The following is a 72,089-nucleotide window of genomic DNA, read 5'->3' on the forward strand; positions in this document are numbered from 1 at the left end:
TTGAAGATGCACACCCTTGACACAGACTAGGAAAGGTCACGCCGGCATGTGCCACATGATGACATGGGGGTCACAGCACAGTTTGGTTTTATTCATTCTAGGGAGACATGAGACATCAATCACCATATGCAAGATGAACATTGGTTTGGTCTGGAAAGGCAGAACAACTCGAAGTAAAGACTGGGAAGACTCCAAGTGGGGAGGGGGCTTCCAGGTCATAGGTAGAGAAGAGACAAATGGTTGCATTCTTTTAAGTTTCTGATTAGCCACTCCAAAGGAGGCCGTCAGATATGCATTCATCTCCGTGAGCAGAGGGGTGTCTTTGAATAGAATGAGAGGCAGGTTTACCCTAAGCAGTTTCCAGCTTGACTTTTCCCTGTAGCTTAGTGATTTGGGGGCCCAAGATATTTTCCTTTTACACATCTCATGACTTATTTCTAGATGCCTGCACTGGAGAGAAGGGTTTCAAGGCCCAAGAAAAGAAAATGAAAGAAGTTTAAATGTGGGGAAATAAAAGCAGGCAAGAAAGGGGAGAAGTGACAGTGAGGAGATTTCAGTTGACACTTCAAAATACTCACAATGTTTAGCTCTAATCTTTATCATTTGAACAATCTCTTATACCTGACTTAGCCTTTTGTTAAAAAAATAATAATAATGTAAGAAGAATAAAAGAAAATGAGAAAGCATAATTAATCTTTTCTCACAGGGTACATTTCCACAATAATCCTAAACTTACCCAGTGTTTTTAAAACACTAAGGAACAGGCCATATGCTGGCTCTTAAGGTCTGATGAATTAAGGGAAAAAAATTCAAATTGGGTAAGAGTGTAAATGCCTGCTGAGCCTACGTATCACTTAAGAGATTCAGGCACATATAAATGAGGAAAGAAAAAGAATTATCCTCCTTTGACATAAAGTATTGGGAAACCCAATATTAGTGTTCTATAAAGCTAAAATCTAAATGAAGAAATTCTTAGCCTTAATGAAGGTCATATGTAAACTAAACATACAGAGAATGCCACACTAGTTTTACAAGGAAACTTGGGAAATTAACTTCCACACATGATGAACTTTGATGTTTTTAGAGGAAAGTAACTGCCTATCTCCTAAATAATGTATAAAATTTAGTTTCTTTTGCAATTAATGAAGCAATTGAAAGTGGTTACCTTATTATTGCAAGAGAATAAATTTTTTAAAAAACTTTAGATCCTCAGGATGTTTGTACAGGCTTTTCCTTTGGCCAGGCACAATACCCCCAGCCCAAGGCACTGCTGCAACTGAAACAGCACTTCCTCAGAGAAGCATTCCCAGATACACTGACCGACCAAAAAATCAATTCCACCTCAGCCCTGTTATCCACTGACTCTATAGTCTGTTCATATAATTTTGTAACTGTATGTTTGTTTCTGTATTGAAACCTGTATCATTGGCATTCTACAACAAATTATAAACTCTAAAATACAACCTGTGTCTCTACTTAATTCTTCAAAGTGTATCTATCACTTAGCCTCGTGTTTAGTAAATAGCAAGTAACAAGGTCTGGATCTGTGTCCCTGCCCAAATCTCATATCAAATAGTACTCCCTAGAGTTGGACTTGCATTAGGAAACTCAAAAGCTATGTCTCGGGCTGGGCGAGGTGGCTCACGCCTATAATCCCAGCACTTTGGGAAGCCGAGGTGGGGGGATCACAAGGTCAAGAGATCGAGACCATACTGGTCAATATGGTGAAACCTTGTCTCTACTAAAAATACAAAAAAATTAGCTGGGTATGGTGGTGCATGCCTGTAATCCCAGCTACTCTGGAGACTGAGGCAGGAGAATTGCTTGAACCCAGGAGGCGGAGGTTGCAGTGAGCCAAGAACGCGCCATTGCACTCCAGCCTGGGTAACAAGAGAGAAACTCTGTCTCAAAAAAAAAAAAAAAAAAGCTATGTTTCTATTCGAACAATACAAATACAATAATTTTTAAAGCTGTAGATATTATAAAGATGCTTTATATGGAAAAACATTCGTTCATCTATTTATTCAACTAGATCATCTTAGTATTTTTAGTTCTAGGAATTTCTCTAGGAATCATGCTAAGAACTAGAAATACCAGGATGAATAAGATACACTTTCTGGCCCCAGAAAGCTGCCATCTACCCAATAATATTATAATCAACATATGTTTAAAATAGTGCTGCTTGAGAAAGTTTGCACATTTGGGGAAAAGGGTATTAAAAACTAAAAACCTATGTGTCATTTAAAGGACTATTTAAGCCGGGCATGGTGGCTCATGCCTGTAATCCCAGCATTTTGGGAGGCCGAGGCAGGTGGATCACGATGTCAAGAGATCGAGACCACCCTGGCCAACGTGGTGAAACCCCGTCTCTACTAAAAATACAAAAATTAGCTGGGCGTGGTGGCGCATGCCTGTAATCCCAGCTACTCCGGAGGCTGAGGCAGGAGAATTGCTTGAACCCAGGAGGCGGAGGTTGCGGTGAGCCGAGATCGCGCCATTGCACTCCAGCCTGGAACCTGGCAACAAAGTGAGACTCTGTCTCAAAAAAAAAAAGGGGGGGGTGCTATTTAAAGGAAGAGTTCTTTATTAAAAAATATTTTCTTCATTAGGTTAATTAAACCATTTAGCAGTATATTTTTATAATTAACTTTTTAAATACTCAATTCTAGGCAAGAATAAATGTTGTGAGGATATTTGAAAATAGTTTATCTTGTGGAATAAAGTAATAACAGATTTTCATGGCTGAAACATTTGATTTCATCTGCATTTTTAGAAGATTAAAAGATATGCATTTATTGTTCGAAGCAATTTTTGGTTATATTTTACCCAGCAAATCAATAATACTATTCCCACAGCATAGATTTTTACATGTGGCAAAAAAAAGAAATTTTAGTTTTGCTGACCAGTAAAACAGTCTTTAGTTAAAAGAAAATCGAATTTTACTATGAACAACTGTCAAAATTTTAGAATGATTTATGATAAAGTTGGTCAGACAATATAACAGCCTTTTAACTGAGTGATAGGACAGGATAACACATGCAATATTTCTACATCATAAAAATAACAGTAAAGAGCAATGATTAAAATCCAGAGCATTTAAATCCTTATTTTAAATAAAACTAAAACACATTTAGGAAAATTCCATACTTTTAAGGATATAATAATATAGGTATTGTTTATCCACCTGGATTTTTTGAAATTCTTAATCTTCATTGTTATATTAAGCCTTAAAAATTAGCTTCCTTTAGTTCAAGGGATTAAGTAGAAATCTGTCTTCACTGTTTCATTCACTCTAGTGGTAGACATTAAATCTCTTTCTTGGAATTAAATGTCCTATGAAAGTGTAAAGACAGAAAAAATATATTTGGTGAACATTTCCTTGAATAACTTTGTGTTGTGTTTCTAATGTGATAATCTGTATGGTTATCTTTAAATCACTTAAAAGTATCTTTAGGCTGAAAAAGGAAGATGGGTGAAGATCTGTCTCAGTTCTGAAGTGCTATGATATCACACTTCAAACTTTTTCTTAAATAGCCTTAAGAGTTCTTAACATATTTTTTTCCCTAAAGTCAATGGAGATGTCATATCTTTTATCCATTAAGAATTTTTTTTAATTACCTACTAGTTATTCAATACCAAACTTTATAATTGTCAGTAACCAATTCACTGACAATTTTAGACATATATGATGTGACAAAACATGAAATAAAACTTCTTCCAGGGCTCAAAGCCTGCCTTTGAAGGCCAATACTGAAGAGTGCTCTAAATTTGTTTTGTAAAAAGTAATATTATTGGAATAGTCACATGAAGTTACTACTTTAAAGACACAAAATATTAGCATGGTCTATACATTACATATATTTGTTAAAATAAATATTGCTGCTATTTGTATAAGAGCAAGAAAGAAGGTAGAATCACTAGCGGAAACAAGGGGGAGAAAGAAAGAGAAATCTGCATTGCATTCAAAAACCAATTCTACAACCTTCTAGTTGCCTTACCTCAGAAAGTTCCGTACTTTTTAAGCATCATTCTTCTCACATATTTGTCGTCAAAATAATGAAGAAACATGAAAAACACTTATTGTAACTGGGTTATTTTACCTTAATCCTGAAATGAACAGTAACTTAATAGGGATCGCTTTTTTATTGAAGCTTACTATATACAGACAGTCTCAGGGTTTTTTCTTTTTTCCAGTTTTTAAATTCTTTATAAAGAAGCTACATGGACTCACCTGTTTAGCAGCCAGTACCTAGAAAGTTGGTTATGTATCTTGAATATGGGTAACTTTCTGTGCTTTTGAATCATAAATCTGTATTAAAGTGAGTCCAAAGGAAAAACTGTCAGTCTAATGTACTGGTTAAAGATTTACAAAGTTTTTGAGAGAGCAGCCTCCATACAGTTTTGATTCTCCACATCTTTGTGTCTACGTCTCTCCGTGGTGCTTGCCCTCCTCTTCCTTCAAAACTCACCAAAGTAAAAATAAATCTCTCTTCTGAAACTGTAAGATCGCATTGAGCAAAACTCAGCTGATGACTCTGAAACAAATCTGTACCAAGTCATTTAAGGAGGTGTGGGCATCTGGTCACAGATTTTTGTTGAGCTATCCCTTGTTTCTGCTTCGTGGCCCCGCCAGATTCTAACAGTTCTGCAGCTTCCAAGCCACGCTTAGGGGCCATGGGAAACTTTGTTGATGCTGCTCTTGAACCCTTCTGCCAAGGCAGCCTGCAAGCCACCCTACCCTTTGATCTTACAAACTTTCCAGCAATGCTAATTGATACAGAGAGTAGATTGTTGCTAATCTCAGTACCTTGAAATTTCTTCCTCAGTTCCTTCCCCCCAACTTCTAAAGCATGGCGAAATTTTTTCCAGTCTGGAAGGGAAACACCACTCTCGAGTACAATGTGTTCAACACATTTTGACTATACCCTTGAATTGCCTTTTTTTTTTTTTAACTCTTCTATCATTTCTTCAAATTCTTCTAGACTTCAGATTTCAGAAAACAAAATGCAGACAGACTTGGAGTCTCCTTTGCATTCTGTCCATACCTGGTTTGGTGTCCATAATGGAAAAATGCCTCCTAAGTGAACAAAAGCAAAAGGAAAACAGAACATAGAAAAACATACACAGATTAACATTGTAAAATTATATTAATTCACAAAGGTATCACTGCACCTTTTTTTAATTCACTGAAATCATTGGAAGTATATGAAACCTCCTAAGAACTCTTTATTGTTCTTATCTCGATGTATTTTTTGTTTGTTTTTGTAAGTAATTATTTTAGAACCAGCTGTGATACCCTTTATTAAAGTCTGTGATTAAAAGGGTCCCGAGCTTAGCTATTTTTGCTTTCTCAAACTCCACATTACAGAAAACTGAGTAGAGAAGCAAATAACATGGTGAGAAAAGCCTGCCTCCTGCTTCAACTAGTCTTACCTCAAATAGAACTGCAAAGGATGCTCAATCCATTCTTTACTTGAAGTTCCAGTTGTAGATAATTCCTATCCTTACAAGCCCATGGGTTTCACCTGTCTGTTTCCATACCTAAGTATATTACTGTATATTGTGATTGTTCCTCCTGTATCTTCAACCCTCTCTTTCCACCTGATTCTCTCTGTTTAGCATGTGCACTTGAAGTAAAAGTATTCCCTTCACCCTTAAGCTCTTAATAGGCTACCACACTGTATTAGTCCATGTTGACACTGCTATAATGATACTATCTGAGACTGTGAAATTTATAAATGAAGAGGTTTAATTGACTCACAGCTCCACATGGCTGAGGAGGCCTCAGAAAACTTACAATCATAGTAGAAGGTGGAGCAGAAACAGGCACCTTCTTTACAAGGCGACAGGAGAGAGAGAGAGTGAAGGGGGAACTGCCAAACACTTTTAAAACCATCAGCTCTCATGAGAACTCACTTACTATCATGAGAACAGCATGGGTGAAACCATCCTCATGTTCCAATCACCTCCCACCAAGCTCCCCCTCCACATGTGAGGATTACAATTCCCCATGATGAGATTTGGGTGGAAATACAGAGCCAAATCGTATTACAACCCATTCATCTTCAACCTTCACAGCAAAACTTAATGAAAACGTCTAGAGTCTGTCTCCAAAATCTCTCCATCCCTCTTTCTTCAAGCCATCACAATAACTAATACTTTAAAGAAGCAGCTCCTACCACAGCAACTTTACTGTATCCAGTGGAAGCTTTCTAGTTCTTATTTCATTTCTAATTTACTATTTTCTGGTCTGTGTCCTCTATTCAACAGACCAAAAAATAGTAAATACGTTTTTATTTTAAAAATAAAAATAAAAATTTTGATTTTTATTAAAAATAAAAGTAATGAACTATAATTAAAAATAATTCTTTTGTCTATTTTGGCTTTTGTTGCCAATGCTTTTGGTGTTTTGGTCATGAAGTCCTTGCCTATGCCTATGTCCTGAATGGTTTTGCCTAGGTTTCCTTCTAGGGTTTTTACGGTGTTAGGTCTCATGTTTAAGTCTTTAATCCATCTGGAGTTAATTTTAGTGTAATGTGTCAGGAAGCGGTCCAGTTTATGCTTTCTGCATGTGGCTAGCCAGTTTTCCCAACACCATTAATTAAACAGGGAATCCTTTCTCCATTGCTTGTTTTCATCAGGTTTGTCAAAGATCAGATGATTGTAGATGTGTGGTGTTGTCTCCGAGGCCTCTGTTCTATTCCTATGCAGCAATCTTGCATGTTCTTCACATGTACCCCAAAACCTAAAATGCAATAAAAACAGCAATAAAATAATAATAATAATAATTCTTTTCAAAGGTAATTAAAAATAAAAGTAATAGCTCTATAAAGGCACCTATGTATAGTGACATGTACATGGTACTCACTCCAAATCCCATTGTCTAATAAATAGATAATAGAAAGGAACAGAAAGCAGTAGTCCTACGAAACTCACAATTTCCAGCAAGAAAAATACATTATCTTGTAGAAAAAAATGATTTAGACTTCAGCCTTAAAGTAATTCAGATGTGCCTAGTATTTCAGTTTGTTCTTGCTTTTCGTTTTTTGTGGTCTTTTGTTGCTTTGCTATTTCTATTGCTCCTTGTTGATTTTGCAAAATATTTCTTCACCGGAGCTTAGGGAGGACTTTTCAAATATTCTCCTCAAACTTTCATGCCCAATATTCTCAGGAACAAATTCCAAAGTAAGAAGAACAGAACACCCTATCAAATCATTCAAAATATTTAGTTGTAACTAATGTTTTTCAGGCTCATTATGAAACAAATCCTCCTATTACAAGATTTCAAGCTATTTTTACCTTGGTGATTATATTACTTTTGCTCATGGTATGGTAATTGTTGTCTCGTTCCATTTCATAATATAAGTATTTATTTTGGTAAAAATTCAATGGATAGTACACATTTAATAGAACCAAACTGGTGCATATATATAGATAAATATGTATACATATGCTCAAGAAAGGAATCCAAGCACGCAAAACTTTGTCTTTCATTATCTACGAAATATTTTTATATTTCTTTTCTGGTTATCCTTTTCATAATAAAACTTTCACCATATCACCATTAATATGATAACATTTCAAAAGAAATTTTTTAAAAGTAATGAATTATAATTAAAAAATAATTATTTTCAAAAGTAATTAAAGTAAAATAATAGCATATATAATATTCAGGAGGAAGGAAAAAGATACTACAACAAAAGAGAGGGAATTTCAAATTCTAAAGAAAGATTTTTTTTTTCCTTTCTTCTGGTTTGGAAATATATAAGAACCACAATGATCAATTTTGTCTCTCAGATAAAAAGATCACCAAAAATATTTTTTAAATAATATTATAATGACATTAAAAATTTTTACAGAAAAATTGATTGTTTGTTTAAACTCTTGAATTCTAATTCCGCTGAGATCTTCTCTTTTCTCCCAGGTTAGGGTTGGGGCGGGTAGGGAATGAGGTGGGTGAGAATTCTCTCCATCTGAGTAATCACTGTTGACCTCACAAAACGTGGAAGGAGAGAGAGAAACTGAAGGAAGCAGGTTCACATAATTGAAGAAATTAACGTCATTTATAACTTTCCTTATACAGTGTCTTTTCATGATTTTCAACTCCAAAAAAATACACAAATTTGATCATCTCATTTCTATCACTAGCGTCCCATTGTCTATAGAGAATCATGGCCCGGATTACCGAACCCAGGAGGGTTGGGCTATACCTCCCCTCCTATCCATATCCAGGCCTGTAGCAGTTTTTAAACAACTGCCTGGGCCAGGCGTGGTGTGTCACGCCTGTAATCCCAGCACTTTGGGAGGCCAAGGCAGGTGGATTACCTGAGGTTGGGCGTTCGAGACCAGCCTGGCCAACATGGTGAAACCCCATCTCTACTAAAAATACAAAATTAGTCTGGCATGGTGGCACATGCCTGTAGCTACTCGGGAGGCTGAGGCAGGAGAATCGCTTGAACCTGGGAGGTGGAGGTTGCAGTGAACCGAGATTGCACCGAACCGAGATTGCACCATTGCACTACATTGCACTCCAGCCTAGGCAACAAGAGTAAAACTCCATCTCATAAAAAATAAAAAAGTAAAATAAAATAACCATTTGCCTGGCTGCTTCAGGCCCTCTCACATTTTCCTGCGTCTCCAGACAGTAGAACAATTCAAGACATCTACCTTTCCTAGGAAGACTTCTAGCCCTCACTAGTACTCTCTCTTCTCTGCAGCCTTGCCAGACCTCTGTTATCCTATAGATCATGTTGCAAGACAAATGTTTACTTCCTGCCACTTAATTTCAGGCCGCTGAAGGAAAAAAAAAAAGTTTAAAATTAATCATCTGTGTATCCTTGTGATCAACTGCAGTGTCCTGTATAACCCAATAATATTCAAAGGACAAAGATAGCAAGTTTATGATCTGCCTCACTTCACAATTAAGTTGATATGATCTAAACCAAACATTTATTAATAACTGAAATGTCAGTAGTCAAAGATATAAATAACACTCAAATGTGAAGTGTAAATGATAAAAGGAAGCAGGTCATTGACAGAGCAGGCACAATGCTTCTGCCTTTGGTCCCGTCTCCACTGTGAGCTCCCACTTAGCTTTTTTTCTCCTTTGCTACCCTTCAGAATAGCGTAAAAGTGTGTTTTCATGTGACCCTGAGCCTTCACTGAGCCACTGGTGAGCACTGTTAGAAGCCTCTTCCTAGACCCTGCCATCACCTCGCTCTGCATTCACCACCACTGAGTAAGGCAACTTTTGGAACCAAAACCCCTGAGAAATAAGTCATAATTTAACCTTTCGATTGTATTAAGTCCCCTTCACAATTTATTCAGATGTTGAGGAAATCAAAAAACCTAGAGTCTGAAAAAGTGACACTAGGACTTAAGAGACTTTCATCCCTAGAGTTAGAGAGTGATATGCCATGCCCGAGCCTCCTGTGTGATACAACAAGGCAGATTCATATTCTAGTTTTCCGTGCAGGGGGACTCAGCAGGGAGGCTTCATCTGACAGCCTGATACACTTTGGGTTACCTTTGTCCTCTAAATCTTACCTGTAGGTGTAAAAACGAGGGTCTTATACATTTACTGAGAAATATGTATCCAGGTGTTCTCTGCCTGAATGTTTTTTCTGTCTGGCTCTAAATCCTCACCTCTCATTCTGTCTCTTGACTAGCTGGATGATAGAATAGATTCAGCTTTTTGTGAAGTGCCATGAACAGCCTAACCCCAAAAACCCCATCCACATAAGCTCCTCTAATAATGTGGACCAGGACAATTTCTAAATAATCCCTGGTTTTACACATCGCCACCACATCAAGGCTATGCCACGCTTCCCAGACTCCACACTCTATCTCTCTATTACCTTGTCTCGCCTTATATCTACAACGTCCAAACTGGCTTGGGAGCTCTGTTACCTTTTCTTTCTTTTTCTTTTTCTGCTGAATGAGATTTTATTACTTTGTGCATTCAAGCAACTCTGACCCTTCTTGATTATCTGTGGGATGGAGAAGCATCACCAATGCCTCCCTTCACCACCAAGAGCACTGACCTCACATCTTGACTACTCTTGTGATTTTAACTCACCCAAACTTTGATATTTACTCAGTTACCTTCAATTGTCTGAGCTTAGGGAAAGTGTGGGAGGATGGTAAGAGTGTTCCTTTACATTCGTTCTTTCTTTTTCTGTACACACATATTTTCTTTTTTACTGTGATAAAATGTACGTGGCCAGGTGCAGTGACTCATGCCTCCCAGCACTTTGGGAGGGCATGGTGGGTGGATCACTTAAGGTCAGGAGTTCAAGACCAGCCTGGCCAACATAGCAAAACTCTGTCTCTACTAAAAAGACAAAAAAAAAAAAAAAATTAGCCTGGTGTGGTGGCACACACCTATAATCCCAGCTGCTTGGGAAAGTGTGGCAAGAGGATCGCTTGAACCCAGGAGGCAGAGGTTGCAGTGAACCGAGATTGTACCACTGCACTCCAGCCTGGGCAACAAACAGCAAGACTCAGCCTAAAATATGTATATACAATACATATATATGTACATATATACATTTTAACCATGTGTAAGTGTACAGTTCAGTGACATTAAGTACATTCACGTTGTGCAACCACCACTACCTCCAGAATTCTTTTTATCTTCCCAACTGAAACCCCATACCTGTGAAACAATAATTCCCCATTACCCACTTCTCCAAATCCATGTCAAACACCATTTCTGATTCTATTAAGTTCGCTACTCTAGGTACCTCATGTAAATGAAATTATACAGCATTTGTATGATTAATTCACTTAGCAGAATGTTATCAAGTTTCATCCATGTTGTAAAATATGGTCAGAATTCCTTTCTTCTTAAGGTTGAATAATAGTTTATTGCATACGCAAACCACATTTTGTTTATCTGTTTATCCATCTATGGACACTTGGGTTGTTTCCACCTTTTAGCTATTGTGAATGATGCTGCTGTAAATATAACTGTACATATATCTGTTTGAGTCCCTTTACCCAGTACATTTATACTCACAGGTTTTCCTTTGGACTCACTTTTTTTTAGGGACCATGGCTTCCTCTTTCTTTATCGGGCACTTTGTAGATGTCATGCAAGTCTAAAAGTTACACTGTTAAATAATTATTTAAAAACTGACTGGGATGAAGATCCTGGTCCAGAGCTCCAAACCAGAAGAAATAAAGGAATGGGGGCGGTGGGCTGGGGGGTATTCCTCCAACATCACCAAAACCCAGAACACGAGGATCCTAAGCTCCTCCGTGGGTCAAATCCAGGGCTTGGGCCCTTTGGCTAACTCACAGTTGCCTCTGACTGTATCACATTCAGAGTAAGGTCACCAGCAAGGGGCTGGAGGGAATGGCCAGCCAAGTCCAGACATGGACAGACGTAACTGGAAGGAGGACAGGAAACGTACACATACTGTCCAGCTGTAGATAAGAGTGTGCAGCTAAGGCAGGCTGAAGGTCAGGAGAGAGGCTAGGTATTGCAGCAATGCAGGAGTGTAGCCCCAGGGTCCTCTCTTGAGCAGCTGGCCAGGGTAGCTGCTGTTAGTTCCCAGATGGAACTCCTGACCCAAGCCCAGGTAGAGGGCTCACACGTTGTGGGTTTTCTTGGTGAGCTGGGGCTCCTCATCCACCAGCTTGGACTTGAGGTGCTCCTTGTAAGCCAGAATTTCTCCAAGCCACTTGGTAATTGTCTGCTTCTTACAGACCAAAATTTCCTGTGCAACCTGCTGAATGAGTCTGAAGTCATGGCTGACCAGCATCATACCACTCTCAAACTCATTGATGGCATCTGCCAGGGCATCGATGGTCTTAATATCCAGATGATTGGTGGGCTCATCCAAGAAGAGCATGTGGGGTTCTTCCAGGCCAGCCAGGCCAGACACACTCAGCACTTCTGCTCGTCTGACAAGTTCTGGATAGGGCTCACCTGTTGTTTCCCAATGAGACCATATCGCCCGATGATCTTCCTTATTCTTCCTTCTCCTTGATCTCTGGATAGCACTTCATGTGCTCCAAAGGCAAGAGATCTAAGTCCAGCTGCTCTTGTAAATGCTGATCGTAACGCCCTATCTTGACATGCGAGTGTTTTCAGATCCTGCCATCTGCGGGTAGTAGTTCTCCGGTTAGCAGCTCCAGAAGAGTTGACTTTCCTTCTCCATTGGACCCTACCAGAGCCACTTGTGTGTCAAGGTCAATTCCAAATTCTAGATTATTGTAGATGCAAGGCCCATCTTTTGTATACTTAAAGCTCACATTTTGCACCATGATGAAGGGTGGAGGGATCTTGCCACATGGTGGGAAATAAAATGACAAATGAGGTTGTCGCTCGCAACCCTCCCTGTCAGTCCCGATGCCATCATTTTCTGTAGCATCTTCTCCTTGCTGTGGGCCTGCCAGGGCAGCTTGTCACTGTGATGACCAAACTTCTCAATGTAGTTCTTCATGTATCCAGTCTGGTCTTGCTCCCAGTGAAACCTTCATCTGGTTCTCCACCAGCTCTAGCCACCTCTTCACGTACTGATCATAATTACCCATATAATACTTCAATTTCTGTGCATGTGAATTATGTTTGGACAGACACCATTCAGAAAATCCTGTGAATGGGAGACGAGGACCAAGATGCACTTAAAAGTTTTTAGAAGTGAACTCATCGAGGAGCAGCATGAAGGGCCAAATAAAGAGGGCTCTGGCAAGGGCAACCCTCATCCTCCAGCCCCCACTGAAGTATTTTAGTTTCTTGTGCTGCATGGCAGGTATGAAACCCAGTTTGTGCAAGACCCTTGAGGCCCTCATCTCTGTCTCATCGGCATCCAGCTCCTCCAGATGCTCGTAGAGTTCCATGAGCTTCTCACACTGCATCCTCACGAACCAGCCGCTCTGTTTTCCTCTCCAGCATGGCCCGCTCTGTGTCAGAGTCCATCAGACACTGCAAGGGTGTCTTGTCACTAGGAGGCATCTCTCGGCTCAGATGGTAAATGTCCACGTGCTCAGGGATGGACACTTCACGCTTCCCAATAGCAGACAGCAGCATGGACTTTCCAATTCCATTTAAGCCAATGAGGCCGTAACGACAGCCTCAGTTTAATTCTAGTTTGGTAGTTTGGTGTTAATGAGCAGCTCTTGACCGTGAAAGGTGAATGACAGGTTGATAATGTGAACATCAGTACTGTTGGGGTGAGAGGCCAGGATGCCAGCGACAGCTCAAGCAGCAACTTTTTTCATCTCAAAGTCCTTGGTCAGCAAATCCACTTCTGTGGTCTCTGCCATGCGCCTCATTTTCTTCTCTGCCACCTGTGGTTCTGTGACAATATCTCCGTTTTCTTCATGTCCTTTTCTGGGCCGCTGTCCAGCTTTGGCAGCCTCCTTCTTTCTGGCTGCCTCTTCCTGACCAGGTTGGAGGCCATGATCATGACCCACAGGGGTAGGTTACTGTTCTTTCAGGGAGCTGGGCCTCATCACTCAGCCTCTGAGTCCCAGATTTTTTATTCTTTTAGGTACATATACCCAGAAGTGGAATATATAGGTATATATATTTTAGGTATATATACCCAGAAGTGGAATTCTTGTATCATATTTTAATTCCATGTTTAATTCCATGTTTCATATTTTGAGGAACTGCTATACTGTTCACATTTCCTCTTGTATCCACTGTACTCCACAATGTGTCCTCCTTAGGTCTAGTGTAAATATTTAAATATAAACAATGAGGGCAAGTGTATTCATTATTTATGGCTATGAATCAAATTACCCTCAAAATGTGGCAGCTTAAAACAATAAACATTTATTATCTCAGTTTCTGTGGGTCAAGTCAGGTTTCAGATTAGCTGGATGCCATTGACTCAGGGTATCTTGCCATCAAGGTATTAGCAGAGACAGTAGTCAACCCCAGGCTCAAATGGGGAAGAATCCACTTCCAAGCTTGCTCATATGTCTAGTTGGGAAGGCTCAGAAGATACACTTCCAGGTTCCCTTAGATAGCCATCGGCATGCACCGGGTTCTCACTGGATGTTGATCAGAGATACCAGTTACTTGACGTATGCGTCTCTCCATAGGCAACTCACAACATGGCAGATAAGTTGTTTTCTTCAGAGTGAGGACTCCTCGAGAGAAAGAGAGCAAGAGAAAGCTTGAGCAAGGAAGTCTTTTCATAACCTCATCTTGGAATGGCATTGCACTACTTTTGCTGTATTACACTTATTAGAAGTGAATCATTAGAGTCAGCAAACACTCGGGGGAGGGTATTATTCAAGGATGTGAACACCAAAAGGCAGAGATCACTGGGGACTATTTTAGATGCTGCCTACCACAGCAAGAAATGTGTTTTGCTTTTGTTTTCATTGCTATAATCTAGAACAATTAAGATCTAGAAAAACTGTTTAATGATGAATGAATATTAGTAGGAATGTAACATCTGAGCTTTCACATTTTTATATGGTATTTGAAATCAGAGACAACTTAACAGAGTATATCCTAACTTATGATGCTTTTAAAAACTGAAATATATCTTTATTTCTTTTGTTATGTTACATTAAAGAGCAGAGTCAAATTTGGCATCTCTCCCAAAAAACATGAAGAAACAATACCACCTACTGACTCCTTTTGTACATTTCCTAGTATTCTGGTGCAAACTGTGTCATTGTATGACATATGGGAATAGATAATATGGTTGAAGATAATGCAGTCTATTTTAAGAATTTTACATCTGTTACTAAAAGGCTTTTATGCTCCAAGTTAAGGAAAGCAAAGAAGATTACCCCAAATGTATGCATGCTTTTATTCTGGATTCTTTTTTTCAAACATTATATTGATCTTTAGAGGAGACTTTTACATTACATCAATAATAATAACGAAAAATATATATCTTTATTATCATAGGCAGGCTGCTATATTGGGTACCAAAGGTATATCTAAATATGCCCTTAACCCCTTAATTTTTTAAAATAATGTTATTTGATGTTATTTTCTAAACTTACTACTTCTTATACTCAGAATTTTATAATCGGTGATAATTTATTAGGCTTCCTGCAAGTCGTTAGGTATATTATACCACATACTCCCTATAATTATGAAAGATGTGTTATTATATTTGTTCAAGAGACAGGGACCAGTTTAAGGAGAAAGCTGAAATGTTTAGCAGCAGTGCATTGGCCAATCCCTGAGAAAATGTTGTACAATACACTGTTCAAATCTTTCCAACAAAAAAGAATATAATTCTTAGGCAGACAAGATCATAAGCTATGATACATATGCTGTACTATGGATACAGAATGGTAAGTTTCACCTATTAGCCAATTCAGATCAAGTGAAAGTGACAATTTTAAGGAATGTATTCCAATTATTAAACCACTCCCAGGTTTTAGCATACATATGTAATTTTCAATTAGTTATGACTGCCAGTGGTGTGAGAGAAGAGAGCAGTAGCAAAATGTTTATTTCTCTTGCTGTTTGTTGTATGATAATGATCACAATAAAATGGTATCATATATTTATCTTATACTTTCATGGTCCCTGACACAGTTGATGAAAAATATTTTTGAATTTTTATCCCAATATTGAAAATTCCAAAATATTTGTTGTACTTAATTTATAATGAAGTTATAAACTCTAAAATAACCTCTAACTCTAAAAGTTTACTATAATGTGATAGAAACTTGCAATAATGTTAGTTTCAGTAAATAAGAACATTTCTTTCATTTTAACAATAAAATGATATTATTGTATTTATTTAATAACTTCTCAAATTCTGACTTTGCTACTTATTTTTTTAAATAATTCCATGGACACATATGTTTTTAGCTTCTTTGATATTCCCAACTTAATAAGACTTTTTAAAAGGTATTGGCACATGCCTGTGGTCCCAGCTACTTGGGAGGCTGAGGTCCTGGGAGCACTTGAACTAAGGAGGCTGAGGCTGCAGTGAGCCGTGATTGTGTGCTACACCCCAGCCTGGGCAAGAAAGCAAGAATCTATCTCAGCAATAAACAAATAAGTAAATTAAATATTTGATCTCTTAAATCATAAACCATTCTAAAAATTAGAATTCCAAGTATGTTAAGTTATAATCCAAAATTACGCTAATTGTTACTAAAATTTCTTTAGAACTTCCCAACTTTGCTATAAGAACACATAAATACATTTAGAAGAGTCTAAATTCAATTTGTTCTGTTCATAGGAAGTAAGATTTACCTCTGCTTTCTCAGAGGGTTGATAGTCAACATTTCATCAAAATGCTGTAATTGTTATTGTTTTAAATTTGGGGGCATTGATTTAAAAGCTGACTTGCTCACTTATAAATGCTTAAAAATTAAAACCTTAAATGAATTAAATAATTCATTAAAAATAATATTGTGAAAGAAATGGAAAAGAGACATGACCAAAAAAAACCAGGTCATTTATTATTGCTTAAAACTTACAATGATAAGCAGCAAATAGACTGTCATATTTCTGAGGTCAAGAACTAAGAATCTCAAGTAAGGGTTTTTCAGACTCAACAAAGTTTATATGATAATAGTGCAATTTCTAATTGTATAATAAAAATGTACTTGGTTGCTGTTGATTAACTTACTAAAGAATAAGATTCCGATTGAGAATTTTTTAATTTCTCACATCTTTTCCTTGCATACCTGGTAGTGACACTATTTTCATATTGCAGTTGTAAATTAGCTTTAAAACACGGTGAGCTACAGAAGCCCTATCCTTTGGTCGTACTGTGAATAGCCAAGTTCTCTGGAATTGGTTAAGTAGTCCCTTGACTGATCTTAAGTGTCTTAGTCTTAGCTCCGTAGTCCCTTGACTGATTCTTAAGTGCCTTCATGACTAATTTTCCATACAAGGCTTTCTTATTACCAATACTTGGAAAAAAAATGAGAAGTGCCAATTAAGGTACTATTTCTATTGATTAAAAGAGCCAACTATTAAAGTATCATTTATTTATTAGAAAATAATATTTAATTTTATGTTATTTTACAATAAAAACTTTAAAGTGCATTGTGATGATAAACTTGGAAGAGGCATTTGACAGAGATTCTTAAGCTAAATTACGTAAAGTTTCGAGGCTTCAAGGTATCTGTGAACTTTCTGAAACTGTAAGATATTTTATGTTGATGAACATGTTTCTAATAACATTCAGAGAGAGAAAAGAGAAAGACAGAAGTGAAGGGTGAATGACTCCAAGGTTAGTACCCGAGCAACAAAAGCAACGGAACCATCAACTAGGAAGGGATGATTTTAGGTGGAGCAGTTTTGGAAGGGTGCGGTCAGGTGTTCAGTTTTATATGGGTTAACTTTAGGATGTGAATCAGATAAACTAATGCCACATGAACTAACTTCACAGAGAGGCACAGGATGGTAAGAAAAGTAAAACTCCCAAAAAATATGTAGTGTTCACATAAGTAATAATGCTATAAGGATATGTTGCACAAATCGTAGAACACCTCTTTCCTGAGTTTTATGTAGATGTTAATCTAATTTCCCTCTGAAGTACATTTAAAGACCAGGAAATCAGTTTTGCCTTTGAAAGAGAAACACTCTCTTTCTATATGTGTTTTCTGTTATACCAATGATACACAGCTATTAAATATGGTTATAAATATTTAACCTATTAACGATTGTGTTACACTTTAGAAATAGCTTTATGAGCTCACCAAGCACTGGAAGTGATATACTCTGGTTCCCCAAGGAGCCATGGATAAAGCCACTGCCACAGTGGAGGACATCACGCTCATTCGCTGGTGACAAATGAGTGCTGTATCAGTTACAGATACTACACTGAGTTTATTTTGGTCAGGAAAGTTGGTGGCAAAGAGAAGATATTGTGTAAACTGATCTTGTCTAACTGATAGCACACTAAGAAAAAAATTGATTCTTTTGGAATTAATTTTACACCAGAGTAACAAAATAGTGTTTGTGGGTTTTTTTAATCTTGAAATTAATGTAAAAGAATGTGTCAATTGCATTGGTTATTTAGGACCTCTATGTACCACATTTTTAACTTTTCTACTCTTATCTATTTCTTTCTTCTTTGTCTGCCCTCGTTTCTTTTATACTCTTCACTTTCAGGGGGATTTCTCTTGCTTATACTTAGGATCACTGCTAAAGGGTAAAATTAATAAGTCATCTTGGCAGACAGCTGTAGCATAACGTGCAAAAGGGAAGACAAGCCAACTTGACAGAGGCCCAGGTCTCTAGGCACAAGCTTTGTGGCCTTGGGTTGGATACTTAATTTTCTTGAGTCTTGATTGTGTTACACACAACCATTAATCTTTCTCTCTATCAGTTTTCCCATTTGTAAAATAGAAATAAAGCACCAGCCTAGTACTGTCGTGAAATTAAATGAATAAATGTAGAGAGTTGTTTAGTGTAAGTTACTATGCTAATATAATTAATAAGATACAGTATGGTAATAATCACCATTTTCTAATTGAGATAAATATGTGTAAAAGGACTGCCAGCTAATTATTTAACCCTCAATTATTGAGCTCCAGACTGTATAACAGCCTCTTCACTGTGTATTTATGGTAGTTTATCTGTAATCTTTACAGCAACCCAGAAAAGCAGACTTTACTTTTCCATTGTACAAGGAACTAAAACTGAAATGCAGATAAGTGATGTGCTCGAAGTCATACAAATAGAATGTGGCAAAAACAGAAGTTGGCCCCAGGCCAAGTCTGCCTAATTCTGAAACCTACGCTTAATCCCTCACCCACAAAGACAGTGGCAACATGACCAGGGCAAGAACACTTGAATGAGCAGCCCACCGGCTTAGTGATGTGCCCCAGCAAAATTAGAGGAATATGTTGAAACTCACTGTTCTCATCTATAAGATTACTCTACAGGATCTTAAGGAACTCAGAAAAATAAATTCCCAGAATGAGTGAGGATTCTGGTATCTGTAGTTTTTTTAACGTGGTTTGTTTTTGCAAAGTCAGTTACCTAATTAAGTCCCTTGCCATTCCCAGATTATTCTCATGAAAAAATTGATGTCAACACAGAGAAAAAATTTCCTTAGATCTACAAAGGCTGTCTAGGATACATAAACTCTGTTTGCTCTTTCATTCTGTCCATTATATGCTTTAAACATTCCCCTAAGAAAGTGAAATTATATGCTATAACAAAGACTGCAAAGTATTTTTTATGTATTTACATTATCTGTTTAATATTTTTATTTTTTTATTATTATGATACTTTAAGTTCTGGGGTACATGTGCAGATCGTGCAGGTTTGTTACATAGGTATACACATGCCGTGGTGGTTTGCTGCATCCAACCCCCATCATCTACATTAGGTATTTCTCCTAATGTTATTCCTCCCCAATCCCCTGACCCACTGCTCTTCTCCCCTAGATCGGGGTGTGTGATGTTCCCCTCCCTGTGTCCATGTGTTCTTATTGTTCAACACCCACTTATGAGTGAAAACATGCAGTGTTTGGTTTTCTGTTCTTTTGTCAGTTTGCTGAGAATGACGGTTTCTAGCTTCATCCATGTCCCTGCAAAGGACACGAACTCATCCTTTTTTATGGCTGCATAGTATTCCATGGTGTATATGTGCCACATTTTCTTTATCCAGTCTATCATTGATGGGCATTTGGGTTGGTTCCAAGTCTTTGCTATCATAAACAGTGCTGCAATGAACATATATGTGCATGTATCTTTATAATAGAATGATTTATAATCCTTTGGGTATATACCCAGTAATGGGATTGCTGGGTCAAATGGAATTTCTATTTCTAGGTCCTTGAGGAATCGTCACACTATCTTCCACAATGAACTAATTTGCACTCCCACCAACAGTGTAAAAGCTTTCCTATTTCTCCACTTCCTCTCCAGAATCTGTTATCTCCAGGTTTTTTAATGATCACCATTCTAACTGGCATGAGATGGTATCTCAATGTGGTTTTGATTTGCATTTTTCTGATGACCAGTGATGATGAGCTTTTTGTCATATGTTTGTTGGCTGCATAAATGTCTTCTTTTGAAAAGTGTCTGTTCATATCCTTTGCCCACTTTTTGATGGGGTTGTTTTTTTCTTGTAAATTTGTGGTATTTTTAAAGAATATTTGCTATTTTAATAAAAAGAAACTATTTTCTATTTATCATTCCCTCATTTCTACATTACATATGGATGAATAAACTTGATTTAATGTGTCACTTCTGCACAAAGAATATGAATGTCCTCTGGAATTTAAAGAAATGAAAAAGAATTTGTGTTTTTTACCTTCATTATTCTGTACAACTGGGCTTAGAGTCATTATATCTGGATTATGTCATCAAGCCTCCTTCAATTGTTCTTAGATTACCTCTACTAGATATAAAAATTGTCACATAGTACCTAAAATCTATATTACAAAATTTCTGCCACTTATTTTTATTAATGCAAACCCATTTATTAGATTTTATAAAGATTCATTATAACTCCAGTCCTAAGATATTCTTTGAAAGACAGCTGCAATACTTTTGGAAATTGGATACTGTATTCACAATTCAGGACAGCTATGGAGATCCATGATAGATTATTGTATGAGTATTCACAATATATAACATTAATGTGGAAAGTTAAAATAAGAAATATTTCTTGTTTTTGGTTAAAGATGAAAATTAATACTGGATATAAACTAAAACAGTAAATAGATAAATTAGTATAACTCTCTGATCCCTGCTACATATTTACAATTTATAAAATTTCTGTTAATTTTGTTACAAAGTTTCAATTTCATAAGAACTCTCACATTAACTAAATTACTGTATTTGAAGTAGCAAGAGATTTTGAACTATAAAACATTATGTTGATTGATTATGATACTCAAAAGTACTTAACACTTATTTAGCGCTTTACATTCTCAAAGCACTTTACAAACATTAACGAATTAATCATGTCACTGTGATGTCAGGAAGGTGGTAGAATTACCATTCCTGAGATGGAGGAATTAGATAAAGTGACTTAAGACAATGAAAGACTTTGAAAGTCTAAATACTGAAACCTAAGTAAATACCTAAATGACTAGAGCAGTGAGTTGTCTGTATATGATGTGAAGTAAGCAGTGCAAGTTAACAATATTGCAATAGAATCGAAGCCACCTTTCAACTGTGGCACACAGAATATATAGCCATTGCTGGCTACCCCATACATCCCTACTAACCTTTGCTATTCTCAAAGAGCTATTATAGAATTAATTTTGCTAATATTTTTAAATTATAACATTTTCATAAATAAAATGTCCTGTGAATTAAAACAATTTGTTCATGAATTTTTGATTTTTCATTAATCATGTTTTAGAAAAAAAATCAGCTACTAGATATGTTTTTTAAAAATCATTTAAAAAGATGGTAACTAAGAAGTCTAACTTATTTCCTAGGCAGAATTTTTTACTGACGACTTTCTAAAATGCTATCAAATATTTTATAGATTCTTAAAATAATGCCAATTAGAAATTATTACTGTTTAAGCTTTATCAAATATTTTTATTTATCAAAATCCAAAAAGATCTTCTGAAATCACAGACATGTATTTTAGGAAAAAAAATTAACTAGATATAGATATAAATGCAGACACATACATAACACACACATATACAGTCACATAGGGTGTGTGTGTGTGCGTGCGTGCGTATGTATGTGTGTGTAGATTGGCCTCCAACTATACAGCCACAATCAGAACATTTTCAAGAGTAAATTACAATTTGTGTGATTACCTGCTTGTTTAAACATAAAATAGTCCTAGCTTTTGAGTTTTGAGTGAACCATTAACTCAAAGGTCAACTGAATAAACTCTAAAAGAGGCATTTAGGTCATTAGCACCTCTTATCAATTTAGATGCAAAGTTTTTCAAATATTTTCTTTTATAGTTTCAATTGGTTCCATATCCTAGCCAAATAAAGGAAGAGTTCAGATCTTGAAAGCAGAGAGGAATAAAAGAAGTATTAAGATAATTTCAGTATTTTATCACAAGATTAGGAAAACCATCAAGATTAAAACCTTATTCTGAATTTGGGGCTTTATATTGACCACAGAGTTACTGATATTACAAGTCTTGTATACGTTCATAACACTGAAATAAACAGGGGCTTAAAGGAAAGGAAATGCAAATGGACAATATGGAAACATCTGAAAGATGTTCTGCCTCATTAGTATTTAAAGACATGTAAAATAACATTACCGTAAGATTGACAAAACTTAAGAGAACACTAAAAATCAGTGATGAAAAAGGTGCACGGAAATGGACGCTCTCACAGACTTTCTTGAACTGAAATAAATCCAAACATTCTGTTTAATGATATAAACAAAAAGCAAACAAACAAAAGGAAAGTAGCCCACTAGGGCACAAATGTTTGTCGTCGGATGTTACTAAAGCATCCTTTCTAATGAAAAAAAGAAAAACTATATATCAATAAGAAAATAGTTGAATAAATTATGGTACAACCATAATTATCAACACAATACCATTTTTGAAAAATGTATTATATTTGTATATATGTGGATACTTTTAAATAACAGTAAGAAAAAATTTCAAATATAGGCACAAAATATTAATGATAGTTACCTCTGGGGGTTGAGATTTTAAGAATAGGAGTGGGCAGAGAAGCATTCCACTTTTATTACTTTAATTATTTTTAAGTCTTAAGTCGTAGGTGGTTTTGGTTTGTTTGTTGTATTAAATAAGTAAAAGCAGGGAAAAACTTTAAAACTAATATAGTTTAAGTTTACATTATCTTCATAAGTTTGTGAACTAGTTAAGATTTTGGAAATAATCACACTAATTAATATTGCCTTTTTTAAGTGGTGGAGAAAAAAATCTAATAATCAAGAAAGTGTAATTTGAGGTTTTATTGGCCAACTGATAGCAGCACCTAAAATTAAACTTTTTAATAAGGTAATAGAAAAAAGAAACCACTAGTCTATTCATCATATTACCATATTTCCCACATTAACTGTATTCCGAAGATCCAACCTCGTTTTATTTTAGTTTCTCACTTCTTGCAGTAATAATTTGTAATTGAATTTTGGGGGGATGTCAATATGATGATGAAGTGCTAGGCTGCCATGGAGCAAATATTACCCCAGAAGATCAACTCTAAAAGACAGAGAATGTTGACATGTTCATGCTTCTGTGAATTCCATGTCTATGTCAGCCCTAAATCATACAAAATTAAGCAACAAAGCTAAAAGTTTGGTAAAAGCACTTTTTAAAAATTGTTCATTTATTTCCTATTGACATTGAAAGTTCTATGTCTTTGATTTTTCAAATGCCAAAAAATGTGGGTCCCCTAATTGATGTATCAATGGCAATATTTGTTTTAATATATATGAACTGTATTTTAAACATATACACAGGTGCATACTACACATTTGGTTATAGATAGAGATGAAAGTTGATAGATAAATAGATGTAGAAAAAAATAGATTTCCGTCACATGACCAGGAAACTTAAGCACGTGGACACATTCATTGTAGGGTGGGTAGGGCAGGGTTTATTAGGTGAAAGGAAAGGAGGAAAGACGGACTCTCTCGCTTTGCTGAGGACTCCCACCTCACAGATTGAATCCCAGGTCATTACCTAGGAACGGAAGGGGCCGGGCTCCTCCCCTCTGCAAACGCCCTGAACTTCCCGAGGCTCCACCCTGTCCTCCCAGTGCACAGATGAGCATTATTCAGAGATAATCAGTCCGAAAAGGGCGAGCTTCATCCCGGGACTTGCAGTCCAGTTTTTCAGCCTTTGGGCTGTTTCAGGCTTCAAGGCGGGGTTTCACCCGGGACCCCTGGGTATCTCCTGTCTCTATCACAGATACATAGATACACTGAAGCATAGCTCATCTGAAATTTTTCAGCTGCTTCTTACTTTGCTTTCCTATATCTTAAAATATGAAATTGAGTTTTACATGTAAAACTTTTCAAATAAAGAAAAATAACGCATACTCTAAGTTCTGCTCAATTTCGCTATTTTTTATTTTTAAATTCGAAGAGAAATTCTGAAAAGACTTCTAAAAATGTGTTAAGATGCACAGATTCTATAACAACAGAAAATAAATCAATAGATATTTTGAAGAAGAAAAATGAAAAGTGGAAGTTTTTGTTTTGTGATTTTTTTTTTTTTATGAAATGCCAGGAGGTTGTGTTTGTGTTAATGAGAAACATTATCTTACCAAAGAATGCTGGTATTCTCATTTCCATTTATATAGGAAATTGATTAATACTTAACTAATTGGCACATGCAAATGGGGATTAACTGAATTCACTTTTCTCCACAACTCAACGGCTGTAATTTAGATCCTTACTTAGATTTAAATCTTTTATTATTTTTGAAGGTAATCATCTTCCTGTTGTTAGAAATAAAATATCAAAGCACCATGCTAATTATAGCTCATGTCTCACAAATTAGCTAATTAACATTACTGAAAAGCAAATGTACAGCGAGCAAAGTTTAAACTCCTGAATTGGAGTCAAGCCTTTATACAATACAGTCGTGAGATACATGCTATTAAATGCCATTGGGTCAGATATACTTTGGAGCTAATAACTGTAGTCAGATATTTAGTTTTTTTCTCCAAATAAATAGCTTATTCTGATGTTTCTATGCAATTACACCTATGAATTTTTTGCAGTTAGCTCTTCTAGACGGAGATGTAAGGTGGGAAAACAGAATGATGTGCATGACTAGGAAAGCTGTCTTTTAAGTAAAATCTCAAAAGTTCTCAAGGCATGCATGACTTGCTTGGGAAATTATAAAATTAGTTGTGTTCATCATTTTATGTTTGCTAACTAATGTATTTCAATACCTAAGATGCCGGCAACAATAATTCTTTAAATTCAGGGCAAAAAAAAAAAAAAAAACCTGTTTAGCAGTGAATTTAGAGGGAAATGATTAGAAATCCAACAGTTTCTGAGGAGTCTGAACCTAATTCATTTGTGTGCCAACTTAATCTACAGTTGGATAGTCATGTAGAATCAGGGTATGTTTGGAGGAGCAGTCCTAAAGTAACCAGGGATGTGGTCTTCATCAGAAGTTTTGGAAACAAGCCTTGCCCATGACTATTTGCATATTGAACATTTATTAAGCAGTTACTGTGTGTCAGAGAGCATACAACAATCTTAATACCTTAGAATGAGAAAGACTGATGAGACTATGACCTCAAAACACACACAGAGATACAAGAGAGAAAACAAATGTGTAAACAGAAAAATAATTAAGTTAATTAAATGTTAGAGTACACGCGACAAACAAAAAACCTGAAGGTTAAAATAACACCAAAGTTAAAAGACTGACAAACAGAAAGATCTAGTCGTGGACAAAACAAAACAAATGTGATTTTAGTCCGATGTTCTAAAATGCAGAAGAGCTTGATGCAATCGAGGGGCTGAAAGAAGTTCATTATGCTGAAGTATAGTAAATGAGGAGCAAGGAAGAGAACAATATAAAATGAAGGTGTAAAAACAGAAGCAGAGCAAGGTCCCATCAGGCCTTGTCAACTTTACTAAAAGGCTGATTTTATTTTAAGTTGAACAGGAAGACATTGAAAGTCTTTAGGGAATGTTATGAGCCCAATTTACATTTGGGAAGGTCAGTCATGGGATGAAGTGAGAAAGAGATTGTGGAACAGCAAAAGCAGAAGTGGGTAGACCTATGAAGAGATATGCTATAGTCTTGGTAAAAGATGGCGGTGGTCTTGTCTCTGGTGGTAACAGTAAAGATGGAGAAAAAAGAATAACTTCAGATGCAAAGTGTATTACTTTGTTCTGCTAAAAAAAAAAAAAAAAAAAAAAGCCCCACCAGAGACAGGGTAATTTACAAAGAAAAGGGGTTTAATTGACACAGTTCTGCATGGTTGGGAGGCCTCAGGAAACTTACAGTCATGGTAGAAGGCAAAGCAGAAGCAGACACCTTCTTCACAAGGTGGCAGGAGAGAGTGAACGTGAGCAGGGGTAATGCCAAATGCTTAGAAAACCGTTAGATCTCATGAAAACTCACTCACTACCATGAGAACAGCATGAGGGAAACCACCCCGATGATCCAATCACTTCCCACTGGGTCCCCCCATGACACCTGGGATTATGGGGCTTACAATTCAAGATGAGATTTGGGTGAGGGCACAGCCAACCCACATCACAAAGTTAGCAGAAATCACTGATGGAGAATGAATTAAAGGAAGCGTCATGTATACATAGCTTGAGCAACTGGGTACATCATAGTGCCACCTGGTAAGAAAGAAAAATCTACATCTAGTCAGGAAGATGAAGGAGTTTGCAGAGTGAGGAATTAAGGTAGTCATGGCCAGCCCAAGAATAAGGCTTAATTCAAAACCCCAAAGACAGGAAGCCGAAGTGGCTACAATTCTCTTCACCCAGAAATTACACCGGTGGAGTGAGCAATGAGGACAGGGCTAAGGAGAGATGAGGAACATCAGTGGAGGCACACATGTGGGAGGTGTTGGAACAACGGAAAAGCTGGGCATACAAGGCAAAGCGCACATGAGACCACGTTTCTGGACTGTCATATGGGTCTAGCATATTACGTTCGGAAGAACAGCGCGAGGGAGCCCTTCATGTCCACCACAGGCCCAGGCTGCACATGAAGGACTCACGCTTCAAAGAACAGCCAACCTTTCTGAAACTCTAAAACGTGTTCCATATTTTTGTTTATGAGAATATTAAGGTCTTGAACCATTTAGATTACTCCAGCTTTGCACAATGTAGTCCTAATGCCACATCTTAATTCTCAGAATCCCTGATGTAGCTCTCTCTTAGTCTGCACGTCTGGATAAATCAGACATTAGAGTGAGAATAGAGCCTCACTCTAAGCACAGAAACCCCAGTCAGGGCCTTACTTTAATCAGAGAAAGCGGACACGTTTGTTACATGAACAGTTTGTTTCGGTGGTTCTCATCTCTCACCATCCTCTGTTTCTCATTTGCAGTCTTCTCCCCCGTTGTAAGGTTTCCATTCGGCTACCTCCAATAAATACCACCCTGCTATTTTTCCGACATCCAACTGGACGATATACCACAGTCCTAATTTGTCCTTGCCCTGTCCCCTATAAACGTGTATGCATCAGTGCTCACCCCTCTACAGCCTTTCTAGATAATCCAATAAACTAATCCATGTTCAAACTGCTAATGGTTAGCATCAGTGGATGTTAGTAGTGGCCCTCTGGAGAAACATGCTTAACCAAAATGTTAAGGGCTAATTCTCAAATACCAGCTCCTGGTAGGAAATTGAAATGAAAGTGGAAAGCAAGCCTTTTACATCCTCAAAGTTAACCACAGAGAGGGTTGTCTCACCCTGTTTTGGGATGAACTTTAGCCTTAAAAGTAAGTTTCCCAAATTGTGGAATATTTGTTTGAAGAAAGAAGGTTTGCCCTAAAAAAAAAAAAAAAGAAGGGCTTTCAATCATCATGTGAATGCAAAGATGTAAAACTGTTACTGGAAAAGGAGTGAAGACGTTGTCTTTGACCCAGTGTCCCACAGAGTGGAAAACGTTTACTTGGAGATTCCATGTACAGGTCAATGTACCACAGAAGCCAAAATCGGTTCTTAAAAACAATAACACTAACCGCAAGCCACCCAGGAATCAGAGACACTTTTAAACAGCCCAGTTTCTTCCCTGGCAGGCTCATTTTCAAGGCCACATGGGTTGGGGGGAAATTGTGCATCCTTGCTAAAGTGGTTTTTAGTCTATAGTGAATGTGTTTTAGTCCTGACATATTTTCCTATTGGTAAGGGGGAAAAAGTCAAGCAAATTTAAATGTACAAATAAAATTTGCCACCGTCTTCAAAACATAAGAGAGAGTGCTTCCAGAACAAGCTTTGTTTTGGCTATTTGCACTTTAATTCTACTTACCTAAACAATGGGGGTGTCGTTCAAAAAGAATAGAAAATAGCCTTCCTATAAAACATCCCAGCATAAAAGATTAAATATGCATCCTGCGTTTAATACCTGACTGGTTCCTTGCCAATGCACAGCATTCATTTCTTTCAACTTGACTCCAGGAAGACTTCCCCGATCACCATAAATCATTTGCTTTGTTGCATTGTGCCGACATTGCAGCTTTATTTTCAAGGTTTTCTGTTCATTACATCTCTCCCCAAATCAACTCCTCAGCCAGTCTTCTACTTCTTTTATATATTTTAGTACAGTATCATTTTTAAAACATAAAGAATAAATGAGCAAATTAATGTGTAAAAGAATAAATGAGGTTGGATGAGATGGCTCATGCCCGTAATCCCAGCACTTTGGGAGGCCCAGGCAGGAGGATTGCTTGAGGCAAGGAATTCAAGACCAGCCTGGGCAATGTGGCGAGACTCATTCTCTACAAAATGTTTAAAAAAGGAAACTTAGCAGGGTGTGGTGGCATATGCCTGCAGTCCCAGCTATTCAGGAGGCTGAGGCAGCAGGATTGCTTGAGCTGGGAAGGTCGAGGCTGCAGTGAGCCATGATTGTGTCACTGCACTCCAGCCTGGGCAACAGAGCAAATGCTAACTCAAAAAAAAAGAAAAAAGGAAGCATAAGGGAATAAATAAGTGAATCAAGCCCATTAACTGCCATAAATTCAGATGAACAGCTGTTTACATAAGTGTTAACCTTTGATTTATAAGCCACCTAATTGAAAATAGAAATGAAACATAAGAAGAGTGAGTGACAGAGTACCTTTTTTTTTTTTTTTAATTATTCTTTAAGTTCTGGGGTACATGTGCAGATCGTGCAGGCTTATTACATAGGTAAACACATGCCATGGTGATTTGCTGCATCCATCGCCCCCTCATCTGCATTAGGTATTTCTCCTAATGTTAGCCCTCCCCAATCCCCCCACCCCCTGCTATCCCTCCCCTAACTCCCCCACCCTCCAACAGGTCCTGGTTTGTGATGGTCTCCTCCCTGTGTCCATGTGTTCTCATTGTTCAACATGTGGTGTTTGGCATGTTTTTCGGTATTAGTCAGACATCTAACTTCTGTAGATACGTATTAGATACTTTGGAAAGGTCTTTCAGACCAGTAAAATACCATTTGGTATGTTGAAGTAGTCATTTACTGAGTAATATCCTGTATATTTAAAAAGTCATGTAACATTTACTCTTTTATAATCAGAGAGCAGCTAAGACTCTGGGAAGTAAAAACTGCTTTTCAGAACTATAATCAGCAACAAGCTAGGTTTCCAATTTGGCAGATTCACAAGAGAAAAGAACTGTAATCAGCAACAAGCTACATTTCCAGTTTTGCAGATTCACAAGAGAAAAGGATTATCCTTCGTAAAATGTTACTAGTGCCAAAGGTACCTGTATGGTTGGCACATCCAATGGAGCTTCCCTATGTATTTTTATTTTAATAAAATGCTCTTTTTAAGGAGATAACATGAATAATACTCTAACACTTTAAGTGACATAAACTGCATTTAATAAGTTCTAGAGTATTATTCATATCATTCTCTTCAAAAGCATTAGCTCACATTAATTCCCACAACAGGCCTAAGATGATGATACTATCATTATCCCTAACTTATAGATGAGGAAACTGAAGCATAGGGAGAAAACCCAAGCTAACTAAAGCTAGAGCTGAACTTTGACCCCAATCCTATTCCATTTTTGAGCTCAAGCTTACAATCATTAAAATATATTCTTTGTTATATGCATGGTTATATGCGTAACCACAAGAACGTTAAGTTCCACAAAATCAGGTTTACTTCTCTGTTTGGTACACCAATGGATCACAAGTGTTTACATAAATGCCTGTCACACATAGTGGGTACTCAATAAGGATTTGTTAAGTGAAAGAATGATAAATAATGAGGACTATCTTGGATCAATGCTACATCAATACTCTCAGATCAGTTCTGGACTCAATTAAGTTAGAAGCAAGATATTAACCTGAAGCAAAAGAGCATTAGGATGTATGGTAGAATTTCACCTGCCGATCACATGTTTTGACAGGTGCCTCATCATCTGCTAACAGTAAAACTTTTTAGAACATGGATGGCAGATTAATTTATGATCTCTGTTCAGCATTTATGACAAATGTTGGAAAAAAAAGATTATTTTTGCTTCTGTTGAACACATAATGATTCTTATAGTAAGCTTAAAATACATACAAATGATGTATTAAATACAAAACTCGATGTACTGCAAATATCTGTTAAACAGAGAAGGAATTTAATATACTGAACAAGAAGACACAGAACATAGGTTCTTTGAGCCAAAATGATACATTCATTCACATTTCTCTAAATAGTTGTGGTGAAATGTATTGTGCTATACATATTAACTCAGCTACGTTTTTATTATTTTATATAGCCAAAGCATTTAAGAAAGAGAGCACACTTAAATAGCAGAGCGATTAGGTACCAGCAGCCTAAATGGCTTTCTATTTTGTAGATTATATTCAATTAATCTGCTATTGTTTGTGTAAACACACCTCATTCTTTCTCGCTTCTGTAACGTTTCTCATGCTATTTTTCTGCTTAGAACACTCTTCTTTTCTTCAGGTATCCAAATGAACTTCAAAGCTCAGCCAGCACAAACATTATTTCTATGAAGACTTTCCCTAGCAAAATATTGAAATAAAAGTGTGGGAGTAATCTAAGAAACGAAATAACCCATCTCCACCAACCTAAATGTATGCATAACTTTTCCCTCTACTACTTATTGGTATTGCAGCCTAGACTTACACATCTCAAGAAACAAAATTGTGAGACTGTGACCCAGGCAGTGAGACTCCAAAGTCTAGGCGTTTATCCCTAAGCAAGATAGATACAGGTAGACAGATGATAGGCCAGGTGCCATGGCTCACGCCTGTAATCCCAGTACTTTGCTAGGCAGAGGCGGGCAGATCACCTGAGGTCAGGAGTTCAAAACCAGCCTGGCTAACATGGCAAAACCCCAACTCTACTGAAAATACAAGAATTAGCTGAGGGTGATGGCGGGTGCCTGTAATCACAGCTCCTCGGGATGCTGAGGCAAGAGAATGGCTTGAACCCAGGAGGCGGAGGTTATAGTGAGCCGAGATTACACCATTGCACTCCGACCTGGGTGACAAGAGCAAAACTTTGTCTCAAAAAAAAAAAAAAAAGAAAAGAAAAACAGATGATACATGATAGATAGATAGATAGATAGATAGATAGATAGATAGATAGATAGATGATAGCTAGATAGATGATAGATAATCACATATATATAAACACAGGCATTTAAAATAATGCAAACACACAAAGAGCTTTCTTGGCCAGGATTTGTCTGTGAAGCTTTATCTAGGAGATCTGCTTCAGCAAGGCTGAAAGAACATGTAAGATTTGAACCGGCAGAAAGCAGAAGGCAAGGCTGTTTAGGCAGGAGGAAAATCATGTGAAGAGTTTCAAAGGGAAAAAACATGTTTAGATAAGTACTGGTAGGGAAATAGATTACAAACAGCAAGAGAGAAATAAAGAAGTGAAGTTGTTTGTTGATGAAAAAGCTGTAGTGACAAATGAATCAGTTAGTATTTTTTGAGATAAGCTTTAAGATATACTTAATTTTTAAGTGTGGGAAGACCATGATGAAAGTGACTTTGTCAGCAATACATCCTGCTTTTCTTTCATCTCCATCTAAACTCCACCTTCTCTTCAATGCAAAAGCAAGACCAGTCAGAGGTTATTTGCAGGAATCATTTCGAAGACAAAAATTTCCGAGCAATCAACTCCAATCAATAAAAAATCTGAATTTAATTATATGAGAAAAAAATCAAAACTTGTATAAAATAAAAATAAATGTTAGAACTGGCACAGAGTAAAAAAAACTAAAGAAAGTGCATTTTTCCAGGCAATAAAACTTAGCCAGTACTTATGTGGTGGAAAATCTCAACCTACATCCACTTTGTCAGTATTATGAGGTAGTTTTAATTATCAAGACTCCAGAGACTTTCCTCATGTAAGGAAAATATTACTAGAGATACAGGATATCAACTTCCACTTTATATATTATAATACATAGGGGTTATTTTCATGGGTTTTCACCATTGGGGGAAATACTTTCAAACAAATTACTTTCCAGTTTAGAATATTATCCCGTATATTAGAAGCCAACTCAATAATTTCGAATTCTTTGTGGGGAAATTCTTTCATCTCTGAGTTGGCACATTTCCTCTTTCCTCTTCTACACCATAATATTACACTTAGCACTGGTTGGTTAAGCTCAGGCTGGCTGTCCCTCTGCCCTCCACAAACCACATTTATGACCGTATTTATCTTATTTGGGACACCAAGTTCAAGCAAAAGGTTCTCGGATCAGGGGCAAAGGCATTAGCAGGTTGGCAAAATTGATTGTGGTGAAGTAGAAATGCCCTTTGTAAAATATCATAGCAGCAAAAATATTGATTTACTTTGTGTTTTGGCTTAAAAATAATTTCCTATGGTAAACCAGTTCCTCACTAAATACCAATATCACATAGTAACAAAATTCACCAAGTCAAACAATATTTGAACGCTTTTGTTGTTGTCTGCATTATAGTTCATTTTCAAGCCAATAACCATTGACTTACTGTAGTTTCCAAATCATGTATTCTAAATATCTTTGTAGACCTCAGGTTGAGTTTTGTCATCAAACAATACTGAGATGGAATTATTTCTAGAGAGAATTATTTTGTTCTACTAATTAGTAAAATATTAAAATCTACTAGGATTGTATTGACCCATACCAAATTGCATACATAGAAAGCTTAAATTAAAGTACCAGAATGTCATCATTTTTTTAAGTTTTATATTACATCTCAGGAAATTGCACTTTACCTCCCAAGATGTAATTATTACACAATATCTTAAACATAGCACATACTTAATAACTACGTATTCATAGACTTATTGTTTATAATGTGCTAAGAGAAAACAAAGTAAGGAATCAAAATCAGACTGATATTTGTTTTCAGAAATATTTCTAATATTTCTATTTAGTTCAGGAATATGAACAGAAAATGAATATCATTATGTTAAATAGATATATCTTAAATTCAGAACATATTAGAAGTAAAAATATTATAAATAAGTAAATAATTTCGGCTTGCAATCATTTGACCATTTGGGGAATCTTCTAGGCTTAATGGAAATTTATAGTTAATAATCAAAGATGTATTCTAAAAATAAACTGCCCTCCTCAAAAATAATCTGGAGTCAAGAGTTCTCATCATTTATTCTGTCAAAAGTGATCATATTCTTATTTCGCTTTCAGTTTAGCTTCACATTTTATTTAAAGGCTAACAAATCTCTAGTGTTCCTTGGGAGAATGATTAGCCACCATTAAATAAAGAATCTCAGGAGGCTGGGCTCTCGCCTGTAATCCCAGGGTTTTGGGAGGCCAAGGCAGGAGGATCATTAGAGGTCAGGAGTTCGAGACTGGCTGGGACAACAATGTGAGACCCTGTCCATACAATTTTTTCTTTTAAATAGCCAGATGTGTCAGTGAGTGCTTGTAGTCTCAGTGACTTTGGAGACTGAGGTGGGAGGTTCCTTGAGCCCAGGAGGTTAAAGCTGAAGTAAGCTATGATTGTGCCACTGCACTCCAGCTGGGATGACAGAGCAAGACCTCGTCTCAAAAGAGAATCTCAGATGTTTGTGTTAAATCATATTGGCTACATGGAGTTGCCCATTTAAGAACAGTTCACTTTCATATAAATACCTGCAATTTAAGGCATCTGTTCTAAGATTTCTCACATGAGATTCTGCTTGTTTTCTATGTCTGTGATGTTTCAACACAGGATTCTACTATAGGCATCCGCTTGGGATTTTTGTGTGACCTCAGTTTCAGTTGCTCGTAAGAGTGTAAGTATCACATAAACTTCACAGAAATACACACATGAATCTTCTATTACATGCAGTTGAAGAAACCCTGGGAAAATTCTAGTTGAAACCACTACTTTAGCATCTTCAGTTAAAACCATTTGAACTAACAGTATGTTGAAAGCTATGAAATAATTTTTTTTTACAAATAGGCTTCCAAACAGAGCAATATTGGCAAAGGAAACAAAAACACAATTTGTAGTGTTTAAGAACTGCCTAATCCATTTAAAAATAAATAGAGGGACAAGGTTTTCCAGAGAATAGGGTTTATAAAATTTTCGACTGACAAAGAGATATTGAGTTGAATAAAGGGAATAGGGAAGTAGGGATCAAATCTGTCAACTTGAAAAGAAGATATTAGTAAAGATTTTCCAAAGGTAACAATCAACAGATCTTTCCTTCTGAATCTGCAAGCTACTAGTGAATTTGCCTACTAAAGAAGCATTGCAAATTTATAAGACAATATAAATAAAAAATATTTGGTTATAGAATCAAGACATGTTCCCTGTATCATTCCTGGAATCATCAGATACCCAGTTGTTGAAGACAGATCCTTAGAATTCATCCTTGACTCTTTCTGTCACTCATTCCATTTATTTAATAAATCATCAAATTTTAAATCTCTTGAATCTCTGGTAGAATTCAGATGTTAAAAAATAAAAAGAGGAGCTGGTATCATTCCTTTTAAAAATATTCCAAACAAATGAAAAGGTGGGAATCCTCCATAACTCATTTTATGAAGCCAGCAGCATCCTGATACCAAAACCTAGAGAGACACAACAAAAAAACTTCAGGCCAATATCCCTGATGAACATCGATGTGAAAATCTTCAATAAAATAATGGCAAACCAAATCCAGCGGCATATCAAAAAACTTATCCACTGTGATCAAGTTGGCTTCATTCTTGGGGTACAAGTCTGGTTCAACATATGCAAATTAATAAACATAATCCGTCGCATAAATGAAACCAAAGACAAAAATCACATGACTATCTCAGTAGATGCAGAAAAGGCCTTTGATAAAATTCAACATCCCTTCGTGTTAAAAAAACTCAATAAACTAGGTATTGATGAAACATATATCAGAATAATAAGAGCTATTTATGAAAAACTAATAGCCAATATCATATTGAATAGGCAAAACCTGGAAGCATTCCTTTTGAAAACCAGTACAAGACAAGGATGCCTCCTCTCACCACTCCTATTCAACATAGTAAAGAAGTTCTGGCCAGGGCAATCAAGGCAACAGAAAGAAATAGAGGGTATTCAAATAGAAGAGAGAAAGTCAAATTATCTCTGTTTACAGATGACAGGATTTTATGTTTAGAAAACCCCATCATCTCAGCCCAAAAACTCCTTGAACTTATAAGCAAATTAGGCAAAGTCTCAGGATATAAAATCAATGTGCAAAAATCACAACAATTTCTTTACACCAACAATAGGCAAGCAGAGAGTCAAATCATGAATGAACTCCCATTCACAATTACTAAGAGAATAAAATACCTCAGAATACAGCTAACAAAAGAAGTGAAGGACCATTTCAAAAGGAACTGCAAACCACTGCTCAAGGAAATAAGAGAGGACACAAACAAATAGAAAAGCATTTCAACCTCATGGGTAAAAAGAATCAATATTGTGAAAATGGCCATACTACCCAAAGTAACTTATAGATTCCATGCCATTCCCTTCAAACTACCATTGGCATTCTTCACAGAATTAGAAAAAACTGTTAAAAATTTCATACAGAATCAAAGAATACCCCATATAGGCGAGACAATCCTAAGCAAAAACAACAAAGCTGGAGGTTTCACACTACCTGACTTCAAACTATACTGCAAGGCTACAGTTACCAAAACAACATGGTACTAGTTCCAAAACAGACATATAGACCAATGAAGCAGAACAGAGACCTCAGAAATAACACCACTGGTTTACAACAATCTGATCTTTGACAAACCTAACAAAAGCAATGGGGAAAGAATCTCCTATTCAGTAAATGGTGCTGGGAAAACTGGCTAGCTATATGCACAAAACTGACACTGGACACCTTCCTTACACCTTATACAAAAATTAACTCAAGATGAATTAAAGACTTAAATGTAGAATCCAAAAACATAGAAACCCTAGAAGAAAACCTAAGCAATACCATTCAGGACATAGACATGGGCAAAGACATCATGACAAAAACACCAAAGGCAGTCGTAACAAAAGCCAAAATAGACAAATTGGATTAATTCAACTAAAGAGCTTCTGCACAGCAAAAGAAACTATCATCAGAGTGAACAAGAAACCTACAGAAAGGGAGAAAATTTTTGCAGTCTACCCATCTGACAAAAGTCTAGTATCCAGAATTTACAAGGAACTCAAACATATTTACAAGAAAAAAAAATCCCCATCAAAAAGTGGGCAAAGGATATAAACAGACACTTCTCAGAAGAAGACATTTATGCTGCCAAAAAACATATAAAAAAAGCTCAACCTCGCTGATCATCAGAGAAATGCAAATCAAAACCACAATGAGATACCATCTCACACGAGTTAGAATGGTGCTTATTAAAAAGTCAGGAAACAGAAGATGCTGGCAAGGCTGTGAAGAAATAAGAACACTTTTACACTGTTGGTGGGAGTGTAAATTAGTTCAACCATTGTGGAAGACAGTGTGGTGATTCCTCAAGGATCTAGAATTAGAAATACCATTAGACCCAGCAATCCCATTACTGGGTATATACCCAAAAGAATATAAATCATTCTACTATAAAGACATGCACACTTACATTTATTACAGCAGTATTTACAATAACAAAGACAGGGAACCAACCCAAATGCCCATAACTGATAGACTGGATAAAGAAAATGTGGTACATATACACCATGGGATACTATGCAACCATAAAAAGGACTGAGATCATGTCCTTTGCAGGGACGTGGATGAAGCTGGAAGCTCTCATCCTCAGTAAACTAATGTAAGAACAAAAACCAAACACCACATGTTCTTACTCATAAGTAGGAGTTGAACGTTGAGAACTCATGGATACAGAGAGGATAACACCAAACACCAGGGCCTGTTGGGAGTCGTGGGGTGAGGGGAAGGAACTTAGAGGATGGGCCAATAGGTGCAGCAAATCACCATGGCACACATATACCTATGTAACAACACTGCACATTCTGCACATGTATCCCATTTTGTTTTTTTTAGATGAAATAAAGAAAACATTACAAAATCTCTTGAATCTATCGCTCATTTCCCACATCCTCAAAGAATTATCTCTGCCACTTCTTGTGTTATCAGATTACTCATTGTCCCTCATCCTTTTATTCACTGCACCTCCTCTTTCTCTAGAGTAATGTTTTAATATATTTTTAAATTTCAAATAAGCTCATGCCACTGTAGTGTTTGACATCAATCTCATCTTCCATTGCTCTTCCATATGCACTTTCAAAATACATTGCACTCACTTACTACGGTTTCTCAAAATCATTATGCTTTTGTGTCTTGGAAAAAAATAATTTCTTCTGCCTTTCCATTCTTACTGCCTAACAAGCTTCTACTAATCAATATGCAGCTCAGTTGTCACCTTTTTGAAGCCTCCAGCCCCCACCTCTTGCTAGACTTCTTCTTGTTCTTTCTTCTATCTAACACACAACTTTCTTCTATCATAACATGTTACATCATGTCATGACCTGGCATGCGTTCTCACTAGGCTTTGACTGTCTGAAGAGGAATTATTTCCTACTCAGTTTTGTATATGAATGCACAACGTCTGTAATAGACATATGTTAAATAAGGGCTCTAGGACCGAAGGAGTGAAATCAATGCTGTCTTATGTGCAATTGCCTAGAAGCACAGCCTGAGAACTGTATTTCTGGGCCAAGGATTCATTCAGGGAGTGTTCTCAGGAGAAGCCTGCAGAATGGCAAGCAAAGGACAGGTAGAGGAAGAACCTAAGCAAAAGTGTAGTTTTTATTGATGTCTAGCCTCAGCCTAACCCTATTGGGAGTTCTGGAACATAAAGGTCATACCAGAATCCTGTCTCTTTGAGCCAAGGTAGTCAGGCTTTGAGACCTCTGTGTCAGCCATTGGTTGTCAAGGATTGGAGAGTGCTGATGGTGGGAAGTATAACCTCTCTATATGCTATTAATTATGCAAAGCCACACCAAGGACTTTAATGATTTGTCATGCAGTTACACTGTTGTAGGAGTGCAGTGGTTCTTCCAAGGGAACTTCTAAGCAGATCAAAAAAAAGAAGAATCCTTAGAAATTTGTATTTTAGTATCTAGTGCTAAACTAAAATTTAGTACTTAGAAAGAGGCACCAAATCCCCAGAAAATACTAAGAATATTTCTTTAAAATATGTACTTTTAAAACTTATCATAAATTAGTTTTTTGTTGGGGTAGTGCATCCTATGTGTTATGTCTGAGATTGGGTCTCTTTAACCTCACCATACATGAGAATAAATAAATGGTTGCTCAGCAAATATGCCAAAGGCTTAACAGAGGTGTTAAGTCTGTGTGAAGCTTTGTAATATTTCCTGGACACTTGGAACCAAATAAATGGTATCTTTTCATATTCTAGGCAATTATCTTATAATAGAAGCATTTTAAAGGCATGCATCTGCAGGCCATGAAAACATTATTTTGAACAGGCATTTATTAATATTTATGCAATATTTATATAGCCTGCCGACATACAGATAGACAAACAAAACAAATGGAGATTATTTTTCAACCATATTTTAGTATATTTTCATAAGTAGTGTATTATAGTAAATAACTATTCCAAGTATTTTCTAAAATGAATGGTATGAGATGTCAAAAACCACTGGAGATAAAACTAAGTCCCCAAAGCAAATTTTTCTTCTTTACTGCTAATAAACAGAAGAATTAAAAATAAGACAAAATTCTTGCTAACACGCATGCAAATTTTAATCAGTAACAATACAGAAATATATGTAGCAATAAGAAGCTGCTGACCTTCTAAAATTTCATTCTGCACATTTTCTGTTTCTTGTGCTGGATTGTGACCACACACTCCCTATTAAGATCATCACATGTTAAATGAAAGATTATTCTACTTGCTTAAAGCTAATTTTGAGAAGTGTTTGTAAAAGTACAATGGCATCATGTGGCACATTAGTAATGGTATGAAAATGTACACAAGAAATGTCAATGGCAGTCATGTGTAACTGAGGGCAGAGAAGAGTGCATATTAATTCAGAAAAATTTGGCCCCACTCCAAGGATTTTTACAATCCCTAGACTATTTTTAAGAAGTTCTCAAAATTGAATCACACATTTAAAATGGAAAAAAACAACTAACTGCCTTCCATTCAGGTATGAAACTGAAGATAAGGAAATTCAGGCAGCCCTTGGCAGTGTGGTTTGAGCAGATAAAAACGGAAAATGGCCAAACCCTTTGACTGTAGAAAAGTCTCAACATTTGCATTTTGTTTCATTTTATTCTTCAGGCACTATATTAACACACAGGGGATTACTATTATAATTTTCATTAACATGGAATGCTCTAGATTCCAGTCGAACACATAATGTATTATTGAAACCTGGATTTCTAATTTTTAATAGTTGAGAAAGAAAGTGATTATACCCTTCTCTGAAACAATTTAAACGACCTTCTATTAAATCAGTTAGACAAAAAAGAAGTAATTTAGTAATAGGAACCAAAATCAGGTGGTTTCAATACCTATGAGATGAGAACATGGGTGAAATGAAACAACAGAATGGCTGGAATATTCAAACAACTTTTGATTAACTGATATTAAGGTAAGGGTAGTGGTGGAGTGAATAGAGTCTAGAAAAGGGTTAGTTGGATAAATTAAGTTTCAGACAAGTGGAGACTTGATACTTCAACTTCTGAAACTTTCATTTTGATCATTTTTATGAAAACATTTCTAAAATATACTCTATTATTATTTTATTTAAAGAAACTGAGCATACGTATCTTTCCTTAACGAGTTAGAATTATTTATAGATATTAGACATTTTCATGTACTAAGAGAATTTTTATATTTGTCCCTAGACTGATCAAATATTGTTATAGCATTCAAATGTGGCAAGGTTACGTGCTCAGAATTATGGAAGTAAGTATGATTTTTCTTTTTTCCTGAACATCCCCAGAGCCCAATGTTTTCATTTATTTTTTACAGTAGCTATCATTGCTTTTAATTTCAGCTCTAATTTTTCTAAGTTTTTTTCTTCCACCCACATTGCTTTTTTCCTTATTTTCCTTTGTATTTTTAAAAAATTTTCATGTCTTTGCTTTAATCTGACAAAAACTGATTTTGAAAGTTAACACCATAAATGTAAATGCTGGTTATTCTTTTCTTCTGTAATTTTTGCATTGGAAACATTTTTGGCAAATTTGTTGATGTTCCTACTTGGTGTCCTTATTTTTAATTATTTTGTTATTTTTTCTATTATTAAGGCAGTTAAAAATGCCAAACACCTGAGGGGCTCTGTCTACAGTGACTAATTTCTTACCTTTTATAATAACGTAAATATACTTTCCTCCAAGGGTTTTTAAGTATTTCCCAACTCTTTTCCCAGATAATTAAATTTTCTTTTTTATTTTTATACTTGTTTCCATGACAGTGTCCTGCATACTGATATTTCATATCAAAACGTAAAAATACATAAAGCTCCTCTCTCTTAATTATATTGCTTGTTTTAGAATGACGTGTTCCTAAAAGACATTTTCGGGGGCATGAATAAGTCAGAAGTATCATTTCTTTCTTTTTTAACTTTTATTTTAAGTTCAGGGGTACATATGCAAGATGTGCAGGTTTGTCATATAAGTAAATGTGTGACAGGGGGTTTGTTGTACAGATTATTTCATCACCCAGGTATTAAGCCTAGGAAAACTAACTAATGGATACAAGGCAGAAATATCATTTCAATTAATAAGAATTGGCTATACAACAGTCACATTCTCAGAAATAAACTAGACTTCATTTAAAAGCAGGAAAATAATCCAGAGTCATACTCAAGATTTTAAGAAATGCCAATATAAGATCATTTCCTTAGAGATAGTTTTTGTTTGAAATAGGTTCTATTTCATTGATTGATATTGATTGATTGATTGATTGATTAGTTGAGTTTTCTGAAGTTTATAAACACAACCAGTTCACCATTAAAAAATACAGCATTACACTTATAAAATTTCATTCTTACTTAGATAAATAGAGATTTTGATGTTTTATTTCGCTTCAGTGACTTTTGTCATAAAATCCAATTGTATTTGCTCATTTAAAAGACCCTTTGGGCAGTGATCTAAAAATACAGGTGCTGTGGCTCATGCCTGTAATCCCAGCACTTTGGGAGGCTGAGGTGAGTGGATCACTTGAGACCAGACTTTGAGACCAGCCTAAGCAACATGGTGAAACCCTGTCTCTACTAAAAATACAAAAATCCGCTGGATGTGGTGGTGGGCACCTGTAATCCCAGCTGCTCGGCAGGCTGAGGCAGGAGAATCACTTGAATCCTGGAGGTGGAGGTTGCAGTGAGTTGAGATCTCTCCACTGCACTCCAGCCTTGGTGACTGAGATTCTGTCCCAAAAATCAGTCAATCAATGGATAAATGGCGCTTTGAAGCTCATCTCTGCTTACCTGTCTGGGCTTCTCTTTCATCTTCATCTTACTGCATCACTTTCAGTCACACCAGCCTGTCATATTTATTGTCTCTTTATTTCTTTTCTATTGTACATCCGTAACATTCATAATAGGTGTACATATTTTCAGGGATACATGTAATAATTTAATACATTCATACAGCCAAATGAGGGTAATTGGGATATCTATCATATTACATATTTATATTTTTTTATGCTAAGAACACTCAGATTATTCTCTTCTAGCCATTTAGTGTACAGTAGATAGATTTTAACTATCATCACCCCAATGATCCATGGAATCCCAGGTCTTATTTTTTTTCTATCTAACTGTATATTTGTACTCATGAATTAAACTTTCTTCTTGATGTCTTTCTACAGTCTATTCCCTTTATTATAATTATCCTACCTTTCACCTTCTTTGACTAACTTTGGTCCTTCAGATTTCAGTCTAGAAGTTATTTCTCAAAGAAATCATCCAGATACATCCAGATATACCTCTCCTCACCCAGTTCACATGTAGCATAACCATCATTACAGCTACATCACTATCTTGACTTTCTGCATGGTTTTTTTCATTTAATAGCTAGCACAACCAGTCAAAATTGAGACCTTTCCTAAAAGGCACGCTAATGACAATTTACTTAGGATTCGACCATTTTCTTAATGAAAAAGCCAGGCTAATATTTATAGGAACTTTTACTGATTTTATTGTAAAACGTAATGAAAAAAGTAAAAGGTATAATTCTAAGCATGGGGGGAAAGCTGTCATTTATCAGTAAAGATCCTGCAAGAGTAGATAACAAAAAAAGAGAGGTGGGGTGTCAGATGAAGAGAGAGAGATACATGGGAAATATTCCTAATGAGGTGGCTTTGACCACATTCTGACTAAATGTAGTGGGAATACATTCCATTTTCAACTGAATCATTTATATGTTAATAAGGTATCGAGAGCAGTGATGTGGCTACCAAAGAAATTAATCATATGTTCTCTATTTAATCCAAAGACACTATGGGATATGCAAATATTTAAATGTAATATTAATTGAAGCAAAATAAAATGACCTTGGGAAAGTGGTCAACCAGAAATTAATGTTTATGTATCCTAAAGCTCCATTGTTTGGAAATATTATAGCAATGAGGAGAAAGGCAGAGACTTGATTCTACCACACATTTATGGATTAAAATCTAAGAGTCTCCAATAAAAATCCTGAAAAATATCATGGTGCCAAATATAAACCAGAAATTTAGAGCTTATGGAAAAGATGGTGAATATGAACTATGATTTCTTACTAATGAAGTATGGAATACCTAAGTGAGGCTGACATGCATAGTGCATTCCATAGCAATAAATAACATGGAGAGAGAATGAAAGTCTTCAGGGAGAAGCAGTCATTTACACCCACATGGCCAGTGATCTAAAAAGTGAAGGAAGATTAATAGATATATTTCTTTATAAACATCCCCAGGTATTTTTAAGCTTTGGATTAGGGTCACTAAAGCTATTTAATAGTCTGTCTGTATAATGTCTGTTTGTCCATGTATGTATGTAGATAGATAAGTAATAGATATAACATACATCAGTAAACAGAAAGATATGAGGATAGGTGATAGATAGGTGATAGATCAATACATATGAATACATACATTTTTACATATTAGAGCACACACACACACATAGATCTTATACTTTCTAAGGTAATTTCTATTAGATGTGATGCAATCTTCTCAGGGCTCAATGAGATAGTAAAATCTACTCATGAGGTCATTATTCAGATTAATTTATGCATGTACTGTGAATTCAATACCAAAGTCATTCCTGTCACTTTTGACTTTCACACATAACACAACTCACCTGTAGTCATCAATGTATCTCTGATTCTCAGGTCTATATTCCTTTCATAAATGTACTAAAGTAATAGAAAACATTATTACTCCAAGTTTATATATCCACAATAATTTCCTGAGAGCTTTTTTTAACCTCAGTCCTTCCTCTAAACCATTTGTCATGGCTGCTATCATAAATTCTTTGAGAATAGGAATAATGCCTGAAAGTCTGTTGTATGCTCACACATCTAACGACAGCTTCGAACTTATAACAGGTGATTTGCAAATTCTTACCAACAGACGTAGCTTAAGAGTCCTCTTTAAGAATCTAGGCCAGGCAGTAAAAGACATCAAAATGATAACATTTAGCTATGACTTTGATCTAATAAGAAAGCCATTAATCCATGGTCATAATATAATTTTATTTCAAACATGAAGCAAATAAAATATGAGTAGCATGGCAAAAGTACTAGGGGTTTGGGGAAAAGAAGACACAGCATTGTTTGAAGGGTGATGGAAGTACTGCCATAATGAATTTTTAGTCTAAATTGAACTGTATCTTTGTGACAGTTATTTAGGAAATTCCAAATTTTTCATGGTTTTCCTAAGTAAGGGGTCTGGCAATAAAAAATAATCTGGCATTTATCTTGTGGAATTCAGGCAGCCACAGAAGCCCAAATAAATCTAATTTCCATGGTTCTCGTGATTTTCATAGCCATTTGTAGCATGGAAACTGTGTGTTTGCTATTAAATTAGGACTATAAATATCATGTAATATGTACCCTATAAATATGTAATAATTATGGAATGACCATGTGACTTAAATTGTTGCAAATATAATCAGGGTTATGAATTCTCACTACATTGAGGAATCAATCATTTTAGAGGCTTGAGGTCATATGGGGCAAAGGTAGTAATTTCTCTCCACCCTTCTCTGAGAACTAGCCGACACACTTTTTAAAGCAGAGTAGAAAAATATAAGAATGTGACAAAGTGTCACTTTCATTAAAAACTTAGGATCGTATTTCTATCTACACCAAAAATTTTTAATTAGTGAACAGAGAAGTGTTTCTGAAATGGAAACTAAAGCAAAAATTCCAAAATCCTGCCTCGTGTCAAACTCCAAAACTTCCTTGCTCCTCAATACCATTTAAAATTTGCCCAGCAATTTTTTTGCACATACTGCAAACATTGACTTATACTATGTCAGTATCATTCCCAGAGATGAATCAAAACTTTATATCGGGGCACCTATAACACCCCTGAATAAAATAGATGAGATAGAGACAGGATGAGAACCCCTGCTCCTATTCACAGACACTGGGACTCATACAAAGCTCTATGCCAATAGGAAAACCCGTGTATGAACACATGAGTCATTGACGCTTCACATTAAGCAAAGAAAGCTTCAACTCTCCTTATGAGAGAAATTATATTTTGCTCCCCTTATTATATCTCTCATATCTTCTTCTTATATCTCCCCTTATTATGTTCTCATTCTAGCTCAGAAATTTAGATAGTAATTGTAAAGACAAAAACAGGCACAACTATTTCTCAACCTTCATACAGAATCTTAATACTTTATTTATGGAAGAGCCCTTGAGCATTGACTAACAGACCAGCAGAAGCCCGTAGATGAAGCTTACACTAGGGAAGAAGAGAGCAGGTAAATATTCTAGCAACAGCCTGACTCTTCCAAGCCTATAACCCAAAACTGTCTAAATAAGGATCTGCAGAGCATTTAGCCAAGGAAACTGAACCTATAGGCAGCACAAGCCATGTCTACGGTGACTTAAGAGATTTCTAGCCTCATATCTTCCCCAGGTGATTGTTTAAAAAACCTAAAATGAAAAAGATTTTGCTTTCAAAAAAGCAGGATGTGAAGATACTGGGGGGCTATAACTATTTTATCTCCAGATATAACCCAATTATAGAATTTTCTAAGAAGTTAGCTGAAGTTCCTGGTCCAGGATAAATAGTCTCTAAGCCTGCAAAGTAAGCATTGGTTGGAATGTGAACAGTTGAAGAGCCCATGAGGTTTTTTTTTTTCTTTTGACAGCAAATGCTCATTTCTTGCAATTTTCAAAGGAGTCAATGGTGCTTCCTCCTTAATACAACTCAGGAATTTGATTAAAAACAATGACTTTAACACCCTCTCAAATTTCTCAATTTTATTATTTACAAATTCTTCTAACCTCAGAGACTTTGACATAGATGGAAGGGTTAGAGTTTTACACTACAAGTTACATAAAGTTATGAAATTAATAACAGTTCTTTGTTATCTCTCTTCAGAACCAAATAACATTTTTAAGATTTTATCTGGATCACCTCTGAGCCAGCAAGGGGAGCTGAAGCAGGGATTCAAGCCAGGACACTCCCGGGCAAGGGTGCGCCACGAATGTCAGAGCCGTTGCTTTGGCTGATGCAGCGGCTCACAGGGCAGCGGATTTTTACTGCCCACAGACCAGGAGATTCACAGGTGGAGAAGCTCCACGGGTTGCCAGCGCCGCTGGTTGGACTGGCGCGGCTGCTCTGCCTGCATCCGAGGCAGGGAGCAGCGGCCCCTTGTGCAGAGTGAGTGAGACCGGATCCCCTCTGGGCCAGCAAGGGGAGATGAGGCAGGGACTCAACCCAAGAGTTTCCTGGGCAAAGAGGACGCCTCCGGAAACACGGCTGAACACGGGACGGTCCAGCTCTGTGGAGGAGGGGCGTCACCCACCGGGAAACACCCTGCAGTTCCCAGGACAATTTGCCCACAGCAGCTCAACAAAGCCTCTGCAGGCTGAATGTGACTAGACTGCCACCTTGTGGGCAGGGAAAACCATTGCAACAGCGGAAAATCATAACGCCCTAATTCCCTGGGACAGACCACCTAGGGGGAAGAAAAGGGGGTTTTTGAGTTCAGCTACTACAGACTTAAAATTACCAAAATCAGAAAGACAGCAACTACAAAGTCGATAGGTGGATAAATCCACAAAGATGGGAAGAAACCAGCGCAAAAAGGATGAAAACACCCAAAACCAGAACACCTCTCCTCCTACAAGGGAGCACAACTCCTCACCAGCAAGGGAACAAGACTGGATGGAGAATGAGCGTGATGAAATGACAGAATCAGCTTTCAGAAAGTGGATAATAAGAAACTTCCGTGAGCTAAAAGAACATGTTCTAACCCAATGCAAAGAAACTAAGAACCTTGAAAAAAGACTTGACGAAATGTTAACGAGAATGGACAACTTAGAGAGGAATATGAGCGAATTGATGGAGCTGAAAAACACAACATGAGAACTTCGCGAAGCATGCACAAGTTTCAACAGCCGAATTGACCAAGCAGAAGAAAGGATATCAGAGGTCGAAGATCAACTCAATGAAATAAAACGAGAAGGCAAGATTAGAGAAAACAGGGTAAAAAGGAATGAACAGAGTCAACAAGAAATATGGGACTATGTGAAAAGACCTAATCTACGTTTGATAGGTGTACCTGAATGTGACAAAGAGAATGCATCGAAGCTGGAAAATACTCTTCAGGATATTATCCAGGAAAACTTCCCCAACCTAGCAAGGCAGGCCAAGATTCAAGTCCAGGAAATACAGAGAACACCACAAAGATATTCCTCTAGAAGAGCAACCCCAAGACACATAATCGTCAGATTCGCCAGGGTTGAAATGAAGGAGAAAATACTAAGGGCAGCCAGAGAGAAAGGTCGGGTTACCCACAAAGGGAAGCCCATCAGACTTACAGCAGATCTCTCAGCAGAAACCCTACAGGCCAGAAGGGAGTGGGGGCCGATATTCAACATCCTTAAAGAAAAGGACTTTCAACCCAGAATTTCATATCCAGCCAAACTAAGCCTCATAAGTGAAGGAAAAATAAAATCCTTTGAGAACAAGCAAGCACTCAGAGATTTCATCACCACCAGACCAGCTTTACAAGAGCTCCTGAAGGAGGCACTACACATAGAAAAAAACAACCAGCACCAGCCACTCCAAAAATGCACGAAATGGTAAAGAGCATCAACACAATGAAGAATCTGCATCAACCAATGGGAAAAACAGCCAGCTAGCATCAAAATGACAGGATCAAATTCACACATAACAATATTAACCCTAAATGTAAACGGACTAAATGCCCCAATCAAAAGACACAGACTGGCAAATTGGATAAAAAGCCAAAACACATCAGTGTGCTGTATCCAGGAAACCCACCTCACAAGCAAGGATACACAAAGGCTCAAAATAAAGGGATGGAGGAAGATTTACCAAGCAAATGGAGAACAAAAAAAGCAGGAGTTGCAATTCTCATCTCTGATAAAATAGACTTTAAAGCAACAAAGATCAAAAGAGACAAAGAAGGACATTACATAATGGTAAAAGGATCAATGCAACAAGAAGAGCTAACGATCCTAAATATATATGCACCTAATACAGGAGCACCTAGATACATAAGGCAAGTTCTTAAAGACTTACAAAGAGACCTAGACTCCCACACAATAATAGTGGGAGACTTCAACACCCCATTGTCAATATTAGACAGATCAACGAGACAGAAAATTAACAAGGATATCCAGGACTTGAACTCAGACCTGGACCAAGCAAACCTAATAGACATTTGCAGAATTCTCTACCCCAAATCCACAGAATATACATTCTTCTCAGCACCACATCACACCTACTCTAAAATTGACCACATAATTGGAAGTAAATCACTCCTCAGCAAATGCAAAAGAACGGAAACCATAACAAACAGTCTCTCAGACCACAGTGCAATCAAGTTAGAACTCAGAATTCAGAAGCCAACCCAGAACCGCACATCCTCATGGAAATTGAACAACTTTCTCCTGAATGTTGACTGGATAAACACTGAAATGAAGGCAGAAATAAAGATGTTCTTCGAAACCAACGAGAACAAAGACACCACATACCAGAATCTCTGGGACACATTTAAAGCAGTCTCTAGAGGAAAATATATAGCAATAGGTGCCCACATGAGAAGAAAGGAGAGATCTAAAATTGACACTCTATCGTCAAAATTGAAAGAACTAGAGAAGCAAGATCAAAAAAACTCAAAACCTAGCAGAAGACAAGAAATAACTAAGATCAAAGCAGAATTGAAGGAGATAGAGACACGAAAAACCCTTCAAAAAATCAATAAATCCAGGAGCTGGTTTTTTGAAAAGATCAACAAAATAGACAGACCACTAGCCAGACTAATAAAAAAGAAAAGAGAGAATAACCAAATAGATGCAATAAAAAATGATAAAGGGGATATCATCACAGATGCCAGAGAAATTCAAACCATCATCAGAGATTATTACAAACAACTCTATGCACATAAACTAGAAAACCTGGAAGAAATGGATAAATTCCTGGACAGTTGCCTCCTCCCAAACCTAAACCAGGAAGAAGTCGAAACCCTGAATATACCAATAACAAGGTCTGAAGTCGAGGCAGCAATTAAGAGCCTACCACCCAAAAAAAGCCCAGGTCCAGATGGGTTCACAGCCGAATTCTACCAGACATACAAAGAGGAACTGGTACCATTCCTACTGAAACTATTTCAAATAATCCAAAAAGAAGGAATCCTTCCCAAATCATTTTATGAGACCAACATCATCCTAATACCAAAACCCGGCAGAGACTCAACAAGAAAAGAAAATTACAGGCCAATATCCATGATGAACATAGATGCAAAAATCTTCAATAAAATACTGGCAAGCCGATTGCAACAGCACATCAAAAAGCTTATCCACCATGATCAAGTAGGATTCATCCCGGGGATGCAAGGCTGGTTCAATATACGCAAGTCTATAAATGTAATTCACCACATAAACAGAACCAAAGACAAAAACCACATGATTATCTCAATTGATGCAGAGAAGGCCTTCGACAAAATTCAACAGCACTTTATGCTAAAAACTCTCAATAAACTAGGTATCGACGGAACGTACCTCAAAATAATAAAAGCTATTTATGACAAACCAACAGCCAATATCATACTGAATGGGCAAAAACTGGAAGCATTCCCTTTGAAATTGGGCACTAGACAAGGATGCCCTCTCTCACCACTCCTGTTCAATATAGTACTGGAAGTTCTAGCCAGAGCAATCAGACAAGAAAAAGAAATAAAGGGTATTCAATTAGGAAAGGAGGAAGTCAAATTGTCTCTATTTGCAGACGACATGATTGTATATCTAGAAGACCCTATCATCTCAGCCCAAAATCTCCTGAAACTGATAAGCAACTTCAGCAAAGTCTCAGGATACAAAATCAATGTGCAAAAATCACAAGCATTCCTATACACCAATAATAGACTTAAAGAGAGCCGAATCAAGAACGAACTGCCATTCACAATTGCTACAAAGAGAATAAAATACCTAGGAATACAACTAACAAGGAACGCAAAGGACCTCTTCAAGGAGAACTACAAACCACTGCTCAACGAAATAAGAGAGGACACAAACAGATGGAGAAACATTCCATGTTCATGGTTAGGAAGAATTAATATCGTGAAAATGGCCATACTGCCCAAAGTAATTTACAGATTCAACGCTATCCCCATCAAGCTACCAATGACCTTCTTCACAGAACTGGAAAAAACCACCTTAAACTTCATATGGAACCAAAAGAGAGCCCGCATAGCCAAGTCAATTCTAAGCAAAAAGAACAAAGCAGGAGGCATCACACTACCGGACTTCAAACTCTACTACAAGGCTACGGTAATCAAAACAGCATGGTACTGGTACCAAAACAGAGATATAGACCAATGGAACAGAACAGAGGCGTCGGAGGCGACACAACATATCTACAACCACCCGATCTTTCACAAACCTGATAAAAACAAGCAATGGGGAAAGGATTCCATGTTCAATAAGTGGTGTTGGGAAAACTGGCTAACCATATGCAGAAAGCAGAAACTCGACCCCTTCCTGACACCTTACACTAAAATTGACTCCAGATGGATTAAAGACTTAAAAAAGTCTTTTATGGTGTTAAAGGCCTAACACCATAAAAACACTAGAAGGAAACCTAGGCAAAATCATTCAGGACATAGGCATAGGCAAGGACTTTATGACCAAAACACCAAAAGCATTGGCAACAAAAGCCAAAATAGACAAATGGAACCTAATCAAACTCCACAGCTTCTGCACGGCCAAAGAAACAGTCAATAGAGTGAATTGGCAACCAACAGAATGGGAAAAAATTTTTGCAGCCTACCCATCTGACAAAGGGCTGATATCCAGAATTTACAACGAGTTAAAACAGATTTACAAGAAAAAAACAAACAAGCCCATTCAAAAATGGGCGAAGGATATGAACAGATACTTTACAAAAGAAGACATACAAGAGGCCAACAAACATATGAAAAAATGCTCATCATCACTGGTCATTAGAGAAATGCAAATCAAAACTACATTGAGATACCATCTCACGCCAGTTAGAATGGCGATCATTAAAAAATCTGGAGAAAATAGATGCTGGAGAGGATGTGGAGAAATAGGAACACTTTTACACTGTTGGTGGGAGTGTAAATTAGTTCAACCACTGTGGAAAACAGTGTGGCGATTCCTCAAGGACCTAGAAATAGAAATTCCATTTGACCCAGCAATCCCATTACTGGGCATATATCCAAAGGATTATAAATCGTTCTACTATAAGGACACATGCACACGAATGTTCATTGCAGCACAGTTTACAATAGCAAAGACCTGGAACCAACCCAAATGCCCATCGATGATAGACTGGACAGGAAAAATGTGGCACATATACACCATGGAATATTATGCAGCCATTAAAAATGAGGAGTTTGCGTCCTTTGTAGGGACATGGATGAACCTGGAAACCATCATTCTCAGCAAACTGACACAAGAACACAAAACCAAATACCACATGTTCTCACTCATAGGAGGGTGTTGAACAAGGAGAACACATGGACACAGGGAGGGGAGCACTACACACGGGGGTCTGTTGCGGGGGAATGGGGGGGGACAGCGGGGCGGGGAGTTGAGGAGGGATAGCATGGGGAGAAATGCCAGATATGGGTGAGGGGGAGGGAGGCAGCAAATCACACTGCCATGAATGCACCTATGCAACAACTTTGCATGTTTTTCACATGTACCCCAAAACCTAAAATGCAATTAAAAAAAAAAAAAAGAAAGAAAAAAAAAAGATTTTATCTGACTGTGAGCTTCAGAAGAGGCAAGGGGAAGGGACAGCTCCTACTCAGAGAAATATCAGGGACCCTTGACATAATCTCACTCTCAAAATAAGGAAATACTAAGATTAAGTATTTTGCCCAAGGTCATAGTGCTAATTAGTAACATAACAAGATGTAGTAACCAGTCTTTCTAAAGTGAAAGCCTCTCTCCTCAAACAAAGCATCTAAAAGCTATTAGATCTATAGTTCAATGATCAATCTCCCAGTTAAAATTCTGCAGAAATATACATATGCATAAGAAACTAATCAAATGATCTTCTGACTTTGCCCCACTGCTCATAAAGCTATGAAAGACAAGGTCAGAGTTCTCTTCATCATAGGCTGAAGCACAGTAATTTGCTGCCTGCTAATATTTATCTTCCATCTCATAACTCATCTAAGGAGATATTAAAACCATGATTCATCCAGGTTTTCAGATTTCCTAAAAATTAGTTTCCATAGAATATTTCATATATCTTCATTTAATTCACTATCAACTTACTTTGCAGTGGTAACTTTGAAAGAAACTTTTCTTCCTTCCTCATTCATGCACAGCCAAGCCTGAGAACCCAGAATGTGAAAACATGACTTTACAAGGCTGCTCCTGGAAGGCGCTGTATTTAATAAATTGAGTGTTGAAACTAATGTGTATACATAAAACATATGCATACATAAGTTCATTTCTCTGAGTCCTTACCCATTCTTCAAGGTTGATTTAAAATCAAAACTATTTCGTGAAGTCTTTCTTAGCAAAGCCAAGCTTAGCTAGGACATCCTACAGTGCTGAGTTTAAGAACTGCGTGTTCAGCACTTAGCACACACTGTCTTTAGTTCAGGAACATCTCAAATGTGCCCTTAACCTCACGGCTTCTTACTTTTCCCCACTGCTTATAAAGCTATGAAAGATAAGGTCTGCGGGTCCACTGGGCAGCTGGGTACTTGCAACCCACATACTGCCCCTGAAGACACTCAGCTCCCTTCCGTTCTCCAAGTTTAAGTGTGGAGAAGAAGAAGAGATTTTTTTTAATCCCATAGCTCAATTGAGATAACCTGGAATTTTCTAAGGGGCCTCTCCGAAAAGAGACTAGACTATTCAAAAGGATCTCTGCTAAAGGAAAAACAAAATTAAAAATAAAAAAGTAGCGAAATCATAGAAACGGTCCTATTTACAGTGCACATTTTTAAATCATAACATAAAGTGGGTCTAACCACAGACTGGCTTGTCTGGTTTCATTTCCGGGCATACAGGCCCTCGGTTCTTATCCTCACCACCCCCACCTATCCTAGATGCCACAAGCCTAATTTGGAGAATATTCACACTGGAGCTTTCGTGCTGGTCGTCTTTGTCAGTACTAGGTCACCTCGATGCTTCCTCTGAGTTCAGACTGTCCTGTCTTTTATCTGGACGGCTACCTCAGCGTAAAAACCCCAGTCCTGACTTTCTGTGCCTTGAGATAAACTCTTTTGCCCTTTGGCAAGTCCCCATGCCTCTGGTCATTCCCCACCAACCTTCTTTCCAGAATTCAAATATATTCAGGTATCAGATTCTCAGGGAAACTAAACACTTAAACGAAAAATACTGTAAGCTTTCTCCAGGCCCTCCCAGATTCTCAAAGCTCATTTTCAGAGCCCTTGTTTTAGAATGCAGTGACCTTGCAGATGAAGATGGGAGGCACCCCTTCCCAGAGCTCTTTTTCTTATGTGATTCTCTGCCTGCTCCTCCTTTTCCCCATCCTGTTTTTCATCCAACAATAACGGGCATATTTCCATCTTTCCCATTTCATAAGCCATCTACCCTGACTTGGCACTTTCATTGAGGTCCTCCTCCGGAAAGAATACTCTTAATTTTCTGTTAATTTGTAGAGCAGTAAAGATTGGCATTCTCTCTAGCCCTTTTCAGAAGAGGCTGACAGTTCTTCCTGCTCTCTCAGACCGCCGAGTTGCCTCCTCTCAAGGCTTTGCAAGATTCTACATGTTACAGTTGTGCAGTGTTAAAATGCACTTATAATTCTAAACACACACGCACATCCAGTAAAAAAGATCATTCGCTTATGTTTCTATTGTTTTTTAATTTTTAATAAAATCGAGTTATTTGAGATATTAATTTTGGTCTCAGTGTATTTTCCCTCTCCCTTCCATTGATTTGAAGAAGGCAGTAGCCTCTGTGGTTTATTGCTTCAGGAGAGGCAGACCGAGAAGTTGCTTGAAAGTCTTTCTTATTTTGATATAAGAGAGCTTACAGAGCTCGCAATGGAGAACTTACAGAGCTCACAAACATAAACAGAGTAGCCTTGAGGAAACATCAAGGGAAAACGATTTGCCCCAGACTAAGGATATAGTCTGGGAAAGAACAGAGAGGCAACGTCTGCAGTTTTGCAGAGCACACAGGTCCCATTAGAATGTGGAAACATCTCAGGAACCCAGAGAGTGTTGCCTGTATGTTACGTGTTGCAGACGGGCACACGCAGCCTTGAAGACACTCTCCATGTCCCAAACCTAGCAAGGAAGCAGCAGACCATCACAGGATATGAGGAAGCCACGCAAACTGGGACGCTGAATTTCCTAATATTAGCTTATATGTATGCATAACTGCGTACCAGAGTCTACCTTTGCTTGGCATTACACGAGCCCAGAACTGTGTGTAGCACAACTCTGGAGAAGGGCAGGGAAAAGCCCCGAAGTAACAAGAACACAGTTTTTACACTACCTTAAACTACCTTTTAGAAGACAAAAATGATTCTTATTTTCATACAGGTGAATTTGTGAATGAAACTTACGCGTTTTCATTTATCTCTACACTCCACGTATCCAATTACTTTTATGATATTTGAAGACAAGATCAATCTTTTATCACTTGAATCTGTAAAGGGCCTTGAATTTAATTAGCACTCAATGTTAATAAATTCTGTTGGATTAACATTACCAAATCATAAAGTCTTTGAATCGGAAGCATGAGAAAATCATTTATTCCAATCTTTGTTTCACAGGTGAGGAAACTAAGCCCAGAGAGTTAAATTTCCCAGGTCCTACATAAAGCGTCAGGTCTGTTTTCCTTCCAGAGTAATGTTTATCTTCTAAAGATTGACGTTCATATTGTCGGGTCCTTCTTGAAGACTGGAACTCATTAGCTGACACACCAATACAGCCATTTAAATAAATAATGCACGTTTAAAATTGTTCTTCCAAACCCACCCAAGCATGCAACACCTTTTAGAAATACTAAGGACAGCGGTTCAGATTATCTTTTGCACACCCATTCTACTCTCCTGAGGCTGTTCCTTCCCTCTGGACTGATGATTGATAACGCTTTATATCTGTTTTTTTCTTGAAGCCGTCACCTTTACCCTCAGAAGAATATCAAGAGCCCCACTTTTGTCAGGTCTCTTCCACTCAGGGAGGTCCCTGGGGAGTAGTAAAACTAGATTGACAAAGTTCCCAGGCCTGGAGGGAGAAGATGTGGCTTTGCCAGATGATGCTAAATAAAAGCCTGAATTGTTATCTGAACGTCTGATGGGAACCAAGTACAAAGATAGACCTATCCCGCTGATAACCACCAGCGTTTTGTACTCTGGACGCCTGCTGCTTCCTTGCTGATCTTTTACCTTTTCTTTTCTTCTCGATGTCACACCCAGCTTCATTTTAATCTGATTTAACCTACAGGAAACATTTAAGGGGTAAGAGAAAAGAGTAAGAAGTCATGAATTTTGGGATCTGTTCTCATATTTTCCCCTTCCCTTGTCCTCTCTCCTCTTGGGTTTATGTCTAATGTAAGAAAGTTTCCCCAAATCTTCCAGTCTTCAAGAGTCTTTTTTCATGGCCAGGCACAGTGGCTCATGCCTGTAATCCCAACACTGTGGGAGACTGAGGCAGGTGGATCACTTGAGGTCAGGAATTTGAGACCAGCCTGGCCAGCATGGTGAAACCCCATCTCTAACAAAACTGCAAAAAAAATTTTTAAAAAGTCAAGCATGATGACATAATTGCTTGAACCCAGGAGATGGAGTTTGCAGTGAGCCAAGGTCATGCCACTGCACTCCTGTCTCGGTGACAGAGTGAGATTCCATCTCAAAAAGAAAAAAAAAAAGGGTCTCCTTTCCATTTCATATCTATATAAATAACAAGAGCTTGCCTTTGATGGGATCCCACTGCAGAGGGATATCCACCATCTCTACAATATTCCTTAAGCTATTGATTCCAGCTCCAAGTTTTGAGGCCAGGTGTAGGTGTCAGTCCCATCATCTCACACACTGAAGCTCCTGTCCTCTCTACATAGCCCAGGTGAAGACAGAGCTCCAACTCCTCCCGCATTTCCAAGCACATCACTGACTCAACTTAATTATATCTATTTTTAATAAAGGTATAGGGAGATTACAGCACTGGACAAAATGAGAAATAACATTAAAAGGAATATTTAGACATCATTTTTCTTTCAATGTTCCTCAGTCATCACCACGACAGGGAATTTCTCATCAGTCATTTGTCTTCTTTGGCCTCTGTCTAATAAAATCTGCTGGGTCCCACTCTCACCTTCTGTCCCAATACCTGCCTCTGCTCTGGTCCCCACTTCTGGACCCATTCAACCTATTACCCTTTCCAGATGCCATATTAGAGTCCCCAGCTTCTCCTGCTTAATCATGCAGCATAACTTATCTCACATTTATGCTATTCTCAACTCCAGACTAAATTGTAAGGCCTACTTTTATATAACTAAGAAGACTTTCCAATGAAATTTGTGAAACGAAAAGCTACATATCCTTCCGATTACTCATGACATGCCTATGTGACACAGGAACAGCATGCCTTTCTTTTATAATAGTAACTATTTTCTCCCAATGTGAAAACGTAGAGCTCTATGTGTCTAAGATAAACAAAATCATTCTAAGGTGATTTCCAAGTGAAAACACCTTTAATTCAAGCTTTATATTTCAGCTCAGGAATGATCAAACCAATCTCCACTGTGGTCTAATTACCACTGTGCCTCCCAATTAGCCTTGCATGGTGGATCACAGTACAAAGCAGATGCCTTAGATAATTTTAAAAGCCAATATTCTGACTTAAAATTTGCCATCATTTTAGAAGTTTTGAGGTAGTTTATCAGAAGTCTGGAATAAAATCTTTAAGATAAGGTGGCATCTCCTTGAGCCAAGGCCCACAGTGGCAGAATAGTGCACTGTGATTGGTGTAAAGCAGGCAACACCAGCTGCCCCTAGGAGGCAGGCCCCTGGCACGAGGGACATCACTGGATGGGAGGTGGGCAATCCCTATCAAGAACTGGCCTAAAAAATGGTTATGTGCGTTCAAAGGTGCCCATCATACCCAAGGACAGCTTCAGGTCTTCTCAGTTACCCACAGCAATAATCTAAGGAAATCTTTGCTCAATGACAGGCACCCAACTCCCAGGCAACTTTAATGTCATAACGAATGACCAGACAAGTGTATTCCAAGTGTGTTTTCACCTCCAAGACTTCTTGGTGCTAAGAGAATTATCTCCCTGTTCAGCTTATCTCTTTTATGAACAGGCTCTAAAGTAAACACATTGTGGGCACATAGAAACCAAATAAAGGAATATTGTGAGCAGCATCTTCAAACGAGTTAGTTCTAATGGTGATATTTCGATGCACATATGCATTGACACTTGTGTGTCTTATCTTTCCTAGAGTTGTTGGTTAGTTTGTCTTCTCTATCCTAGGCAAAGACCTATCACAGATTAAGATTGTGTTCACATCAATGGAATGGTCTACTTTGTGGGAATTTGTTCTTACCAGCAGAATGATCACTGGAATGCAGCTTTCCTTGAATTTGTTTACAGATCAAGTGCATGCTATTTAGTTACATAAATTATTTCAATACAACAGTCTCCCTTTATTCACAGAGAATATATTCCAAGACCCAAGTAGATGCCTCAAGCCACATATAGCACCAAAACCTATATATACTGTTAAGTTTGAGATATAACAGAAAAACTAGCACATATTTCTTTTTTCCTTCTCACAGTTTCACAGATAGATTTATTCTTACCTTAGACCTTAGCAACCCCAACACTCCGTTATTTTTCTTTCCTTATTAAGTCAAAAACTTTCACCGTTTTACTTAAAGGAAGCACTTTATGGCTTCTCTTTGGTATGTCTGAGTTGTTAAGACAATTACTCGTGCTTTTTGGAGCATTATTTAGTAAGATAAAGGTGACTTGGACACAAGCATTTCAATGTACCACCTCAGTTGATCTGATAAGTAAGATGGCCCTTAGGTGACCAGCAGGTGGGTGAACTATCCAGCATGGCAATGCTGGACAAAGGGAAGATTCGTGTTCTGGGCAGGGTGAGAGTCTATCACACACCACAGAATGACACACGATTTAAAATTTATGAATTTGTATTTCTGAAATTTTCTATTTAATATTTTCAGATCCTACTCGACCACAGCTAACCGGGACTGCGGTGAGAGCATCTGTGGATAAGGGAGGGCTATGGTAACACTTTCTTCATAGAAAATTAATTCACAGTTTATTTAATTTTTCAAAAGGCATATTCATCATGAAAGAAAGTTTTAACTCAAATAACTAAGTCAGTTATCCATTTTATTCTCTGTGATTTAAATTTAGATTTAAATCAGGCATGAATATCTGCACAATAGCCAGTGTTTGAAAACAGCTGATTTTCTAAATTAAAAATTTCTTAGAACATCGTTTCTAATAGCAAAGAAAGAGAACATTTACCTTTCCTTTCCATTTTAAAACATTTATTCCTCCCCGCAGCTAATGGCTGGTAAAGCCAGAAATCAATTCTAGCATCTTTGCCACGCTATACTGAGCATCTGCCATCCATTCATTTGTTTATTCTGTGAACGTTGTCAGATTCAAAATGGAGTCACGAATGCTAAGAAAACCCTGACAAATAAAGCCAGGAAAAGGAGGTTCTCACATTTCTATGCCTGACAACAAAAAAGATTATACAATAACCACAACCTTGCACAAAGGCCATCACAGCATTACACAAAAAAATGCTTCTGCAAAGACATCTGCCCACCGTCTGTCCAGTCTGAGACTGTTGTTACCTTAATTATTAATCTTTGTAGCCAAAGGTAATTATCTCAAAACAGTTATGTAATCCTTCTCATTAAAGAGAAAAAACCTTTTATCCCTGAGTTTCCACATAGTTCACTATGGCATACATATTTTCACTGCAATGCTCTATTCCCAAATAAGTATCTTTTCTTTTAGCCTCTCTCTGTTTTTTATTTAAGTTGATGATAATCTACACCTTTAATATCTATTGAGACTCGACTACAAACAGGGTTAACAAGGTAGTTGTTCTACTGTAACTGGGTAGAACAACTTACTTTTGCAGGGATTGTCACAAGACTGCTTCTTCCAGACTCAAATGATCAATTTTCTGGTACAAATGTAAGCTCTAATACATTAATTACAGTGATAGAACTAGGGTTAGTTATTCCATCAGAGCCATGGAAAACAAGAGAATGAAGGAGGAAAAATATTGCTGCTTGTACCAATCTTACTAATATAAGTCAATAATTAAATGTATAAGCATCAAAATAACTTCCTAATGTTTTCACCTCACCTCCCACTGAAAACCTGAAAGATGAACTTTTTGGTGGTTGTTTTTAGGCAAGTGGAAACAATCAAGACAGCAAACTTACAAAGCAATGTATTTGTCATTGTGCTTCAGGCAACTCGGCTTTTATGGAATATTGCTCTAGAGAGGACATAGGAGCCAGAGACAGAAAGGACCCAGCATTAAAGTGATAAAAGCTACCATGTTAGCAGATGATACTTTTTATGCTTCAGTTTGCGAAGTAAAATGACAATTTTTTGAAACATATCAAACACAAGATATAAACACATGAGCAAAATTGCACAGCTTAACTAATCCATGTAATTTATAAACTAGTACTCATTGTTTATGCATTTGTATGAAACGTAATTTGGTGCTACTGTTGCTGGATGGCTTTACTCTAATCTGTAATTGCATTTAGACAAGGATTTGTGGTACAAGCATCATGGTTAAGTAAAGTTCTGCTTGAATTAATACTCAAGACCTCAAGGTTGGATAGTTATAATAACCTCCTGATTGTCTTCCAGACTTTCCACTACAACAGATGCTGAGACCGCTGCCTGAGTAATCTAAGTAAAACACTGCTTGCTCTAAAGTACACCCAATGAATGGCTCCCCATTGTCTAATAAATAAAATAAGAAGTCCTTATTCTGACATTTGAGGTTCTCCACAATATAGCACCGAACTCACTCTGTATTCGATATGCGAGCCCTCCACTCCAACTGCACAGGGTTTCTCATTGTTCCCCACATACACAATGCTGATTCCTTTCTCCATAATCTTATTCATGCTGTGGTTCTCCAGATGTAATTATGCCAAGGGGTCCTGGAAAAACAGTTTCTCAACAAAACTTCCCTGATCTTTTCTTACCACAGTGTTTTTTATTTCTGAATTTTTACAGCAGTGTTTCTCAGTCTCAACATTGGTCCAGGTAATTTTGTGTGTGCAATTTTTTGTGGGGGCTTTTCTGTGCTTTGCAGGATGGTTGGCAACATTCTTAGCCTCTGCCCACTAGATATCAATGGGAGTCACTCCCAAATAGTGATCACCAAAAGTATCTGCAGATATTATTTTCAAAAGTCTCCCAGAGAGGCAAAATTAACCCCAGTTGTTCCATGATCTTATTAGATGTATCATTCATATTTGCATTTCAAAATATTTCATGTATATGTCTTGCTGCCATGGCTAGATTGCTTTAGTGCAAGCATTGTATCTTATTTTATTTTTGAATCCCCAATAAAGAATAAAGCATCATAGTGAATTCTTTAAAAATATTAAAATTTTAATTTAGTATCTAAGAATCAGAAGAAATATGAATTATATAATTTGATCTAATCTCAATTATTTTGAAGTATAAACTGAGAACCATAAAAGTAAAGCTATTTGCCCAAAATGAATGTGTGTCGGTGGGATAGTTCTTTTCCCAGTCAGGTAGTATAAACACCTATCTACATCACATCTCTTCTTCTCATTCAATTTATAATAAGAGACAGTCAACTTCACATCAGCTTAGTAAACAGTAGCCTGTGGTTTTATTGAGGATTCCTTATATTACTCTGCTTTAATAATGCACATATGTTTTAGTAATACCCTTACATTTTTACATGAAAAAAAATTATTCTGAAATACTGTGGTATAAAACAAGGAACTCTGACCTTAGGGTTAAGAGACTAAGGATTTAGCACATACCACTGTGTGATCAGTAAGCCACTTAACTTTATGGTATCTCTGCATCTCACTTTTAAAATACTCATTCCACTAAAATAAGTAAACTCCCTGATGGAGGCAATATTGTCTTGTAGCTACCACAACCCTAGTGCCTGGCACAAAGGAGGGCATTTAACAAATATTTGCTGACTGTTCAACTGGGGATATGTGCCAATTTTAATTACTTTGAGAATAAAATGAGGTAATTTTTTACATCCCAAAAGTGTAAAGTTTTAGACAAATGCAAGGTATTGTGTACCATAAAAACCTTAAGTAATTTAAATATTTAAAAATAGTGAAATAGAAAGTTGAAATTGAAATTTATGACATGTCACCAAAGCAGTAGTTGGGAAATTCTGAGTATTAAATGCCTGTAGTAGAAAAAATGAATAGTCTTGAATTAGTTAACTTAGCTTCCACTTTAAGACCTATAAACAGAAGAACAAATAAAATCCAAAGTAAGGAGAAAGGAAATAATTAAAATCAGAGTAGAAGCCAATAAAATCATAAAAGAGAAAAATCAGTAGAGAAAAGGTAATGAGGCCAGGTGCAGTGGTTCACACCTGTAATTGCAGCACTCTGGGAAGCCGAGGCGGGCAGATCACTTCAACCCAGTCCTCGAAACCAGCTTGGCCAACATGGCAAAACTCCGTCTCTACTAAACATACAAAAATTAGCCAGACATGGTGTAGCACACCTGTAATCCCAGCTATTCGGGTGGCTGAGGCATAAGAATCACTTGAACCCGGGAGGCGGAGGTTTCAGTGGGCTGTGATCAAGATCGTGCCACTGTACTCCAGCCTATGTGACTGACTCTGTCTCAAAAGTAGTAATAATAATAAAATAAAAAGCTGATTCTTTGATGTGATCAATAAAATTTATGAAATTCAGATAGACATATTGGGAGGGAAAAAGAGAAATACACAAGCCAATATTAAGAATGAGACAGATGACATCACTACAGTTTCTATAGATATTAAAATTATAACAGGGGATTATCAAAAATGAATTTCTGCCTATAAATTTGACAACTTAAATGAATATCTGCCTATAAATGTAAATGAAATGAACAAATTCCTGAATTAACAAAAACTGTGAAAGCTCACTCAAAAAGAAATGGATAACCTAATAACCCTATGTTTATGACATACATTAGATTTGTAGTTAAAAGTCCTCCCACAAAGACAATTTCAGACACACTGGAGTACTGATGATACATATAAAACATTAAAGGGGGAATAATTCCAATTCTATACTAATTCTCCCAGAAAATTATAAAGGAGTGAATTCTGCCCAATTCATACTCTGAAGCCAGTATCACTCTGATTCCAAAACCAGGCAAATACATTACAAGAAAAGAAAGCTACAAATCAATATCCCGCATGATACAAATACAAAATTTCTACACAAAATACTAGCAAATAGATTGAAACAATACATAAAAGAATATTACATTATATTCAAGTGGGTTTTATCCCAGAAATGCAAAGCAGTTTTCATATCTGAAAACCAATCGGCTTAATTCACCACATTAACAAACTTAAAAAAGAAAATCCATCTGATCAACTGTATGACACAAAAATAGCATTTTATATAATCCAATACCCATTCTTAACTAAAAGAGAAAAGATAACTCTTGACAAGCTCGTAATTAAGGAGAACTTCTTCAGTTTGACAGAAGACATCCATGGTAAGCCCGCAGCTAACATCTTACTTAATGGTGAAAGATGGAATGCTTTCCAATTAAGATTAGGAACAAGACAAGAACATTCACTTCCATATTTCTATCCATTATTGTGCTGGATGCTTTGACCAATGTAATTAGGGCAGATAAAGAAATGGGAGATATCCAGTCTGAAAAAATACAAGTAAAATTTCTTTTATTTAAAAACAACCCAGATGTTTATGTAGAAAGCACTAGTACATAAGTTAAGCAATAGTGCAGGATACATTGATACAGAGAAATCAGTTGTACTTCTATACACTAGAAACGAACAATAAAAAAATGAAATTTAGAAAAATTACCATTTATACTCATCTCAGCAAATCTGATGTACCTTGGGATAAATTGGCCCCAAACAAAAGTACAAGTTCTGTGTACTACAAATTTCAAAATAGTGCCAAGAGAAATTAAAGATCTGAAATATCGTATTCATAAGTCTGATGATTCAACAGTGTTAAGATGTTAATTCTCTTCCATACCATCTACAAATACAATATTCTAGGGGTACAGGAAAACTTTTGGAATTAATGGATATGATTATTTTTTCACTGTAATGATGGTTTCACAAGCATGCACATGTAAAAACTTATGAAATTGTGCACTCTAAGTATGTACAGCTTATTGTATGTCAATTATACTTCAACAAAACTGTTAAAAAATAAGTTTTTCAAGAATGCCAATATATGTCAATAGTTTTAAATATATTCATGTATTTTGGGGATCTATTCCAGTACAGCATGGTTGATGGAAGGCACATGCGCTTGTTCCTTAACCATATTTTACTAAAAGAACAGTTATAAAATTTTTAATTTCATAGACAAAATTTTTAAAAAGTAATAGCATAAATATTTTTAATATCCTGAGACACAAAACTACAAATGGTCAGTAATAATTAGATTAATGAATAAATTATTCTCCCATAATATAATATTATATATCCTTGAGAATAAACAATTGACAAATAAATGAAACCATATGAATGTATCTCAGAAACATAATATTAAAATTAAAAAACCAGACACAGAGTATATACACTGTATGATTCTGTAATAAAGTGAACTTATAGGCAAAACTATTAAAAACATTATTAACAAAGTAAATTAGGCTTTTTTAAAAGACCAAAATGAACCAACAGTTTTCAATCTATTCATGCTCTTGACCAAGACTTTGTATTTTGGGGATGGATTCCAGTAAAACATGACTGATGAAAGACACATTTACTTTGTCCACTAACCATATTTTACTAAAATAGCAGATATAAAGTGTTAAAAGCATGGCAAGGGAGTGGTAACCCAAAGGATAGGAAAATTGGAAAAAAGACAACTAGAGAAATTTTGAAATCCGAGAATGTGGTGATTGATTTCCCACAACAGAACGGGAGAAAAAGAAACCAAAGTGTCCAGTGGAGGAGGCGGTCTCAGTTGCTACAGAACTTCGGGAGATCCCAGGAACTGGAGGCACTGGATAGCTCTCAAGGAAAGGATGGAGGGTGTGCTGCACCCGTCAGACCTTCCTATCCCCCATATGCAGCTGGGTGACTGACTGTCTTCCACCATAGAAATCAAGAGATGTCTCTTTGAAGAAGCTGAAATCAAGCCCCTGGGACTCTGGGCAGAGCTGAGGGTAGGATACCACACGGAAACCTAGGTGATTCAGTGAATGCCTACATATGAAGGGACGACTCCCAAATCACTGTGTTCTCACTTGGCACTGAGAACACTGAAAGCCAGACCAACACACCCCATATAGAACGCTGGAGAACTCCTCTCTCAGGAAACTATCTCAAAAGAAAAAATAAAACAAAAACCTTATAATAATGAAATAGTTCAGTGAAACAGTCCAGGCTCAGCACACTGTAGTGAAGCCCATATGACTCAATAAATTATCCTGGTACATTTACACCCAGAGAGAGAATTTCTAATCAGCTTTTTACCACCTAACTTTCAAATATTAGCAAATATCAAGAAATCACCCAACATTAGAGAAAAGCCTCTAACAAATGAAAGAAAAGAAAAACTTGGAGACAAACAGAAAGCAGAAAAAACTTAAACTATACTTAACATCCTCAGAGATCACAGAGGCAATCACTGAAAGAGGAGAAAAATATTCAGAGAAAAAATAAAATGAAATTTAAAAAAATAAACTCTCATTAAGAAATAGGATGTCATAAATGAATTAGTCAAATGCATTCATCAAGTTTCAGAGATCTCTCAGAAAATGCAGTGGCAGGGGTGGTAATAAGACACAGGAGGTACATACGATAGACTATCAGTATGGGTGTATTAGTCTGTTCTCACGCTGCTAGCAAAGATACAACCAAGACTGGGTAATTTCTAAAGGAAAGAGGTTTAATTGACTCACAGTTCAGCATAGCTGGAGGAACTCAGGGAGCATACAATCAGAGCAGAAGGAGACACAAACACATCCTTCTTCACTGGCAGCAGAAAGAAGTGCAGAACGAAGTGGGGGGAGAGCCCTTTATAAAACCATCAGATCTTGTGAGAACTCACTGACTATCACGAGAACAGCATGGAGGAACCGCCCCTATGATTCAATTACTTCCCACCATGTCCTTCCCAACACATGTGGGCATTATGAGAACTACAGTTCAAGATGAGATTTGGGTGGGTGCACAGCTAAACCATATCAATGGGAAATTCAATAAATAACAAGAGCTCCAGAAAGAGAAAATAAAAAATTGGAGAAAATGAGATTCAAAAAGATGATTCAGTGTATTTCCCAGAATTAAGAGATTTTAGTTTTCACATTGGAAGGACCTCCACCTTGAGACCAAACCAAGGGGTGAAATAGAAATCCAATACCAGGTCCTGTAATTGTGGACTTGCAGTGTATGGGAACACGGTAATGGATAGAGTACATTGTACTGATTTGACCAAGTATTTGTAACATAAGGTATTACATTAGGTACCATCAGACATACAAAAGCAAACTAAAGACCATCCCCAGGCAAAAGATAAAAAAACAATAATATGGATAGGCAGAAATCTCGTTATCTGTAATTATGGTAACAAGACTTCAGCCACTACCTTTTCTTCATATCCTGGTTTCTTTCTTCACATTTCTTCTTAAACAAAGGCCACTTTGGAATGTCTTAGCATATGTACTCAGCACATGTACTGGCTAAGGAAAGCAAGCCCTTTTGTCTTGTGAGTCTTATACACATACACACACTCATATATACACATGTACACACAAACTTGTACACACATACACACATTCATATACATAAGTATGTACACAAACTTGTGCACACATTCTCACACACACACTCATTCTCACACTCAACAAACACATAGTCATATACACACATGCACACGAACTTGTACACACATCCTCACAATCACACATTTACACACACATTGTCTCATATATTCACTCGCATATACACTTATAGACACACAAAAACTTGTACCCACATACACTCACATACACTCATATCCACGTAGATGCACGAAGACTCATACACACATTCTCATACTCATGCATGCATTTATCACATGTTTGCATGCACATGCACACGCACACACACACACAGGCTTAGGTCCTTGAGGAAAACTCGTTTTGGTTGTCAGAGAAGAAGGCTTAGTTACTTGGTTTTCCAAAATAGAAGAGGATCTGGTTTCCTCATATTGAAAATGAGGTCTATAATTTATACTCCTCTTATATTTTGCTGGACTTTTAATTGTTTATTTGGTATTTAAATAAGCCAATATAGTTCCTGTTTGGTACCCTGCCTCTTTAATGTCCCTTAACAGTTTGCAATTTTTCCCTAGTGCTTCTACTACCAGCTTTTCAGCAGCAACCAAAATCAATTCTTCCCTGCTTGGGCACTGCCAACAAGCCCCCGTCTGCCATCCCACTCCTCACCGCGAGAGCAATTCGATGTCCAGAGCCGTCTGCAGGTGCAAGAGACAGAGCTCCCAGCACGTCTAAAGCAGGACTTCACAATCTTTCTGTGGTGGAAGTCAATGGTGGACTGAGATCTCGGGAGGCAGCTGACTCTGGTTTCCTGGCTGCAATCTGGTGGATGGGTGCTAGCCAGACTTAGGGGTTATTATTGCAAAACGGGCTGAAAGGAGTGTTTGAGAAGCCAGGCATGCCAGCCAGACATGGAATGTTTTACCTAGAGCGAACACACGTTGTGTTCTTGCCCTACTGCATCTTTCTTTGCAATCCAATTTTTCTCTATATAGAAGGAATGGGGAGAAGAGGCCGTATCTTTCTGTTGTTGTTGTTGTTGTTGTTGTTATTGTCATTCTGCTACCGTGGGGAGGTGACTCAAGATCCTCGGACACTGGACTTTTTTTCAAAACATCAATCAGACATTTACGAAGATAGCATGTGCAATGGACTTGATTGATGCTTGTACAGCCTTCAGTTTGTCTTCACAGACACGATCTTTACATTATAGATAATGCCAAGCTACTTCTCCAGCCCATGACAACGCTTTAGATGTCTTCTACATTTATGACTACTTTCAGCAATCTAAATTTTACCCCTAGGCACTTGTGAAAGGCACAGCTATTACCCAATAAGGTTAACTGAAGAGTCTGTTTGTAGAGAGAGTAGGCCCCCGGCAGCCTATCACAGTGTTTACCTGTAAGGCAGCTGTGTTGTGAAAAGAGGCCCTCACTTGGGCATGAGCAAAGCTGTGTCTGCCCTGATGCAGAACTTGCTTACTGATGATAAGCCTCAGTTTCCTCGGATGCGTTTCCCTACCAGCGAGGAACAGGATTGCATCACTGACCTCTAAGATTTGGATCCATCTTAAAATTCAGTGATTCTGCATTCTGAACATACTACATGCCCCGAATCCTCAGCCACCAAGAGCAGGGTTTGATTTTTTTTAAAGAATAAATATTGTATTTAAAGTATCCATACAGCATCTCCACATATGTAATTTCAAAAAAAACTGTAAATACTTTCAGCTGGATACATTTAGAATGCTTGTATTAAAACCAATTCAACAATACTCTCTGGCACTATTCCCGGAACAGTTCCATTTGATTGGGAATTGTTTAAATTTTAATCCATTTTAAGCTCTTCTCTTTCACAATTGTGCTCTTCTTAAAATGTCGAATGTGAAATACAGACTGCAGTATCACTGACTCTCTTATTAAATCATGTATCTCAGCAGTGATACTGCTACCCATAGGATGTTTTGGGGGCCACACGGAGGGTGCGTGGTGGGTTGGGGAAAATGCATTGATATGATTATAGTTGTATTTCTGTGGATTTCTCTTTTCTCCCAAGAATACCTGCCAGAGGCCTACGTGTCTCCCGTATCAGTGTTAATACTATTTACTACTGTGGTCTTACTACTCTTATCTTTCCTTTTTTCTTTTAAAACATTTACATTAAAACATTAACAAAACTATTTTCTTAACCATGTATGCCAACATAGATGAACTCAGGAAAAAAAAAAAAAACTACATATTCCCTTAGTCAAACAAGCTCCTTTTCTGTAAGTTCATCATCACTCTGCTTCTCCTTTCCTGGCTAGTGCTGCACTGCTATTTCCAAATTTTTATGCGGGCTGGATCCCAAACTTCACTGGCCGTGGAAAGAGATAATGGAAAAGGCGATAGCTAAGAGTAGGAGAGGAGCTTCTGGCAGGACCCTCAAGGAGGATCAAGCTTCGTCTCCCACCCCGAGTTCTCCTGAGCCTGACATCAAGCTTTCACCACTCAGTACAATGGCCAGCTACACATTTTCTTAGCAGCTTTCTCTCCACCCACTCCTTTATTGACTCAAATACGGCTAGAGACCCTGAGATTTACCCTTTTGTGATAAAAGCTACCACACCTTAAGCAACAACTATATACAAAGCACCAAGTTACCCATTTCATATAAACTCTATCACTTAATTCTTACACAGTCTTATAAATTAGGTTAGGCATTACCTTGTTTGTTTGTTTGTTTGTTTGTTTGTTTGTTTGTTTGAGACAGAGTCTCACTCTGTTGCTGGGCGCCAGGCTGCAGTGCCGTGGCGCGATCTTGGCTCACTGCAACCTCCGCCTCCCAGGTTCCAGCAATTTTCCTGCCTCCGCCTCCCGAGTAGCTGGGACTACAGGCGTGCGACACCACACCCAACTAATCCCAACTAATTTTTGTATTTTTAGTGGAGACGGGGTCTCACCGTGTTAGCCAGGATAGTCTTGATCTCTAGACCTTGTGTTCTACCCACCTCAGCCTCCCAAAGTGCTGGGATTACAGGCATGGGTCACTGCGTCCGGCCACCTTGTCTGTTTTAAAACTAGGGGAACTGAGGCTCTGGGAGATTAAATAACTTGCCTAATATCCATGGGCAATAAGAAGTTGAGCCTAGATGTGTACCCACATCTACCACATTTTACTGTTTAAAACATATGTATGTTTAAAACTAACAACCGGAAGGTAGTATCAGATGAGCAAAAAAGTAAAGCCTATACTAGGGTTTGATCAAAACTACAGCGTCTCTTCTTTTGTACAGGAAAGACTAAGCAGTGACTTCCATGATCCTCTTATTCAGTAATTGGAAAACGGCATTTGGTAACAGTAAGGAAAGCTTTCAGACATAACAACCACCTGCCCTAACTTTATTGGCCTAAATATAGTTTTTTTTCACACAAAAAGAAATGGAGATAAGTGTGGCCCAACAGAAATATAACATGAGAAACAAGCACAGGCCATATATAGAAAACATTCTAGCAGCTACATTTCAAAAATAAAGGAAACCAATAAAATTAGTTTTAATTTACCTTTTATTTAACCTAATATATCCAAATATTATCCTTTCAACATGCAATCAATGTTAAAATTATTAAAGTAATTTTTCTCTTTTTTTTCATACTAAGGCTTTAAAATTCAGTGCATATTTTACATCGGCAGCACATCCCCATTCAGACTAGATGAACTTGAAGGGTTCATCAGCCAGCTGGAGCTATTGACCACCATACTGGACCACAGAGGTACAGGGAAGTGGCTGGTGGGGTTGGATTCCTAGTACTCTGGATATTTTCCTCTCATGTTTACTACCTAAGGTTCAAAGTACCAAATGTTATATCAGTATCAAAAAAAAGAACAAGGAAGGGGCGCTACCAGTAAATCTTTCCCAGTATGTCTCTACTTGCGTCTGTGAACTATGTCCCACAGTGACTCTTGATCACAGGGGAAGATGAGAAAGTGAAAAATTAGATTTTTCTGGTTTTTTTTTTTTTTTTTTGAAATGCAGTTTTGCTCTTGTTGCCCAAGCTGGAGTGCAATGGCTCAATCTTGGCTCATTGCAACCTCTGCCTCCTGGTTGCAAGTGATTCTCTTCCCTCAGCCTCCAGAGTCGCTGGAATTACAGGTGCCTGCCACCACGCCCAGCTAATCTTTTATATTTTTAGTAGAGACAGGTTCTCACCATGTTGACGAGACTGGCCTCAAAGTTCTGACTTCAGGTGATCCACCCACCTTGGCCTCCCAAAGTGCTGGGATTACAGGCGTGAGCCACCACTTCTGGCTAGATTTTTCTGATTTCTAATGGATGCATAAGAAAGGGGTTGGAAACAGAAATGTGTTTGCCAACCAAGATTGCCACAGGCATTGGTTTTGAATATATATATAAAGAGAGAGAGAGAGAGAGATTATATATATATAGAGAGAGAGAGAGAGCTATATAATATATATTTTTTGTTAGTTTTAAATATATATATTGATATATATAAATATATAAGTAACCTGGTCTCTCTCTCTATATATATATGTGTGTGTGTATGTGTGTGTGTATGTCTATATATATATATAGAGAGAGAGAGACTAGGTTACTTATATATTTATACTATATACATAGTATATGTATATATACACATATGTATACACACACACACACATATACACACACACGGTATATATATATATAAAAACACACACACACACACATATATATATGGAGAGAGAGAGAGAGAGAGAGACCTGGTTACTTATATATTTATATATATCTATATATATATATTTAAAATTGACAAAAATTTCAGGAATCATGAAAATGTGCTCTACTCCGTTTTATATTTACGTAACATTAAGTAAATAATAAACATGTATTTCTTTCAGAATAATACCCATGTAACTCACTTAAGCCATTTTCCAGCTAAAATATTTGAAAGAAGAGAGCAATGAAGCATGAGGAACGGAGCATCTTGGAGGAAAAGTGGTTCTCAGGAGATGAGGATGCCAATCTCACCTCCCCACAGATCTTTCCATGGTGAGCCCTCTTTGTGAATATACAAATGCACATATTGGACACCAAATATAACACTATTTATACAAATTCTTATTGAACAAATCAGTGTTTATTTTAATGCATCAAAATGTACATACATGCTTCTCCTAACAGACTATAATTCTTCCTAGTCATTGCTTTCTAAAACTAAATTATAGCAACTAATAGATCTGAACTAATGCAATCTTATTATCAAAAAATTTTCATAGTTGCCTTAATGGAAAGAAAAATGATATTTGGTTTCAGAAATAATAAGTCATATATATCTTTTACATCATGATTGTGGAAATTTTATTAGCAAAATATGGAAATAAATTATCCAATAATTTAAACTGTAGATAGTATGAATCTCTTCATAAGATCAAACAGGTACTAAATATTACGGTAAAATTTGTAAAATTGTTTTATTCTAAAGTATTTTTATATGTTTTCTCTTCTTACAACGATCCTAAAAATATTTTCAGTTGTCCTAAACCATGATATGGCATGACACAGATAGTCCAAAACTAATCTATCACAAAATTATTCAATATAATGTAAATTAAAGCTAGCATTTATATTTATTAAGTTTTAAATATGTACACATACATGTATATGCAGGCATTCATGTAACTGATTCTGTAATTATTCATTACAGCCCACTAGGTCACCTAATGGGATGACAACTGAGTTGTCATGAACTAGAATATTGGACAGATTGCAGAAGCTTACAATTATAAGCATAAAATTTTGCAGATGAAAATATAAATAAATTTAAACCATCAGAGAAATTAGGTCAATAGCACAGTGTTTAACTGTAATCTCCTGAGATTTGCATTTTGAAATCCAGGGATTCTGCATGCAAAAGAATAATCCCATTACAATTTTACTATGCTGTAGCAATTGAGAGGAACTCTGTACCATATTACAGAAAGGACATGCAGTGACCTCACTACAACTAAGCCCCAATGTTAAGAGATTACCATTGCTGGTTAATATATTAAAAACCAAATAAAAGAAGAGTTTGGGCAACCTAGTTTTACTGCTAATACCATTAATATCACTTGAAATCCTCTTTTCCTTTCAAATGCTTGATGAGGTGTCAAATGGTTATATAGCCACTATATGCAAATGGATGCCTGACTTCTATGTTCTGTGACACAGGGTAATAGTAGTGTACACTATAAATCAGTTGGTGACATAAACTCAGCCTGTGAATTGCCGATGGATCATACTTTCCTGTCATTATGGTTTTGTGCAAATGTGCACTTAGAGCTGTTAACACTACTGCAGGCTTTGAGTTACACCATGTGCCGGGTGCGGATGACCAGCTGCATGAACACGCCATTGCCATGCATTCCTTAGAGACTTAAAATGGCTTTTGCATCACTTGAAAATGATATAAGATCACTGTG

General features: G+C 37.1%; 1 pseudogene; it reads right to left on the minus strand.

Annotated features, from left to right (window-relative positions):
* Positions 1-11,594: 11,594 nt before the first annotated feature.
* On the minus strand, positions 11,595-56,031 carry LOC105718810 (ATP-binding cassette sub-family F member 2-like; annotated as a pseudogene).
* Between the last annotated feature and the right edge of the window lie 16,058 nt (positions 56,032-72,089).

Source organism: Aotus nancymaae, unplaced genomic scaffold (genome assembly GCF_030222135.1).
Source record: "Aotus nancymaae isolate 86718 unplaced genomic scaffold, 86718_ANA_hifiasm-v0.15.2.pri h1tg000022l_1, whole genome shotgun sequence".
In the NCBI taxonomy this organism is placed as follows: Eukaryota; Metazoa; Chordata; class Mammalia; order Primates; family Aotidae; genus Aotus; species Aotus nancymaae.